Source organism: Cuculus canorus, chromosome 1, assembly GCF_017976375.1.
Source record: "Cuculus canorus isolate bCucCan1 chromosome 1, bCucCan1.pri, whole genome shotgun sequence".
NCBI classification, from domain to species: Eukaryota; Metazoa; Chordata; class Aves; order Cuculiformes; family Cuculidae; genus Cuculus; species Cuculus canorus.
In genome coordinates, this window is record NC_071401.1 from 145,498,590 (window position 1) to 145,570,678 (window position 72,089).

Below are 72,089 nucleotides of genomic sequence, written 5' to 3' on the forward strand. Positions count from 1 at the left end.
ACTTGTCAGTAGAAATTCTTGAAGTTCTCATGATATTATTGAAGTCCAGTAAGTAAGTGTTAATAGTGACATGAGGAGAGAGACTACATGCCAAAAAGAAAGAGAAAAAAATGTTTATGTTTGTCTTTACTTTCTCTTGAAAGACCACCTCACAATTTAAATGCCATTCACTAATTCCTGAGGTGGTGTTACCGTTTAACTTTGACATGGGTGAAACAAATCAGCTACACCTACCTGTCCATTTTCACAAATGTCTGTCCTCTTACTAAGCAGATGGTTCCAGCTTAGTATCAGCATACTACGAGTACAGAATATTCTTTCCAGAAACCTTATTTTTTAATAAGGAATTATCCTTCAGAACAAGATGCAACAATCTTCCAGTGCTTTGTGAAATTTATTTTTTTGGTTTAACTCTGTCCTGTAAGAAAGACCTCATGAACAACAAATGATAACATAATTTTAAAGCCTTTAATTTGTCTTGGGCTATTGTTTTACTAGGATTTGCCATTTTGCAGCCTCATGTATATTGTCTGTCAGCTGGAATGATGTCATAGGACTGACATCTAATAGGATAGGAATCTAACAAGTAAGCATCACTCAAGTATCTTTCACATTCACCACTTGAGATTGCTCACAGTTCTCAACGAACGTGCTTTCAACAGCAAAATGCCTATCCCAGAGCTATATCCTGGAATTTTAAAGATTATCTATCTGGCAGTCTGAAATATCTCAGGCTTCCTCAAAGATGATTTCATTCACTTTTTTAGACTTAAGGTCAGCCTAGATAGTCTAGTTACTTTCCCATTTGTAGTAGCTTACTCCCAGAGATACTCCGCATTTCACCACAGTTCCAGTCTAGATTAGATCATGGGATTTCTTCTTATTCAATTTACTGCATAGCCAGACTCTTGCAGTCCTTTCATGTCCCGCTTCTTCCCCTCACAGACCACCATCTCAGCCTCACAGCGGTCAAGGTCTCTCTCACTTTTCCTACTTTATTTTCCCAAAATCTCACATGGCAAGGAGCAAGCATGCTTCCTGTTCCTCCTATCGGCTTTCTGTGTACTGTTTACTGTACTATGCTTTTATTTCCTTTCTCTCAGGTGCCTGGGCTCACTTCTCTTCCCCACTGTCCAGTCTCTCTGTGTACAGGCTACACTCCTTTTATTTATTCTCTTCAGGATTTCCAGCCCTGGTCCTAAATTAACTTCTTCACATTCCATTCACTAGGAACATTTCAACCAAAAATGCTTCACATTCCCAGTTGACCCTATTTATACTGAAGTCTTTAGCTTAGCTGTAGCTGTTTAATTAAGTCTAGTGCACCTGATGAACTATTTGTATATTAACCCCTTTGTGGCTGGCAAATTCTAATGAATGCCACCAATCTGAATATTAATGAATATAACTGGCTAAAAATATGATCCTGTATCTACGGTTAAATTGTCTCTTTACAGTTTAAATACTTGTGTGTTTTCTTTTTCTTCAGATTGAGGACAGGCTGAGACAACTGGGCTTGTTTAGCCTAGAGAAAAGAAGGCTAATAACAGCCTTCCATTTCTGAAAGTAGGCCTACAGGAATGACGGAGATGGACTTTTGGTCAGGTAGCATAGTGATAGGACAAGGGGTAATGATTTTAAACTGAAAGAGAGAAGGTTTAGTTTAGATGTTAGGAAGAAATTCTTTATAGTGGGGATGGTGAGATATTGAAACAGGTTGCTCAGAGAAGTCATGGATGCCCCATCCCTGGAAATGTTCAAGGCCAGTTTGGATGTGGCTTTGAGCATTCTGATCGTGTGGAAGATGTCCCTGCCCATGGCACTGGGGTTGGTACTAGATGATATTTAAGGTCCCTTCAAACCAAACCACTCTATGATTCTGTGATGGTTTCTTTCAGATTTCTTTCCCCAGATCAATAGCCCTCAGCTCATTAGTCGCCTAAGATTTAGAAATGGATGATTGTTATAGAATGTAAGAGTTGCCATGTCCAGGCCACCCAGCTGTCTGATGAAGTGGCAGATGCCTAAGGACTTTACTCAGTGATGGAAATCTAGCCTAGCAAGTTTAATGGCATAGACCTTGGGAATCTCATATAGCACCATCAGTAAACCTCAGAGAACATTACAGCAGCTTGATTCAAAATATATGTTGGTGGTGAATTTCAAACTCATGAAGTAAATTCCTGCCCTATATTTGTGCTTATGGAGAGGGTTATGTAGAATTTTTGTCTTCTATAAGCTGTACTGAAGAGGTGTCATGAAGGAGCTTGGTGTCATCAGCCAGAGCCCATGTTTTGGCCCACACGCTGAATACACACAGAAGTTATGTACGTACAGGATGTTGGTTCTCTGAAGTGAGCACACCTTAGAGAAGCAACCAGAGAGACAGGCATTTCTGACAGAACACAGTGACTATACTTATAACTCCTAAAAGCCTAAAGGAATTATCTACTTCTGCTTAGCTCTGCTGAATCAGCACACACTCAGGGGAGTAAGCTGCACTCAAACATTTGAGATCCAATGTAAACAGCTACATGAAATGAGTTTGTAGTATAGTCTTTCCTGCTGAGGGCAATCAAGCCTGTCTTGGTAAGAACTCACTTGCCTTTCCCATCCAGACTGGGTTTGCAGGCTGGCCGTTAGAAATACTAGTCTTTAAACAGAGGTTAACTCGTCACAAGCTTTTTGTGTAAAAACGAAAAATTAAGTGAAGAGGGTATTTTTGCACAAGCTGTGTGCCAATAGAATGAATACAGTCTCTTTGAGATGAGTCCGGTACAGTTTTGATTATGTGTTATTTAAGAATCGCAGGGAATTATTAAACATGAAATAAGACTCACCTGATTCACAGAGCATCAGATTGTTTAATCTGGTGAGATATTTCCATTACCCTTTCTTTTCATGCATTTTTCATCAAATCTTCATTTAAATGTTAAGACAAACCTGTGCTTGGAGAATAATAGACTTGCACTGGAAATCGTAAGAAGAAAATTTAGATGAAAATGACTGATTGGATGACTACAGTAAAAATGGATGGGAAAACAGCTGTGAAGCCATTGAACTATAAAGAGGAAGAAAACAAATACCAGGTTTGCAGGTGGAACACAGTGTTTAAGTTCAAGATAAGTAAGTAATGCAAATAGTTTCTTTTTCCACCTCTGTGTAGTATGTCGGTACATTGGATACAGCAGATATTAAAACATCCTAGTTTCCAGATGTGTTGAGCTGCCTTATTTCAAGATCAAGTCCTGAAGTCAGAACTGAATGAAACCAAGTGAGAAAAACAACAGATAGTGACAGAAAATATTTTATCTTGTCCCCTGTAGTTCCAGTTAGAGATAAATGGAATTAAAACCCCAAGACTACTTCACATCTGTTTCCCAGTAAATCTTATTGCCCTATTCAACTTGAAGAAAGGAATACTGAGTGAAATAGGTAGAAGAAAAAGATCGCTGAGAAAATGAAATTTTCTAGGCATAAGAAAATAAAAAAGCTGATAAGAGAGCAATAGAATAAATTAAAACAACATTTCATAAACATGGAAATAAATGTTTTTTATTTTGTGAAGAAGTATGCAATAATATGTGACATTGCACATAATGAATTCCAAGCAAAATGCAAAACACTTTAGAATGGATGAGGACTAATTTTCTAAGTGACTTGCTTGTCTCCAATGTTCTTTTTTATTCAGTTTATTGTTACAGCAGAGATTTTGTTGCTGCATTGAAATATAGATCAGATACAGCAAAATGGCATTGTTTTGTATCAGAAGAGATTCACTTCCTTTTATTTTTGCCTGCTTTTTGTTCTTCTGTTATGAAAATGAGCTTTGCTACTTCATGTATTCTCCAATTCAGTTGCTGCATTACTAAATTAGTGTTGCTAGCTTGTTTGATTTTTCTTCCTTTCTAGCCTTCACTATTTTGGTTATTTCATGTAAAAAGAAAATAAAAAATGGCCAAATATTATTCTTCCCATTTTTCTGAACCTTCAATTTCCTTTTCACAGTATCATTTCTGTGGCACAGACTCTTGCTCTTGCTCAGGAAAAAGAACGAGATAACTTTACTGCACTGAACTGTCTAATAGTAATTAGCAATCTCTTACCAGCTTGCTTTCGAAGATTTTGGGACTGCAATAATGCAGTGGCTTCCTGTTCCAACAGGTTAATCCTCCCAATATTGCCCAGCCCCTGGTAATTCTCTCTCACAGCAGTCTTTCCTGCTGTGTTCATCTAGGTACAGGGCAGATAGCTCTTTCTTGAAGCTGGATGGGGTGAAAAACGGAGCCAGTTTTTGCCCCAGTTATTGGTCCTTGTCAGGTTTTAATATCTGTGGAAAAGGAGCCTAGTGGAGTTGGAAGAACTTCTCCGCTTGTGAGAGGAAGTAAGTGGAGAATAGGAGAAGGCAGGACACCCTCAATACAGTGCATCCAGGAGTTGCCATGCTTCATAAACTAACTTTCTGTCTCTTCCTGCTATTGAAATGTATCAAGTCACTTGACTTTTTTTATACAAATGCAGACCACCTATTCCCTCTATGTTAAATAAAGCCAACCAGAAATAGCTGGCAGGGTTTAAGACGTTGAGGAAAGTATAAGAAAGGGGCCTAAGTTTGACTTGTTCTCTTAAAGTAGGGAAGATATCAAGGTATTTAATCCTTCCCCTGGCCCCTCTCAACTAAAAAATGTCTTATTGCCAGAGGTAAGGAGCATCATTGTGGGTTTTCCACAGAAAGAGCTTCCAACTACGGGGCTTATGCAAATGATATCACAGCACCCACCAATAATGACTGCCATGTGTCAAGACATTATTACATCTGACCGGTATACTTTCATCATATTTAGGTATTTTTTCAGAAACCTGTTACACTTTGGAGATTATTTTAAACCGCTGGAGTTGAATTTGTAATTCCTGTGCATCACAGTTTTTGAGATGGAAATGAGATATTAATACTGATCTATCCATTGACAGGGAAAAAGGGATTTTTCTGAAGTGAATCCTAGCCTAATTCTCAAGTAAGAACAAAGCATGGGTTGAGAAATAGGGGAAAAACCCAACAATCTTAAAACAAATGATACTACTAAATGGATGCATAAAATTGAAATGAAGTTCTGGTAACATTATGAGGTGCTTTTCCAGTCTAATAACAATAGCGATTTTTAAGCTCATCTTCACAGTACATTATTTTTTATTATAACTGAGCTGAAGTCTATGATGAGACACTTGATAAATACTTGAGAAATACAGACTTGATTGCAACACGTGTGTAACATTACAGCGCTAGTGAAATCAATGGATTTAAAGCTGTGCACACTACCTATTGACTATGTGGTATTAATTTAACTGATTTTCATCTAAATGAAAGACTGATGGAGAGAAGTAGGCTGGGAGCCACTCTCAAACAGAATTTCAGAAGTGTCTTCTCCTGGATCACCTCTCATCCTGCTTCACAGCACACATTATCTTACCATGTGGAGAGATTTTTCTTCATTGGCTTTCCAAGAAAAAGTGGTGTAATAATTAATAAGATAATGTCAGCAAAGCCTTTTAAAGGCTGAAATCATTGTATTAAGTATTCTTTTGACTCCAAGGTCGAGTATCTTCCATTTCAACCTTCTGTTCAAAAAGTTCATATTAGAGCAACAACCACAAAAAGAAATATTTCGCTCCCTAACTCTGTGCTGAGGATAATATCCTGATAAAATTATCTAGAAGAAGATTTTAACAACATTAATTGGACTTCCATGCTTGGAGTATGGTTTTACAGACTTATTCACAGGGGCTGATAATAGGTGTCTCTGTCCTTTTTTCAAAGGGTCTCATGTCTGAGGGAATTATTAGACTAGCTTCTTTTTTGACTACTAGAAACGTGTCTAGCAATTCTTTTCTATTTGGAGATACTAACTTTGATAGTATAACTGCAACATAATAGTTCTGTCCTTCAGAACAGCCACAGAAAAAAACATGTTACTGAGCTGGTAAATGCATTACAGTGTGTCGATAATTTCAGTTATAAAGATCCCAAGGTTAAAAACAAGTTTATAGCTGGAATCCATTTTCCCCCTTTCTGCTTTATCTTTTGTTATCACTAAAACATTCCGATAAGAAGAGAGGTCTTGATCTGAACTGAGTGTAGCTGAGGTTTTGCTTCATTTTGACACCTCTGGCAAGAACAATCCCACAGCCTGGGACCTTCAGACAATGTCAGAAGGAATAAACTATTCTTTGCTGTTGTTGTAGCATCTCAAGTTAAAAAAGGGGAAGTGATTCTTTTAATAAGCTTTTTACTCTTTTGGTGACAAAGGTGAGGAACTGTCAGTGGAGAGCGAGATCGAGATGTTGCAAAGCTCAGTATCTACTGCAGGCTTAATTTCCTCTGCTTACTTGACACGGCTAGTGGTAAAAAACTGCAGAATCACATGTAAAGGATTGAAAACATCCTGGCACAAGACAATATTTCACACACTCACACAGACCTGTTGCATTTGCTCTTCTTGTTTGAGCCAGGTTCTATGTAATTTTGAGGGTTAAAGCTGCTGCCCAATAAATTGCTTCTGGAATTGTTTCATAAAGTAAATAATTTTACTGTAACTGCACCCTGCTGTTAGTATCTCATCAGCTGCAACTATAGACAACTTTTCATAGTTGACTAACAATTCATCCAACATGTCTTAGTGATGCTGGTTGTCTTAAAGCCTTCTATCTGGTATATCATAGTGTAGTATTACAGGGCTGTGGAGAGAAAATCAGGGTTCTTAGATAAAGGATACATGCAAGTATTGAAGATCATTCTAGCAAAAATCATTGCGAAACCAACTACTTCCAATGCTGAAAAGGTCACTGGCAAATGAAATGTTCTTTAAAGGATTATGTAATTCCTCATATGGGTTTTAATACCAATTTAGTGAGTGCTGCCTCCAGGTTCACAGAGGTTTAGATCAGATTTTCAAGTTAGTAATAGATAGAGATCTACGTCATTTCTGCAGCCAGAAACTGCTTGAAGTAGAAAGTGGAGAAGCAACATGAAATGAATACAGTGGGCATTTATCTTCACAGAACCAGTGCTTTCAGCATAGCACATCAGAAAGCATTACACTCAGATTGTCCCCATCAAACAACGTAATCAATATGGAATTGACCTTTTGCATTCCTTGAATAGTTTCAGTGTTCTAAGGCATTGAAATAAATAAACAGATCCCTGGAAGATGGTAAGTGGCTGCCCTCTGTCTATTCTGTAGATAAAAAAGAATTTTCCAGTTAATACTTAATCATCTATCACTTCTTAAAGGGTAGAAAAGCAAAGGTAGTGCATCTTAATTAATTAAGAGTCCAGTCTACCAGCCAAATGTCTTGCTTGATCTAGAAGTGTAGAATTCAGCCTTTAGTTTAAGTTTCATGTAATACACACAAGGCTATGCCACTTCTGAAATTAGAAGAATTGGTTGCTTTTTAAAATAATTTCCATGTTAAAAAAAAAATGGTTTGCTGTTGAGTTTTTAATTAAAAGAATTTAAAAGGTCATTTACAGAACTTCTTGCAGAGACTGCAAATGAAATTTTAGAATTTAAGTTACAGACTTATTGTCTCCTACTGTAAGTAAGAATTTCTTTACTGGTAATAAAATTTGCTGTTTTCTAAGTATGATTTGAACCTCAAACTCTTCATCAATGAAGGTCAATTATCTGTTAGATCTTTTTCTTAAAATACTTTATTGTTGCTCAGATTGATTCTTCTCTATACTAAACATCCGTTTTGCATATGTAATACAGAGTTTTAATACCCTGCTGTGTTTTCTTCATTCTCTCCCAGCTGGTTATTCCCTAGTTAATGTCATGTATTTGTGTTCTGCAGTCTCAAATTTGAGAAGAGTTTTAAAATATACCCAATATTTTCCCGTCTTCTCTGCTACTTTCTATTAGTTCTGTCTTCCAAGATGTTTGTGTTCATTTGATTTGCATCTCTTAAAAGAATATTTTTTTTTCTTTTTTTTAATATATATATATTTCATAGCTCATCCTTTCCTTGGAAATGTGAGTCTAGACGTTTAACATTTCAGCAACATCTTCAGTCAATAAATTCCCTTTGACACTTGACGGAGACCTTACACTCTTTTTCCTTGACCTATGGTTATTTATGTGCTTGAAAAGAATCTAATTACATCTAACTACATACTTAAGACGTATTAATATCTTCTTTTCATTCTTTAAGGTTTCTCCAGAACTTCCTCCATCCTATCCTCTTTTCACAGTTATCTCCTAGTCACATCTCCACTTTTCTTCCTCCCCTGGATTTGTGGGACAGGGACTGTACATTTTGTCATAGAGGCTCTGTAGTTTAAGTCACTACAAGCTATGAATATTTTTTCAGCACTGAGCATTTTTTCCTGTCTGTGTTGCTGCACAACATACATTGGAGCTTGCATTTTCACTCTTAGCTTTGAAGACTATATTTAAGCATTGATCTGATTTACAAAATATCTGAATGTCCGCAACTTTTGAGGACTTCAAAGTCGCTCCAAGCTTAGCTGAGGACTTAGCACTGGAACTGGGGATGTCCATACAACAAATGTTGCTTCCGTAGGAATGTGTCCTAATGGCAGTGCTCTTTCTGAGTGCTCTGGAAAATCAAGAATGCTTCTGATTTCAGTCTTCAAAAACCTAACGTTTCATTTTCAGTCTTTAAACTTTAGGCTTGCAGGGTAAAACTTGCAGAATGCCAAGTGATTTAGGATCATATTCTGTGTTCATATTCTATGCTTTCTGTCTTGTGATTGCTGGATCAGTACGCATTGATATTTCTTTCTCCTTCTGTTGATTATAGTCCTCCTTGTTTATTTGATTAGAAGGGGAAAAGCTACTGAAGACAGCAGTACACAATGGTTGTGTGTTGCTTTTAAAGATCCTTTCAGATACAAATCTGAGCCGTGATTCACTTGTTATCAGTCACTACTAGTTATTTCAGAGTTATTTACATACTCTTTGTATATAAGGCAAAACTTCAGTTAAAGTTCACAAGCCTAGGGAACAAGTCTTTTATTATAAACTCATTTTTATTATAGACTAATTATTTATTAATTAGTATTAACTTTTCTGGATCTTGGAGCTTCGAACTGAAAGGAATACAAATTTCTCCTTTGTCTAGTTTTCCTATTTTTTGCACAGCTGGTTGCACTGAAAATATTCTGTTGCCTACAAGAAAATGTGTTTACTGTTGTGTAGTCGTTATGATTTTAGAATACAAGTCACTCGTAAATAGTCATTAATTTCTTTGTGCAGTAACCCTGAGGGCTGAGAATTATTATTCCTTATGTTTTCATGATAAGAAATAAGACACCAAATTACTTCCTACAGAATGACAGGAAGACCAAACCAAAGTTCTTTTGTGAAAAAATTTGTGAGTGTTTATACAATGACTTTGGGATCAATCTCTATAATTTTTCACATTTTAGGAAGACAGCAACACTAAAATTCATCTTTTTAAAAAAGTATTTTTTTGTATAATCAGGTTACCTCTAAAACATAGTTGATAGTGACTACACGCTTTCATAAAATTCTTCCACCTATTACAATGAAAAATTAAAATAAAGCCTACCTCTGCTCTCTTTGTTGTACTTTGCTGTCATTGTAGTCCTGAGGTTACAGAAGTCCAAAAGCAAATCTTTTGCTGTTCTTTTATTAAGTTAAACTTGCCAAGAATAGCTTAATATTCTGGAAGTCTCCGGGTATAATTTCACAGTAGACAATGATATGTATCTTTCTATTTTCAAAGATTATAGAAGGAGTCTAGAAAACCACTTTAAAGATTGAACACTTAACTATGCATGGGTAAAATCAAGGAAGACAGATCCTTCCTATGTGACAGCATGTGAAGTGTGGCTGCAGAAATGTTATTGGCATAGAAAATGAGATTTTTCAAGTTCTGTACTAGCTCAGAGAAATAGATGCAATTAGGAATTTAACACAAGAACTGAAGAAATTATTTAAAAAATGTGTCAGCTTTTCCTGCACATTGTCTTTGAAAATGGGCAGAGACATTTCCTTCGATATCAGGAAATGAATAGAGTGTGAGGAGCTCTCCCTGAAGAATACCCACAGAGGTTGGAACCTTACGGATGACAATAAAAGACCAAAGCAACAAAAGAACCTTGTGGCTGGGCACCTGATCAAGGGGAGCCTACCAATGAAACCTTATTGCTCCAGCTACAAGAGGCTTAAAGCTCACAAGCTTTTATTCTGCTGGAGGACTACAACTATCCTGACATATGCTGGAAAAGTAGCACAGCAAGATTTAGGCAATCCGGGAGACTCCTAGAGTTCATTAAAGATAATTTCTTAACCCAGGTAGTAGACACCTCTAACAGCGAGGATGCAATACAGGACCTGATGGTCACTGGTGCAAGTGAATTCATCAGTGGCATCAAGATCAGAGGCAGCCTGGGCTGCAAGGATCATGTGTTGATGAAGTCCAAGGTCCTGAGGAATATGGGACATGTGAGGAGTATATAAAGGATCCCAAATTTTTGGAAAGCAAAATTCCATCTCTTCAAGGAGTTAGTAGGATGGTCCTCAGGGACAAGGGAGCAGAAAAGAGCTGAGAAGTATTTAAGGATGCTTTCCATAAAGTGCAAGAGTGCTCAGTCCCCAGATGCAGGAAACCAGTCAGGAAAGGGAAGAGATCAGTGTGGCTGAGTCAAGACCTGCTGGTCAAACTGAAGAGCAAGAGGGAACTTCACAGGCAGTGCAGGCAGGGACAGGGAACCTGGGAAGTGTATAGGGGCACTGCCCCATTGTGTAGGGATGGGGTCAGGAAGGCCAAGGCACAGCTGGAGCTGAACTTGGCAAGGGCAGAAAGAACAACAAGAAGGGCTTCTACAGGTCTGTCAACCAGAAAAAGAAGGTTAAAGAAATCATCCCTACCAATCTATCAGCCTCACCTTTGTGCCTGGGAAGATCATAGAATAGATCCTCCTAGAAGCTATGCTAAAGCACATGGAGGAAAGGGAGGTGATTTGAGACAGTCAGCATGGCTTCACCAAGGGCAAGTCCTGCCTGACCAGCCTAGTGGCTTTCTATGATGGGGTAACCACAGCAGTGGACACAGGAAAAGCAATTGATGCGATCTATCTGGACTTCTGTAAATCCTTTGACACAGTCACCCACAACATCCTTCCCTCTAAATGGGAGAGATACGGATTTGGAGAGATATGGATTTGATGGGTGGACTGTTCAGTGGATAAGAAATTGGATGGTTGCATTCAGAGAGTAGTGGTCAATGGCTCGATGACAGATGGAGATCCATGACAAGTGGTGTCCCTCAGGGGACCGTACTGGGACCAGCGGTGTTTAATATCTTCATCAATGATATAGACAGTGAGATCAAGTGCACCCTCAGCAAGTTTGCAGATGACACCAAGGTGAGTGGTGCAGTTGTCACACCAGAAGGATGTGATTTCATCTACAGGGACCTGGACAAGCTGGAGAGTTGGGCACGTGTGAAACTGATGTGGTCCCTCCAGTATCTGGAGGGAGCCTTACAAGAAAACTGGGGAGGGACTTTTCATAAGGGCATGTAGTGATATGATGAGGGGGAAAGGATTTAAATTGGAAGGGGGAAGATTTAGGTCAGACATTAGGAAGAAATTCCTCATGATGAAGGTGATGGAAACCTGAAACACGTTGCCCAGGGGAGTTGTGGATGCCCCCTCCCTAGAAGTGTTCAAGGCCAGGTTGGATGGGGACTTCAGCAGCCGAGTCTGGTGGAAGCTATCCCTGCACAGTGGCAGAGAGATTGGAACTGGATGATCTTTAAGGTCCCTTCCAACCCAAACCATTCCATTTTTTTATGAAAATTCTCAAAAATTAGTGTTTTCGGCATTATGACTGTTGTCTAAAGAAGCTTGCAAGAAAATATCTATTTGTGAAGTACTGTCAAAACAGTCAGACTGAGATCATTTAACTCTACTTCCTCGTCTATTTTCTTCATTTCCAGTATTTATGAGCTCTGCACAAATCCCATAAGAAATTCATATTCAATATGAATATTGAATTCTTCAATAAGAAATCCATTTTAAGAAATTGATGTGAAAGTTTTATGCAGGACAGGAAGAGGGGAAGTGACAACAATGGCAGATGACCTTGAATGCTGGCAGATACCAATAGAAAACGTCTTAGAAAAATTTGAAATAACTCTGGACATCTATTGGTTTTGAAAACACACAGGCAGAGAAGGATAGAGGCCAAAATAGGGGAGTCTGAGTAGAGGTAGGGATCACTTCTGAAAATATCAATTACCACCTCATCCCACGTGCAACAGGTGAGAGTCTGTCATTACATACAGGGAGACATTTTCACCTCAAGGAATTTGAGCACCACTGTTTTCCTCCTCTGACTTCTCCTGTTTGAGACACTTTTACACCCACCTCAGATGCCATTTATTCATTCTGAGTCACATTTCATTCCAAATATAGACTCCTGAGCAATGAATGTGAGATCCAGAAATACTAAGATGACAAACACTCGCTAGTGCAGCCTAGATTAGTATTGGATACTTGATCTTAAAATATTCCTTTCCTGTGTTTTATATGTGTACTGAAAACAGAATTACAGTTTTCTAAAGTATATTTTATTCCATTCCCCACACACGTTTCTCTTAATATTGTCTTCCTGATAAGTTTGTCATTGTTTTTCTAAACTTAACTTTTGACCTTTGGAGCAGTTCTGGACTCACAGCGTTCATACCATACTGAGTCTCTCTTTTATCCTGTAGGGAAAAATGTACTATGTACTATTCGCCTACTCTCTTGTCAGAAAGAGTCTTGTTCATATGGACTTTTGTTTAGAAGGTGTCTATCTTCATTCAGTGACCCCTTAACATTTGCTACTGGCAATCACCAGGTATATTTCTTTTTTAGGTACTTTTTATTAAAAATCTTCTTCAGCCAGAAGGTTTTCTAAGGTCGTGTAGGTACCTATTGGTCTCTTGCCATCATTCATCTTTCCTCCCAATATTTACAGTTTAGCCTTGTATATGTTCGGTCTTCTTCCCAATTTCCGGTCTCGTCTCCTTCCTCTCTTAATATAGTTGTCAGGATTTTGCTTTCTTTTGTACTTAAATCTTTTCTGCCCCATTGTAGTCTGTGCTAGAATCAAACCCTGGTTCATCCCCATTGCCTTTCCCCCAGGTTCTGCTTTATGCACTCAGAGCATTTGTAGAAAAAAGTGCTGCAAAACATTTACTACATCTTTTCTGTCTTTGTTCTCCTGTTCACCACTTTCCTGCAATTCAGTGAATTTTCTCACCCCAGCCATCAATCACCTTAACACTGTCTTCAAAAGTCCTCCCATTGCAGCCAGCATTTTACTTGTTCCACAAATAGTCCTCTCAGCTTCCCAAGAAGAACCCGAGCAAAGTGCCTTCGCATTGCTTTTGTTTTCCTCTTCCTAAACTATTAAATTTACCTATTAAGAACAGATGTTTCTTGACTGCTTTTTTCCTAACTCTTTTATTTGTTCCAATGATCTCACTATGTAGCTTGTTTTCTTCATGCTGCTTTTATCTTCCGTTGTTAATGCTTTCACTGCAGAGAAGTGTTTTATGTCAAGTTTTTCCTCATGAATGCATCTTTGTCTTTTATGTCTGAGATATTCCTTTTCTGCACTATTGCAGACACAAGTGATCTGTCTTTTATGTTTGTGATCTAGGTTTAATTTTTAATTTGGAGTGCTTTTTAATATTTACATGTAAAACCTGTGTTTAAATGTGGATGCGGACCTTGCAGAGCCCTGTAAAGGTACAGTTGTATTGTCCATTTAAATTCTTAAGGCTTTGCCATCCTACAATTCAGTTGCTGTGGCATTATATTGTCTGTTCCTGTCAAAGGCAGTTTTGCTCTGCCTGTGTGCCTGTAGAAGACTGCTGCTAAGGTCATTCTCCTAGTCCACCACTTTGACTTTTACACTTGGCAATTGCTCTCCATTTTTGTGTTGAATCAAAGTAATTTTTTAACTTTCCAAGCTCTTCAGGTCTTATTGCAGTATCAGGTTGTCACTTCCCTCCTCCAGGTGGTCTTTGAGGCCAACTTTCATAACCCCCATGTTAAATTCTGAACTACACACTCAGTCATTGAGGTGACACCTACATCTATCTTTTATTTCCTAGAATATTCCACAGAACTCTGTCATTTGCTTGTCAACGACTGCTTAAATCATCCTTCCTCTCTGATGTAGTGCTCACAGAAGTGGGTCTTGCTGGGTTTTCATGTACAGAGATCAGAAGCCAAGAACACCCACAAATGTTGTCTCATTGTTTTGCTTTACTCCTCCCATCTGTCTCTGTCCACCTGTTTTGTGATATAGTTTAATTAGAGTCTCTCTAGGCAGATAACAGGTTTATGTGTCCATAGCACCTCTACCTACAGCACTCGACACACTGGGATTATGAACTGTGACTAAAATTCAAAGCCGAAGACTGTAGGATACTACAAACAAATAAAAGAGAACTAGACGTAGTTATTAGAATTTTACCAATATTTTACTGTTTGTTTGTTCTTTCCCTGACAACAAAAGTGGTCATGATTTCTTTAAAAAAAAAATCTTCTTCTCTTTTTTCCTAGTAGTTTAGAAGTGTTAATGTTGAGGTTTTTGTCACAACAAACTAATCAACATTATTTGTGCACATGAATTCTGGCAGAATTTTTCCATCAACTATTCATGAACATTTTCTCTAAAACAGTCTGTAATGTGGTAACACAACAAGTGCTAAAAGGACACATTAGCATTCCTGCCAATAATGACAAGAGGGAGTTAATGCATATGTGATAAGCTGTCAGTCAAAAGCAAACTAAAAAATAAATTTGTCTTTGGGCAGGAAATAAAAGGGACATTCTTGATATATGTTTTTGTTTGGCAGTTGTCCTCCCCCATGACTTTGTGTGGCTAGTGTGCCTAAAAATAAAAACCATGTCTCATGGTAGACATATTGTGGTATATACATTAGGAAGGTAAATTATTTTTTTAAAACAAATTTGTTTATCTGAAAACTCTTTTTCTGTTGCACAGTCTAATATTGGGAAGCAGAGAGGAACATAGGTAGATTAGTGTCCTTTTTTCTGCCATTTTCTCAAAGCGTCCAGTGGAGATCCATATGTCTGCTATGCCACATCTATACATACTTACTTTGCCTGTCCAAATGCCAAGGGCAGAGATATGTTAGGGACACTGACTAGAACGTAAAACAGCAAAGTACCAGTTTTAAGGACCAAAATTCACTACTGGCTATATAAAACATATTGGTGTTATAAGCAACTGTTTTTTTTAAAATAATTTTATTCCATTTTATTTTGTTTTATTTTGACGTGGAATATCAAGGTGTGAATATCCAATTTCTCCAACAGTTGAACCTCTTTATATGGCTACTGTGTGTAAAATGCGTAACTGAACATGAAGAGACATAATCGTGTCTTTAAATGATTTGCTGAATTGAGAATGTAGCTTTATTAACGAAGAGTTATGATAACCTTTCATGTTCATATCCAAGCTAGCAAGGTATTTTGATACAATTTTCTCCTGATATATAGCATCAGAACCCCTAATGTCTCTAACCTCCGAAACAATTTCTAGTCCAGATAATGAAATCAGTGTCTGTGTGTCATTTCTGTCTTTGAAAATGTCCCCTGAATCCCAGCAACACAGTGGAGGGCTATTTTGATACTGACTGCTTGGAAGAACAGTCAGTCAGTGATCTGACATTTTCTAATCTGGATGCATGAGATAAGTCAGTTAACAAAGTCCAGTGAGCTCACTGTAAAGGCAAATATAAAATAATTTTGTCTTTTGATATAAAGAGGTGTGGTATAGTGCTGGATTTGGTACTGCATTACTTGGATAACTTTGGAAAGTGTTACCTGCTTCACCTTAATTTGTATATGTATATATGAAGTTTCTAACTAATGAATATCTTTAAGTCCACCGGGCAAAAGTTTCCTTCTATTAGACAGTGATAATTCAATGAAAATGTTTAATTTGTACTTTCTAATGGTCAGAAAATGTAGCACAGCCACTGCCATAAAAATAACCTGATGGAATTAGCCAGAGCATGTCTGGTTTGCATGAAAAAAAATTTAATTTATAAAAAATATCTGTCTTTCTTCTGAATTAATTCTTTACAAGCCTCTTTGGACCTAAGAGTTCCTAAGCAGTAAGTATGATTTGGTCTTGATAGAAAGCATGAATTACTGCAATGTGCCTGCTTCTTTCTTCTCCCATTCAAACTGTGCCTGTATCTGTCACTAATTGTTAGTACCCCAAATGTATCAGAGGAAGTGATAATAAATGCCAGATTGGGAAGTTACAGATAGTTGTAGTTATGTGTAAAGTTTCACCTTAATCTTCTCAGTGCCAGGAGTATTCTTTGATGACTTTTACTGCATTAGTATAGAAGCAAGAGAAATCCTGAACTCATACAATTCAGGGGCATATTTCTTGCTTGACTTCAGTGAGAACAGATTTCTCACTGAACGCCCCCCTCAGATTTCACTGTAAAAGTCTACTCTACCTGTTTCCCCTTGAGAAATAGGCCAATCATCTCTTAAGTCATCGGCAGTAGCAGAAATGAACCCTAAGTTTAACTAAGGAATATTATGGAAAACTTACTGCTTTACTTCTTTCTGCAATAGTCCTGATATTGATAGCAAACTAGATACATACCACTTATTTGGTGACAGGCGAGACACTTGTATGTGTCATGGTTATATTATTCCATGAAAAAGTGACAAACAATACAGCCCTCTAATGGTAAAAGTGAATGCTAACATTTCAAAGAATAAATAATAATTGTGTGATAGAAATATTTTTATTACTCATATAAAAGGCAAAGCCCACAATCCTTTCTCTGGTACTACAGATAAACAACCGAATTAAGGTAAGGAAGATTTTAAATCCAGAGTGGATGATGGTGCATACCATAGCACAGCGAGAACACGTAGCTTTGATCTTATAGGCCAGCAGAACTGAAAAAGGCAGCAGAAACATGAAGGATACAATGCTTTCTCTGTGATTGCTCTCCATAACTGCCTATCTCACAAACTTGCGCTGTACTTTGGGGGCTCCTTTGCCTGGTTTCAGTAAAATTCTCAGTCCATTGGGGCCATTCTTCTTCCCTAAGCTGTGCTGGGATATGACTGCGACCTGAATTCTACTTTTGAGGAGACTAAAGCTGCTTAAGTCATAGACTGTACTTAGGGTAATGCCCTACAGACTCCAAGGCAGTGATCCTGTGGTGGTATAAAATCAGCAACAGAAACTAAGAGAATTGAACACATTCATGTTCAATTAATTAAAACTGGAGATAGATGGTTGCAGGAACTACACTGAGAAACATTCCTTTAGCTGTTCTTCCTTCAGATCTTTGTTCTTCATCCAGATCTGTCACTTTTGCTCATATTTCCCTTGTGGAGCAGTCCAAGGGCGAGTAGAAGCTCTGTGATGAACAGGCTGGAGATATGTACTAACAATATTGTTTATGTGGAAATATTTCTGTTGTTATTTGAGGATAAAACCTCAGTTCTAGGGATACACTTCTCTCTGCAGAGCTTTCTGCTGTTATTTTATTTTATTTCATGCCCTTTGCATGACTCCACCCCTAAAGTGAAGGACTGCAATCAGTAATGAAGTCCTGGCTGTCTAATAGTCAAACCTAAGAGCCTCATCCCTATCCCAGTAACTACATTCTGCTGTCATGCCTCCATAGCAGCCTCAGCAAGCCCTGATGCAGAAACAGAGACTATTTCCCCTCTTATAGCACATGGATGAATGAAAGTCTTAATGTAATTTCCGTGTTTAAATCCAGATCTACCTCTACTTGAAAGCTTACAGCTGTGTCACAGCCAACCAACAGAGACTGCCAGTCTATCATTTCAAGCTAATATGCAGACTACATAAATATCCATTATTATCCCTTTTCTCTCTTCCTAGCTGCTATGGCATCCACATATTACATCACACAAATACATCTTAAGTTCTTTGTAGCAAAGGCCTTCCTTTCCTTTGCTTTTGTAGAACAGAGCACTGACCCTTCACTGAGATGACTGCATGCTACTCCTGTACAATTAGGGCAAAACTGTGCTCTTACATCAACCAATAAATGGAGCTGTTTCAAATTTGGGCAATATTAAATACAATCATATTTCCCGCTGAAGGTGTAATTTATTCTCTATACATTATAGAAGATTCAGGGCTGACCGATACTTATTGAGGCTACTCTTTGAATTTAGACATTTGTGTGAACCCTGACTGTCTGGCAGGCTGTTACAATTACAGCCACATGTAGAGTCTCATAAACATTGCTGAAGGTTTTTTAGTTAAACCATGACTTAATAAGATATACAAGTTTGCATAGGAAACGATAGTGTGGATAGTTTGCAGGTTTTCTAGAACAGGAAGAGAGAGCAAATAATTTTGTTAGTTTAATTAGAAGGAACTTCAGAAATAAGTCCCTTAGAATAACATCAATGGCATTTTGGTGCACTCATTTCTCAGCTACACTGAGCTTGAAATATAAGACAGCCAGGCTTCTGCAAATCAGCTACTACTAATGCTTTTTCACATTGCAATCCAAAGGAAATTCAAGTCAAACACGCCATATTTACAGATGTGAGTGATACTAACAGTCTTTCTCACAGTATACCCCATTCTATGCTATAGACCGCTTCTTTGTCATTTCCCTTGTATTTCTAATAGCAAGGATTGTGTTCTCATTCAGAATCATTTAATATGACTATGGATGTATAATCTGTGAGCAATTGTTACGAGGAGAGCAAATTAGATTTTCAAGTTTTTTTTTCCTTCCATGTTTTCCAAAGCAGTTTAGCAGTTGCAAAGGAGAAGACAAGAAGATTACATACATAGTATATGGATCATGTCTGGAGCCTTATTGATCCTTTGTATTTATAGCTGTTGATCTATAGGCTAGAAGGGCTTGGACAAGACCACTTATTTTTTCATCTTTTCAAGAAACGGTTCTCCCTCTATTTCAACTGTGAATGGCTGTTTTCCATGGGTACTCTGTAGTAAAGTTTTCTCTGCTGATGGCATGCCAGTAACTGTAATACAATGCAGTTCCTTCCAGACTGGAGACTTACATAGAGCTTCACATTAAAGTTTATCTTCCTAGCTGCTGATATAGAACATCATATTTTGTTCCAGAGATAACAAATGTCCTATGCTGTACACAGATTCCCACAAATTCCTTCTATTATATGAAAACATTTAGATGAGAGGCAAAGATTATCAATTCCTTACAGGTTTACTCTTATAAGTATAACTACGGTTAGTTATTGATTTACCAAGAACTTAAGCTCTAAATTTTGACTCTTCAATTAAGTGACTTATATGGAGTGAATCCAGGCTTCAACTCCTGAATTTTTGTTAATGATGTTTTCCATTGCCATCCTTCGTTATTTGAGGGCCTTCCATAATGGAACAAAATTGTCCTGACACCATGAACTGTACAGTTTACAATATATAGCTTAAAATCAGTTGTAATATTACAAGTTAAATTTCATTTTAGGACTCAGGACACTTGCAATGCCAAACAGACTCTTACATCTTTGTTTATAAACAAAGCAAATTTTTGTGGTCAAGCTGCAACAGCTGGAAAAAGACTCCTAAAAATCAACTCCCCAAAACAAGCAAAGTCCATGTTATTAAAACACAGAAGAGGTATTTCCAGCTGCTGAGTGCCTTCACGAATGTCCTGCTATGTTATTTGGGAAAAAAAATCCTGTCACAGTGTTTTCAAGTGGAACAACACTTAGTTTCCTTATATCATCACACATTACATTAAAAGGGTGAATTTTCTTTCACCTTATTTGTCTGGTTGTACACTGTCATTATGGGATCCACTGTAGTTCAGGAGAAGTAGGTGGGAGGAGATGCCATTTATTTCTCATCATGAAGGCACATAATTGTGTCTAATTTTTTCATACAAGTGTCTTTTGCAAGAGAAATGACAGACTATTGATTTGACTAGAAATTATTACATACAGATCTGATTTGTGAGAGGTCTTCCTTTTTTGCTTCTTGGCCTCACTAAGTCACAGGAATCAATTTGGTCAAATATAATTTGTAGTTTGGATTTTTCACTGCAGAAAAGTATAATTTGAGCTGTAAAAATGCCAGATGTAGCATTTCTCTCTTCCCTTCTTTGCAAAGGTGGATCAAATAGACAAAAAGCATCCTGACACTTCATGGTCTCACAATGTAAATGAAGATTCAATGTATTTTCAATAACCTGCATCAACATTAGATAGAAAACTACTGTCATTTTCCTTCACAGAGAAATATTTTATTTCTTTATAGTAACAATGTGGGGCTTTTTCATGTGTTTTGCCATTTCTCCTAGACAGTGGTTATTACAAATTGTGCTGCTATTCTGTAAATTCTGAAGGTGTTTTCTTTAGTTTGTTCACCTTTGGTCCTGTGTTCATTTGTTACATTTTCAAGAATACTACTAATTAGCTGGAAGCTGTATAAACATTGACTGTAATGAAAGCCATATCCTGGTTTTATGGCATCTGAGAGACTATTTTCAGGAAACAATCTGCACAAGTGGGCTGGAATACAAACACAGCACACCTCCTTGCCCATCAAACCACAGTGACCCACAGAGGATGAAGACCTTTTTAAAGTGAAACAGAGGGAACAATGCATTGGGAAACCTTCGCAATAAAGCTTAGGGCTCTCTGCATGTTTACCCCATGCCCACAGAGATCAAAGGAATTTGTTCAGTGATTAAAGACAGGGAGGAAGAAGAAGTTCTGCCTAATGGAGGTTTTTGGGAGGACTCAGACCAGCTAGTGATGCCACAACTGAAGGCCAGTCTGCCCACAGCAGAAAGGAAAGACAGTGGCCATTGTGTGATGGAATAACCTCTGCGTATGGGTGGAGAAGATGCAGCTACTCTGGCAGGTTCAGCAAGTATTGGGGCAGCACAACTAACTGTGGCTAGGTCAGCAGCAATTTTCCTCAGAACCAAAAACTGCTAAAGCTCCTATTTGAGCATCAAACGTTTTTCAACCTGGTTACAAGAGAGACTGTGCTTTTAAAAGAGCAATCTTAATTAGTTGGGTGCAGACTGTTAGATATGACACTCAAAGGCTACTATCAAAAGCCTGCTTTTAGAAAGTTCCGAGCGATGATCTAGGTAACACCTTTAGACACATCTGAAGATAACTTGCATGGTTGAGGTTTCCTTTGCTAGGAAGTAGGAGGGTTTACAGGAAGTAGAAATAATCTTTGCATACCTAACTGAATGACTGTTTATCATGCAGACTGCCAGAGGGAATGTGACAAAGCAAAATATTTAAGGTGCACCTGAGGAAACAGGAAGATTAAACCTCTTCTTAATAAGGCAGGAGATTTAAATAATGGTGCATCCATGTCCTACCATTGACAGTATAAGTAAAATCCTTTCTGAGATTAGTAGGATAAAACTGATTAGTCCTAATTGAGTTTTCAGCAGACACAGTCTACTTAATTGATCTTTTGTGTAACAAGGTATTTCACAGAACGAAATTATCCCCTGTGTGTGCAAACTTGTTTAACAGGATCAATTATGCTCACTGCAATGTCTAATGCTTTGAAGCTTGGAGGGTACCATGAAATTAATTTTACATATAGGCACCTATATAAATTTAGGGCAGTCTTCTTACAAGCATGCGAGAAAGGGTGGATATTAGTGTATCTGAACTGAAGCTTTCTCATACCCAGCAAAATAACGTATGTGGCAACAGGAAAATAACCCAGAGCTAAGGAAGCCAGCTGAAACCCTAAAATTGTACCTGCAATAGGGTTCATTGGAATTATTACAAACAAGTAGAGGCCAAATACCAAAGTGGCCCTCTACTATTTATCACTTTAGCCTTCTCTGTCATCAGAATGTCACAGATCCACTGCTGTGAAAACTGGTTTATATGAATGAACATTTTTCTCACCTTGAGTTATAGGTTTGTTGAACGAAGAATGAGTCTGATTCAACTTAAGGGAGGTGGAAAGGGAAAGAGAAGGTATGTAATTGAGTTTGAGACATCTATCCTCACTCTGAGGGAGAACAACATGCAAGAGGAAAAGTAAGAAGAGTCTATGGAGCGATAGACAGGTTAATCTAATCTCAGTTTTGGGGAAGATGTTAGAGTAAATACTTGTGGGAAACATTTTCGGACCCATGAAGGACAAGGAGGTGAGTGGGAACAGGATGGGTTTAGCAATGGAAAGCACAACTGACCAATTCGATTTGTGTTCCATGAGGAGATTACTTTACCTGTAGACAAGGAAACAGAGTAACATGTTGTTTACTTGACTCCAGGAAGAGTCTAAGCATTGTATTCCATGTTGCTAGATTGAAGTGATATGTTTTGTATAGATGGAGTATAAGGTGAATGGAATATTGCTGGCCTGAAGGGCTAATGGTCAGAGGTTCAAAGTTCAATTAGCAGATGGGTACTACTTGGTGTTTGACACTGTTTAAATTCTTCAATAATTACTGGCAGCATTGCCAACAGGCTGGCAAACAAGAACAAATCAGGGGAGGGCTGATATGGTAGGGAGTAGGGCTGACATTCTGAGGCACCTTTATAGGCTGGAGACACCTGCAACAGGATTGTAATTACCCCATACAACAAAATAGACTGGGTACTGGCTAGATAAATAGAAGCTATGGGGAAAAGGGCTTGTGAGTCCTGGTGGACAAGCAGGTGGACTGTAATAATCTGTGTGCTCTTGTGGTGGAGGAAGTTACAAATGGATTTTATTAACAAGACCATAGCCAACAGGTAGATGGAAAGATTATTCTCTAATTTTTTTTGTAGCATACATTTTATTCAGCATGTTATGCTGGTTAAAAGCTGTGGGAGTATTAATAAAAATGTTACCTAGATAAATGACAAAAGTCATTTTCCAATCTGATTACTCAGTAGGAAAAGTGCCTCTAATTTGAACACTCTTCTTCATTTATTTTAGTAGTTATTTACGTTTCACAGTAAGAAGCCTGGTTAGATGAGATTGTACAAATACAGGAAAAAGGGATTTTGTCATAGATCCTTAGAAAGTCATAACGCTCGTGCACTCACACAGAAATTCAAGGAACTGCAAACTTGGATGCATCTTCTACTTTGATTAGTTTTGATTGGCAAGGAAACAGAAACCTCCTGTTGTAGAAGAACCACTGCATGGACAAGAAAAGAGATATGAAAGCTGTAAAAATAAACCCTAGTTACATATTTCATGTCTTTTGATGCTATAAGAAATGGTTCTTTCCAAAGTATGCATCTTCCCTAGGAATGCAGTTTATCCATCATCTATGACATGATTATCTCCCGGATCACTGGATTGCATCTGACATTTGGCCAAGTTAGTGGCAAAGCTCATCAGTACTTTTATCATGGTTAGAGTCCCTACTGCAGTGCATACCAACTTTTCCAATACTATCTTCTCAGCGTAGTGGCTCACTGATCAACGTTTTTCAGAAATATACTCTAAGACAACATCAGATTCTTTCTGTGTGATCCTGCTATTATCTTTTATACTCCTTTCTTTCATTAAAAGATGTTAATTATATTCACTTTCATTAATTTATCTCTGAACACTGTATAATCTGGGTCATAGCCATGGCTTGCTAATGCACGAAGCAACTGAACTAGTCAGGAAACAGGATTAGTTTCAGGCAAGAGGACCTTCTAGAAATACCAGTGAGCTGCTTGGTGTAACAGTCACATACCCTGATCTTGATAAATGCTTCCTTTATTTAGTGAACACCAACAGAGGTTCCCTAGTGTATGTTAATACACTTAATGCTATTCAGCAACAAAAGAAAGGGGAGAATAGAAACAAAGCATTTCCATATGCAATAGCTGACACGTATCCATAACAAATTTTAGTGGAGATTACCTGTAAAAGGCAATAGCAACAGCAATTCTGTCCCGTGCTAAGGACAGCATTTTTTTCTCATCTCCATCCACTTTTTAGATTCAGTATCTTATAGCACTGCATAGCTAAAGGCTAAACATGAGTACATAGCTTTTATGAACACTATAAATGGCAGAAGAAAAAAGAATCCATATGGCCTTTTCCTTTCCTGTACCATGGGCCAGCTCAAGGCTTGTGACGCTAATCTAAACTGAAAACATGAGCTAGATTAAAATTTTATTTTTATTGTCTTGTTTCTTTTCAGGGTAGGGGACAGCACATGTATAGAGCAGTTTAAAGATATTTGTAAAATAAATTTTAGACTCAAGATGAAGATACAGCCCTTCTGTTTCTCATGAATTCTGGAAGGAAAAAATAAGGGTAATTTTCAGTATATACCACCTCTCTCTACTTGTCAAGCTATATGAGAAAACCTCTGGATTCTCTAAGCCCATTTGTAGGAGAAAAAATTTGGCAGATCAGGTAGATACATTTCATACTCTTAGAGAAACGAATGCTGTAAAGGCATAAAGCTACTGCCGTTGATACTTTCAGAGACTTCACACTTCTAATATAGTTATTGGTAGGCTCCTGTTAGTAAGAAACATTATCCTGACATTTCACAAGAAACAGTTCTCAACCTATGCAAATTTTGCAGCTGTCTTTCCCTGACTTTTTACTCCTCAACTGGACTCCTGGTTCTATACAGGGTGTTGGCTGAGATAGACTTGGATTTTTATGCTGTAATAAAAGAAGTGAAGCTAAGCTTCTCTCTCCTTACCCAACAGGACGGTCTATATGACCAATAAAGGCTTGGTCTAGCCTTATGTAATTCTGGACATTTAAAGAAAGATTCTGTTCAGTAAAAGCTGTGCAGAGCTTTAGGGCCTTGGTGGACTGAATCAATGTTTTGCAGTTACTATAGAAGAGGAATTGAAAGCCGATGAAGTCCATGTGTAAATTTAACCAGAAAGAATTCAGGATAAAATATAGTGTTTGAAAATTATTTTTTTATTTGAATAACTTCTTTTGCATAACATTTATTTTAAAATAGCATATGATATCATCAGGTTTAGTGAAACAGAATCTCTGGAGAAAAAGAACTGTGATTCTATTCACAACATTTTCAGTCTTACATGTGTAGAAGTGGCTGGTTTACATGGTATTCAGAATTCATACAAATTTATTTCATTAAAAAGAAAAACCCCTCAAATATTCAATATTTCTATTAATTTTGCAGTTCTAACCCAAATAAATCAGTCTTTGGAGATGTGCAAATAATAGCATTGGCTTACTATATTGAAAAGAAGAGGATTATGGACTAAGGAGTGATCTCAGCTAACTTACTGGTGTCTTAAAGGCTCTGCTGCTGTCATCTCCCATTCCCAAATGGTCTAATTCAAATGAAACTGAGCCATACTTAGAATACCAGTAGTGGCATCATAGTAGTAGAAAATTTTAGGATTATGCATGGGCTGGACAGAAATTATATTTATTGAGCTAGTAGCTTCCAAACAACTCTATATACTGTTATTCCTCCTCCCAAGGTGTTACTGAGATGATTTTTCAGAAATGAAAATAATTGAAATTGACATTAGAAAAAGCAAAGCACAGAGTAACAATGAGCAGCTACTAGATTCTGAATAAGAATTTCTAATTCTCCACAAGCTCTTCTCAAACTCTTCTTAATATGACCAAATACACTCACAAATTGGGAAAGCTTTAGCCAATAGAATATGGCTTATGGGCTTAGCGTGTGAAACAGTCGGCACAGCATCACAAAGCTCCCTCAAGGCACTCTCAAGAGAGTCTGAAGTGACCAAAGACGGTGGCTTCTTAGATGTTCTTGTCTTTAATAGGTAAACTCAATATTAGTTCAGTATCTATCTAAGAGCATTTGTGAGGCCTCTGACAGTGTATTGCTTAAAAAGCCCAAGACTTTTGAAGCAAAGTGGATTTCTAATGAAACCACATATAATAAAAGCAGCAGCAGTTTGAATGAGAAAAAACAGATTCTCACAATCACAAATAATAAACAGTGAATTCTACAGCCCAGTGCATTTGTGAACACAGGGTACATGTCATTTTGGAAGATTTTAAATGTCCTTGCAGAGACTTTAACAGCTGTGTAGCTCTATTGTCAAGAGAACTAATGTGCTGCTATTGTTGTAAAATTTAAATTTTTAGTCCAGATAGGTATTATCTGGTAATGAAGCCTGTCACACAGATATTGTCATTTATATTATAAATGGTGATATTAATTTCTGTCTGCGTGACACTTCTATATCATGCCAAGTATTGCAGTCTCACAGAATTAAGCATGCTCTCTGTTCCAAATCACTGGTAGACATAATTAATGACATGGGGTGCCTTTTTGCTCTATTCAGCATCTTCAAATCCTTTTAGCTGCTTGGAAGACCATGACATGTTTTCTTCTGTATAGCATTCCTCCCTCTTAGTTTTTCTAATTTTGCTTCTCTTTTAATTCACATAGATAATTTCAATATAATTAAACATAGATGAATAGAACCAACTGGTGTGAAGAAAAAAAAAGTTTGGTTTCCACAGAACAAATAATTGTGGTTCAGGGTTTTTTCCGTGGAAATGTTCCATCATCAGATACAATCTTGAACTACCACATACTGTCTGGTGGGTTTGTGCTTTGTTTTAAAGCATTCATTGTGGCAAACACAGGTTTTGACACAAGGTCTCAGTCCTGCTGAGAGTTGTCTTGACAATTGAGTTAACCAAGATCCCCTATAGGGCAGGAAGTTAACCCCTGAGCCAATGAAAGGGAAATGAGGATGTGCATACAGTTATCACTTCTACTCCCACTGTTTCAATGGAAAACTTGTGCTCCAAAGCTACAGACAAAATTGAATCAGATGAGGAAGCAGGACTCTAGCTGTTTGGTAATTTGAATCATATATAAACCAATGTAACACCTTCTTGCATCTACAGGTGCCTTGAAACAACAGCTCAGAATGGGATCAACCACTTTATTCATCTCTTTTAAATGTACATAAACATAGACAATACAAAGACACTGTCAAGTGTAACCTTCTTCCTGTATTCCTCTGCCAAGGGATGCAGCGCTCTGTGGCCCAAAGCCTAGCTCAAATGCAGGCTGGCTACAAAACCTGGCGATAAATAGCAGAGGAAATTGTTTTATTGTGAGAAGGAGATATAAGGAGGTGAATAGAGTCATGCAAGATAAAGAAGGTAAAACCACAAATTCATGGAAGCTTGAGGATCTAAGACAAAAAACACCAACAGGGAGACTTGATGCATGAAACCCTAAAAGATAAGCAGGGAGTCCTAATACAGCAAAATAGCAATATTGAGGGTTGACCTCTTCCACAGAGTAGTGGAGGCTGACCCTTTGCTCCCTATCTGAGCACTGCATGGGCTGCAAACACTCACAGGGCTTCTAATTAGGGGCTGTGAGTATATGAATGCTTAGACTATGAGTTTGGTAACCGTAATTTGTTGTGCGTATCAGCTAATGAATCCCTTCTTTGGTCTCTTAAGTGATGTGTGAAGCTCTTGAGCACACAGTAAAAGCTCTCTGTACAAACCAATGAAGGGAAAGTTAAAACAATGATATTGGAAATAACTTTGTAACTTGCCATTTGTTTTCTCTTCAATGGAGTAGGCTTTAGCCATTCATGTAAACAAAATTTGGAAAATCACTATCAGCTTCTGTTTTCTGTACTAACCCCTGTCTGGTTAGATGGCAATAGAAACGAACAAGAGAAATAAACCATCAATGCTGTCAACTGAAAGACTTCATTATAGTCTTTTATTTTGTATTATGTCCTACAGTATGACAAAAAAGAAAATTTTTGTCAACTCTTGCACCGTATTTGCATCCTTCTACATTTCTGACTTGTTCTTTATTGTCCTTATCTGGGTCTAAAACTCTCAAACTCGATCTAGAGTTCACCAATAGGAACAAAGAGTCAAAAAAGAAGTGTCTGCTCTATGGAGAAGTGGGTACATGAGAATATGAGAATAGATTTTTTAGCAGTCAGGGTAACCTAATCTCACAGACAGCATGTCGATAACAAAAGAGCTTTACATGCTATTTGTGAAATGAAGTGATACCTACAAATGTGGTCTTCCAACCAGTGAGGGGAATATGCAAGTTAACCATCCTTCCTGGTTACCTTTGAAAAGCCTACAAAATTTAAAAGAAAATAAAGTTATTTTCAGCATAATTTCTATCTTTATGTACTTAAAAGCACTATAAGAGCAATCAAGCCAAATATCATTCATCCATCAGAAGCCCTTCAGAAAGATAGCAACTAAACTCTGAGGACTTTATTTACATCCAGAATATTTTCATTATAAAAGCATGCATTTATTTGTTTATTTGTTTCTCGGAAGGGAGAAGTATTGCAGAGTGAGGCAGAGGTGGGAGAAAGAAAACTGTAGTCTTCTTTGGATGAAACTTTGAACGTTCTTAGGCTGAGTTGTGGAAGACAGTAGAAAATGCTGCTTCAGATATAAAATGTAAAGCATATTGTGTGTCTCTTGTTACTGTAAAAGAAAATATGGTGGAGAGGTTGTTCTTTGTGATAAAATTGTATACTACTTGTTTTGAATATTGTATACTACCTGAATTTTGTAATATGAATGGAAATGTTAAAATGTAATAATGCCTCCATTGAAAAGTCAGATGAGAGAAAACCTGTCTTCTGCTATACTGTTCTCAGATCATTATGTGGTCTGACATATCTAGCTAGACTAGCAGGAAGCATCTGCACAATACTGAGAGCTACACTAACAAAGATTGCTCTCCTGTAGAGCTGAGCCATCAGGACAAGTTTCTTAACATTTCCGGCATGAAACAGAGACCTTTGCTAAGATTCCTCTAGAGCCTAGACAAAGAAACAGCTGACATCGTACAGGCTTCCTTTAAACAGTTTGAAATACTCTGTGCTCTCCCGTGTTCGGGCTTCCACACTGTAAACAATATACTTCCAACTTTGATTTTAATACCTCTGACACTCAAGGCATCGTTGAAACATCCCCACCTCTGATAACAGATTTCACACCTCACCTCAGCACCTCGTGTTTCCTCTTTCATGTCCCCTCCATGTCTCGGACCTTTTCAAATTCTGTCTTCAAACTCTCATAAAACCCTTGTATCTGTTTGAGCTGGCCAGAAGAGCAAAGGCATCTTTGTGAACTCTGTGATAAAAAGATACCTAGCAGTTTAACTCTAGTGTGATTTCACTAAACTCACAGCAAAAGCCATGCTAAAGGGTGGATACAGGCTGATCTGATTACTTAGAACACACAATGGATAAAATACAGTTCCAGAAATGGTCAGAGATTGCATGGGAGAATCATCTAATTCAGAAGTCCATACCAGTATGGAGAGAGCACAGCATCCCCCATTTTTCACTACCTCACCTGCCTGTGTATAGGGGGTGACTAGATTCAAGGGACTCTATTTATACTCAGTTGATGCCCAGAAGTACGTTCAGTGCATTACGTCTGTTAGCAGTTAGGGTAACCTAACTTCACAGACAGCATCCCAGAAACAGAAGAGCTTTGCACAATCTTTGTGTAGTTCCCAACTGCTGCAATGTGCTTTTCAATGTTAAAGAACAATTTAGTTCTACAAAGACTGCCCTTTTTGCATGACTCCAGCACCGTAGGGCTTACGTACTTCAGCACAAACATTTCTGAAGTAGGATTGTTTCAGAAATGAATAGAGAACTCCATCTGAGTTCCATTCCCTTGTTTGCATCTTTCTATTGTGCCACAAAAATAACTCTAGTGAATTACTTGAGAAAGCTTTCCTTTGCATGCCTAGAAATGCAGTTTAAACTGTCAGTTTCATGAAGCTACACATACTAACACAACAGCATTCTCATATCACTTGCAAATAAAACATAATGATGTAACTTTGAGATTTAAAGTAGATCCAGAATAAGATAAAAATTTTGATTCCCTTAGAAATTATTCTAGGGTATTTGGAGCAAGAACTGAGTGCATTTTTTCACTAATATAATATTCTACATCACTCCTTATTGTCAGATATATATTTTGTATAAAGTTCTCTCTCCAGACGGCGTGTTATCCTGAGACTGTTTTAAGATGTTTTGTTGTTAGATTTTTTTAAGAGATGTACAGAGAAAAAACACTTTTTGAAAAAAATACACTATAAATTCAAAATCAGTTTTCCTTGACTCCATGTCTACTCAGGAGAAAAGTTTTAGTTAGTTTACAGGCTATTAGGTTCAAACCAGAAATCACTGGATGAAATCCAATGAGTCAGATGAAGTAATAAGTCAGAACAGACAAAGCTTGTGTCTTAATATCTATTCAACTGTTTAGAAGGAAAAAAGGGTAATCTATATAGATTTGCAGCATGCAGTTGTTTGGTCTGGGTTTTTTGAAGGGAAAAAGAGAAAGCTCAAGTCCTGAAATACACACTTCCCTGAGAGATCTGTTTGGTTTATCAAACTAACAGTGAAATTCCACACATTTTTGAAAGGCCAAGGATAAGAGTTGAGAGCTTTGGCCCTGATTCAGCAAGGTACTTGAGAATGAGCTGAGTCTTAAAATTGCTCTAATGAATGACAGCATTCCTGGTGCTACTGCCTGATTTTAGAAAGCAAATTTAACACTAATGAAAAGGTGCCCAAATGGAACATGTGAAGGCTGTCATCTCTTTCTGTGCAGAAAAAAAAAGACACAGGAAGTAGCAAGGTAAGCTTTCTTAAACCTTTTTTTGCCTGTCCCATCCTCATCACCCCTACCCCCATATGTTTAAACTTAATTTTATGCCCAACGCAGTCCTTGAGATGCTTAGCAACAGGTTTAGCTAGCACCAACAATGGCAAGGTGATATTGACACCAATTCAGATAAAAGACAGTTTGTAGCTCCAGTCAGTTCAATTACCTAGCCAGTCCCCTTAAAAGTTTGGCATCTTTTTTTCCACTTCTTGTCACAAATACACCGCTTGAACTTGTCGCCCATGCTTCCCACATTAGCAACACCTCAGCACGATGTCTGCTACATTTTCTCTCACTGAGAACATGTCAGGGTATTTGCCTGACTGACAGGTTTAATTATGAGTAGCTGGTGCACGATAGGATTAAGGGCACAAAGGTGACAAAGAGAAATGAGATTTGGGGTAGATTATTGGAGGCCTTCACTATCCTTGTAAGTCTACAAAGGTATTAGGCCGTGAAACAAGCATTTTCTTGGAAGAAATTTTTTTTGAAGAGGTGTTCTGGTTTCTTAATGAGGGAACTGTTTTCATAAATAATGAGTAGTTTAACTGAGTAATAAACTTTTATTCCTCCACTATTCCCTGTGCTTGGCATTGATAAACTTCTTACCCGCACCAAGACTCACTGTGTCTCTAATACAACATGGAAAAGAAAATTTTTCTTAGTGCTATAATATCGCAAAGAACTTTGGTGGGCATTGGTTTTGCGTGGTTTTTTTAGGACATATTTCCACAGTGTCTTGAAGTGGTGAACAAAAAGTCTGCAGCTTTCAGAAAGATCTTACCAGATTTTCATTAAGGTTTCGTTTGCATCGTCATGGACCAACAGAAACGGTCTGAGATTTATCCCATACTTCTCACATGGGACACAGGGAAGCAGCCATGAATTACAGCCCCTATCCCAAAATTTCTATATTTTCCTCAGAAACCAGTTCTGACAAGTAAGAATTAGGGACAGGTGGGGATAGGAATGAGAGCCAGATCCAGCTCTTTTCTCTGAGCTTTTTGTCTCTGACTGTGGCTGGAAGAATATGACATTTAAGCAAGGAGAGAGTAGTTCTCCCTGTATATTTGTCTTATTTGGGGAGATCAGAAGTTACAGGATTTAGATGAATTTGTCTAACTTTGGAATGTGATATTCTTTCTTTTCCTCATGATTTTCTAGAGAAATAAGTTCAAAAATTTCCAATGCAGCATTTGAATAAGAACTTCCTCTAGTAAGTTTGGAGAGAGATCAGAGCACTCCTAGTTCTTCTGCTTTGAGTGTTGTATCTTCCTTCAGCTGTTTCTTCAGAAGCTGAATATTCTTAATCTATTTAGCTTCTTTTCATGTTTCATCGTACGTATTGTCCTCTGCACCTTTTTATGTCTGATTAACTACCTTAAGTATTCAATATACGAAATGCTAACATTTTACATTATAGCACAATGATATTTTTCAAGCATTCTTTTTGATCACAGTTTTATTCACCTGAGTTTGCCCTTACATGGGTATTCATGTATTTGTTTTTTTCTGTGCATGTATATTATCTAGCATTTGTTAGCACTGAATTTCATTTCTTATTTCATGTCTCTCTAACTCAGTGTCATATATTGTCCTGCAAAACTTCAGGCAGATTTAATTTTCATTATGATGACCAATTTAGTGTCAGCAGCAAATTTTATCATGTCACTAACTTCTCTTTATTTCAGATCATTCATGAATACATGGAATAGCACAAGCTCTAGAAAATATTTTTGAGTGAAAATATCAATGGTGAACCATTTATTTACCTTTGCACAGCTTTTCAGAAATTCAATAATGGAATTGAATTCCAGTAATGTTGTGTTTGCCAGAGCCCTTTTTTATCTTGCTTTTTGACTGCTCCAAAGGATCTTACAGATCTGTGATGCATGACAAATATATCACTTTTCCCTATAATTTTTTTTCTTATACATAGGAAACTATTGCTGTTTTATTATAATATCTACCAGTTTTTGTACTGCAGAAATTAGATTTACTAAGTTACATTTTTCTGATATCTCTCTTAAAATTGACTTAACATTCTCTTTCTTCTGATATAAAGTCTTACTTTAAAAGTTATATATGTTTTAATAAATAATTTTAGCAGTTGTTATTAATCGTAAAAGCTTGTTCCAAATAACTCTTCTATCATCTTTCATTTTGTAAGAGGTTCTCAGTCTTGCATGTCAAACAGACTTTTTTTAAACCTCTCCACAGTGAAAACTTGGGCATAACAACATCTTTTTTTCATTCCTCCCCCTTCCCCCCCCCCCCTTTTTTACAGCTGGAAATTTTCTATCTTTATTGACTCTCTGGTTGGCTCCCTGGTTCGATGCATTTTGAAAAATTTGTATTACAAGTTTTTCTGCTTTTATCAAGGACACTGCTGACCTGTCTCATTGCCATTCTATGTGTCACGTGCTGCTTTCTGTTGTTTGGTGCATTCCTTATTCAGACAATAGAGGGAACACAAATACTTATTTTTCTCTGAGCCATCAACCATTGTCTGGCAGTATGGTGAAAGGAGTAGTCTGGCATCTTGGAAGAAATCTCTTCATAGGAAAAGGCTGAGAAGTTTGGAAGACAGAGTTTATTTGAAGGTAAAGTATCTTCTCTGGACGCAGCTGTTACCCTTGAAATAGTACAACTCCACACCATTCCCAGCACTGCAACACATTGGGAAATATAGTTTGTTTTGAACTGTAGGTTTAGCCTTTCAGTAGAGATATTAAATACTGCATGAAATATGAGCTGCTGTGTGACATTTGCCTAAAATGCCATCTTCTAAAACTCCTGGATTAGAACTGAATGTTTAAAGAGAGCATGGAAAACTCTCCGTTAAAATGACAGTCACATTTGTTACTATTTTTCTAGCTTTTTTGATGAAAGGTATGTTTTGTGGATGACATTTTTGAAGAAAGTATGATTTCTTCAAGTGGTGGTAATCACCAAACTTACTTCAGCTGGGAACTGTATGCATCATAAGAAACAGACTTAATAGGGGCAAAAAAAGGTTCCGCCCCACTTCTCAGACTTATTACATTGGACCCTACGTGACCTCTGTCCAATACGATCATGGTCCTTTCAGTTTACTTTTCATTGCTGAATCTTCCTCTTTCAGTTTAATTTCTCTTACCTTTCTTATCCATGCTCATCCATAAGTACCAAGACCAGACACCAAGGTCCAGTGAGAAACAAATTCTGTCTTCCATCTCCAAGGCTGGATGAAGTTACACTCTTTTTTAGCTTTCAGCACTGTTTAATCCATATCCAATAAAATGCCAGTGTAGCACTTCATAATCCTATAAAATTATAAACACTTTAATCAACTTATAAAATATGTTTATATTTAGTTGTATGTGGAAAATGGTTACCCTAACCAAAGAAATTCTGGGTGATCACAACAGTATGGCCTACAACACACCAGGGTAAATCCAAGACCTTTACAAATCTTCCATGAGAAACATGCAAGCAAGCAAGCAAGGAATAAATATACAAGATTTCTGTGGAGTTTGAAACTAGATCTGTCATCTTTCCAGTGAATTTCTTGGTGTTATAGGAATTCTGTCCTTCAGTAGATCTCTTTCCCCTTCATTTCAATCACACATTCCATCTTGATCATCCCCAAAAGGAAAAGTTTCTTAAAAGAATCCCCAACAACCCTGCAGCTGTCTTGGCAAATGCCAGTAGTTATCCAGACCAAGAGAATAGAAGGCCTTTGCTCAAGAATATGGACTCTGGGTTTATCTTGGGAAGCTGTATAGTAGCTTATGTTGATGATTCGACTGCTTCACAAAGTAGGCTTTTGCACCTTACACCCATTACTGATACAGTATTCATAGTAACAGCAATAAGGACTGAAAATCCATTAAGAACAACAGGTTTTGATGTCTGTGGTTATGCACAGTGCCATTTCTGCTTTGTCTTCTGCTACCACAGCTATGCAATTGAAATAAATTGTCACTGTAAGGCTCTTGAAACTACTATACTAATCACATTTCAGAAAGAAATTTTTGTAGTTAACTCTCCTTGCATTTGTAAGCAGTCTTAACTGATAGAAACCAAAGCACTTGACATTTTAGATCACTTATTGACAATTATTTTACTGCACTGGCTTTTTCCCCATTTCAAATCTGGAAAACAAACATGCATTTTTTCCTCCAAGTTATACAAATATCTTCAAATGTGCCCTCTCAAAAATTCACAGGTCGTATTCTTCTTTCAACAGGACTTGCAGACCACATGCATGCAAACAGCCTTCCTTGCCTACTCATTCTCTTGGCTTGATGCAAATCACAGTGTATGAGGTCACAGCCATCTTTCCAAGGCTGATGGATCACCTCCTGAGACTAACACTCAATACAAAGCTGCCTGCTTAGGTGATACAGCCATCTGCAATGAAGACTGGAAATGCCACCTGCAGAGACTGATGGCTGTTTGGTAATCACTGCAAAAGACAGGTCACACTGTTAATATGATCAAATATTCTACTAGCTGATGAACAACTGCTACCCAGGATACCTCATGGGATATGACCAGGGAAGGGTATCATTTATAAAACTGCTGCTTTGTCTTAGAAACCAATTACAGCAGTAAAGGAAGCCTGTGCTGGCTTAACCCAGGTAGCACCACACAGCCACTCACTTATTACCTTCCCACCACTGTGATGAGGGAGAGAATAGGAAGAGCAAAAGTGAGAAAATTCGTGCATTGGGATTTAGAAATTTTAATAAGTGAAGTGGCACAGGCAAGCAAAGTAAAATAAATAATTTAATCACTACTTCTCATTGGCAAGCAGATGTTGGGCAATTTCCAGAAAAGCAGGGTCTTGCCAAGCATAATCATTACTTCGGCAGACAAATGCAGTAACCTAAATGTCCCTTCTCTATTTCTCCCATCGTTATTGCTGAACACAATGTCATATGGCATTAGTCAGTTTGGGTCATTGGTCCAGGCTGTGTCCCATCCAGTTTCCTGCCCAACCCCAGCCTTCACACATCCTGGCAGGACAGTGTGAGAAACAGAGAAGGCATTGATGCTGACTAAGCACTGCTTAGCACTGGCTGAACATCCCTGTGTTATCAACACTGTTTTGGTTCCAATTCCAAAACACATCACCACATAAGCTGCTATAAAGAAAATTAACTTTATCCCAGCAAAACCCAGTACAATCTCCACCCCTTATTCCATATCATTGGGCCTGAGCAAGATGTCAAGTGATCAAGAAGTTCGGTTAGGATGACAGGTAGTTCAGAAAGATCACCAGCCTTTCTTCTGATAACATTACTACTCTCTTACACTTTCAAAAATATCCGACAAATCCATTTTCAAATAATAAATCTCCTATTTAAAAGACCATTTGAAAACATTTTGCAAACTGAACTGCAGGTGACTGGACCTGCTTATGTATTCCGACTTTTTGAAGGAAACCTGTTGGAATCAGGTTCCCATTGGAGTATTTTCAGTTTGCAGTCAAAGAAACTTGATCTTATAGTTGCCACTGTATGGAATGCCATACAATTTTTTTCTATATGAATCCAATTATTTCATTTCAGCAACGGTACTGTACCCAGTGGTACTTTACCTGATGAAGTTGCAAAGTCTGTGACTAGTTTAAAGCATTCTGGTTTCGTCTCTTTTCTATGTTTATTTATTTTGTCTAATATTGGCTCTTTTGTTAATGTATTAATACACACTGAGATCTTGCATCTTCATAGTAGATCCACTGCTATTAACTGACCAGGTGGCTTCTGCCAAATGCTTATCCCAGTTTTCAAATGTACCACCCCCGCACGTTGCTTTCAGGGTAGTTTTTAATAGTCCATTATATTGCAAAAATTTTCCCTGAGGCTGGTGCATGATAGGGGATATGATATATCTATTCAATACCATGTTCTTTGCACAGGCATTTATAAGATTGGTTTGACATGAGTGCCATTGTCTGACTCAGTTCTTTCTGGAGTATCATGCCTCCATAAAACTTGCTTTTCAAGGCCTAGGACAGTGTTACAGGCAGTAGCATGGGATACTGAGCATGTTTTCAGCCATCTGGTGGTTGTTTCCAAGATTATAAGTACACCATACTTACCCTGGCAGGTTCTAGGAAGTGTGATCTAGTCAATTTGCCAGGCCTCCCCATATTTATATTTCAGCCATCATCCCCCATGCCACAAAGGCTTTACCCTTTTAGCTTGCTTTAATGTGGTGCATGTTTAACAACTGTAGATAACCCACAAAATAGTGCCTATTGTTAAAGCCACCTCTTGGTCACACGCCCATTTGTGTGTTGCATCCCTTCTCTGATGACTTGAAGTGTCATAAGCCCATTAAGCTTAAAATAACTCACCTTTATGTTGCTGATATAAATCTGTTAGGAACACTTTAGCAGCCTTATCCACTTGCTGATTGTTTCAATGTTCCTCAGTGGCTTAACTCTTAGGTATGTGGGCATGCACCTACATGACATATCTTTACTTCTACTGTCTCCGTTTATGACCTCTGCCACAAAGGTTTACCTTTACACTGCCAGTTGTTCTATTTCCATTGCTTTAACCACCCCCACAAAGCATTTCCTACCATCCAGTCATCCATGAACTGTTAGATGCCAGGACTCCACTAGTTCTGAATACGTAAAACTGCTACTTTGGTATTAGCAGTACAATGACATTAAATACCATTATTCACTGTTGACCCTGAAGGAGAGAAAAATAAGAAAAAAAATGGGAAAAAAAAAAAAAGAGAACTTCATTAAAAAAGGTCCTTTCAGCAGCCTTATGCATAAGAAGTACTAAAGGTGATCCAGATGACATCGGGGTTGTAAAATTCTTAATAAAATGCAAGAAAAATTAGATTTGCATCTTTGTGGAGAGGAACAGTTAGATCTCTGACGGGAATAAGCACAAGAGGTGTTACAAGATTAGATGACTGTTAAATAACATGAGTACTTAAATTATTGTTCTAATAGAATAGAATCAAACAAACACTGAAATGGGTTTATTTTTGCAGAACCTGAACTTTAGCATAAAATACTAACTGACATTGCAATAAAATAATACGTACATGTAAGAAAGGGTAAATAAAAAAGCTCCGTGTATACAAAGGAAGCCTACGACATTCAGTAACAGGGACTGGATTTTTGGTTTCATTCATCTTCCAGTATTTTGGAGCATCAGACAAAACCACATGCATGAGATAACTTCCTGAAAAAGAGTTAAGGCATATTTATTTATTTATTATGCTACAGGTTTCCAGTATATAACTTTTTCTCTCACTGAAGACCAACAGAAATTCTCTGCCCTTAGCCCTCTCAGTGAGAGCTGTCAGAGCAAACAGTACAAGTTTCAACGGTGATTCAAATATCATGCTCACTCCATATACTAATTTCATTTGAAAACCAGTCTTAGACCCTTTGTAGTAACATGTTAAGAGATGGTCTGAATTTTAAAGACAATCTGAATTTGAAGTCAGTACAAATTTTGTACTTTAGAAAAGCAAACATTTGCATTACAGTCCTGTGTTTATTCTTCAGTGTTGTGAATATATTGGAACATGCTTCATCTTATCTAGAAGACTTTATTTGTCACTAAGTTCCTAAACTGCAAAGGAAAAACAATTATAAATATTCAATTTCCCTATTACTCATTTAAACATGGGCATAATCTCTATCCAATGAAAGGGTTTTTTTAAATAAATCTTCCGAGGAAGGACAAAAAATTCTTATAGCAAGACACAGTGGCAAAACTCTAAAACTTAGAGAAGCAAGTACTGACAGAAGAGAAGCTGGTTAAACTGAAGCTTATTGCTGGCCTTCTATAACACCCCTTAAGTAAAATTTTCCAGAAAACAAGCAGGAAAAAATGTCCTTGTTTAGAAAGAAAAATGCAAAATGAAAAAGGACTCTTGGCTTTTTCTCAAAGTGTTGCTAACACTTGCTGCTCTCATTTGTGCCACACACTAATTTGCACACAACCTTTCACAATCCATTTTTACCCCAGTGTCGGTCCTGGCAGCCAGCCCCCCAAGAACCCACTCATCTATATTGTTCCCCTTCTGCTCAGCCTTATGCTTCCCAGCACTTCTGGCAGCGGCCTCCACCGCACCAGCTGAACCACCAAATGCAAATTTACATGGAGCTGAAAGAGTTTGAGCTCCCTGGACCCATTAGCGACAGCTGCTCTGGCATGTGCTCTCTTGAGTCGTGTGGTAGAACTGCTCAGTGCCTCCCGTTTGAGTGAGGTTCCATCTATCTCTGGCTATACAAATGTTTAATTATTCCTTCAATTTACCCCAGAAGGAGAGTATTCAGTTTATCCATTGCCTTTACCTAGGCCAGTAATTAGAAGCAATGATGAATATGTTGCAGTAGAATGCAATTGCACTTATGCATAATAGAAAACTTTTAAAATGTCGTCTTTTTTCCACAGCAAGTTAATTCAGACACACTATCAAAATGTCTGCCTTATATCCAGTACTCCTGATATCAACCTTGCGGAACAAATTAAGAAATATCTCAGCTATATAGTCCAGAGGAAAAATAGATCACTTGTTTCTAGTTTGGGTGCTAGGGCATTTGTTTACTGCTCACTACATAGCTTGAAGAACTAAACGAGGGAGTTCGCAGGTTTTGTCTTTATCTTTTCTTTATCTGTTTTAAGTGCTTCCATAGACTGTGACTGCTCAATGTTTGATAGACTGAAATGTGGGGATTTTGGCATACTGAAACACCCTACAGAGTTAATTGCTGAAGTATTACCTAAGCATTAAAACCTCTAGTACTCCTACGACACTAATTATACTGTGAAATCCCTCTAGTCATTGGTTCTGTCCTGGTATCTTATAAAAAACAGGACTTAAAAAAACCTTGTGAGATAGATTTCATTACATCTTTTAAGTAGTTACACAAACTCGCCTGCAAGGAGATCAAGTTCCTTGCTCAGCGCTGTGCTGTGGACAAATGGCAGATCCATCAAAGTATCAGAAATGACCTATAGCAGTTTCCTTTCCTTTAAGCGACACACTGTATTTTCGCAGAGAACAAATTATGAGATGCACAGGTCTTTTCTTTTTCCCTATAGAATACAAATTATAGGTACTTGAAGTTAGGCATATGTTCTTTTCTTATGAAGCCTTATAAAGTTTCACAATTAGGCAGCTTCCTGATTGGAAACTTCTGGTTCTTTTTGCAAAGTTTTAGAGTTCCATAGACCATTGGCCTATTCTATTTTTTAGCTCTTATTTTAAAAAATACCAAAAACAACAACAACAAAAAAAACCCCACAACACTCAGGAGATATTTTGAGCTTGTCCTCATTGTTTTATCTCCCTGCTTTAAAGATCTGGCTTGGAAGTTGAAAATTGAAATCACAGAATCATAGAATAGTTTGGGTTGGTAGGGAACTTAAGGATCATCTAGTTCCAAAATCTTCAAATCTTGAAATCTTCAAATGTGTTGGTTTTCATAGGTAACAACTATGAACAAATTGGTTTGGGAGAGGAAGAGAGAATGGTGATTCATCATAAGGACTTTGGAAAGAGAAACTGCCGTCTCAGAAAAAATGTAGATGATTGTTTCTTAATTTCAGTCACTGTTAATAAAATTGAAGTACTCTTTTACAGGATGGCAGGGGAAGGAGAACTGTCAGAAACCTCTCTTTATTTGAGACATCAACATAATGCATTGAAACAAATGCTTCATTCAGATTCCATTCTTTTCCTCCATTAGGATCAGCACTATTTTTAGATCCAGACTGCCTCAGCAAGCACTTCTTGTCAGGGAAACAGCTGTTACAAAATGAGATCCTAGAATTCTAGAATCACAGAATCATAGAATAGTTTGGGTTGGAAGGGACCTTAAAGATCATTCAGCTTCAACTCCCCTGTCATGGGCAGGGACACCTCCCACTAGATCAGGCTGCCCAAGGCCCCATTCAACCTGGCCTTGAACACCTCCAGGGATGGGGCAGCCACAGCTTCCCTGTTCCAGTGTCTCACCACTTTCATCGTGAAGAAATTCTTTCTTATGTTTAGCCTAAATCTGCCCCCTTCCAGTTTATACAAAGATGCAAATTCTAGAGTAGTCTTCGTAAAGTATTGCACAGTTCAGTGCTATAACAGTGAAGAACACATTTCACTTCACAACAAAATGCAAATTGTAGAAAACAGACTTAGCACTGAAGCTACTTAGCTTCCTCAACACTGTTTGTTTCATATCCTTTGATGATATTTGTCAACCAACTTCTGTTATGCAGTGTACCAAACGCTAAGAACCTGCTATGCACAGCAGATTCAAGCTGTCTTGCAGCTTCAGTGACTGTGAACTGTAATTCAATGGCTCTTGCCTGCCATCTAATACCTCCTGCATGTTTCCTAACTGTCTGCTAGCTCTATTATCCCAGCAATGCAAAAGTGACTTCCAGTCACTATAAGAAGCATGTTCAGCACATCTGTAAACAATATGAGAAAGATTCCCAAATACATTCCCACTGTGTGACGCCCTTCTTGACTACAAGTGCTGCCTATTGGTGCTTGCTAGCTCTCCACTGAGAAAGAGGTGTGTTGGAACAATTAATACACAGTCAGCTGCCTCTCTTGAGTATCTTGTTACTTCTTCACTCATAGTCAAATAGTAAAACCCAGTGAGCAAGTTAGGTCTTTACCATGTGATACATGATGACCCTGCTTAGCAACCAAATCAGCATGAGGTCAGAGATGTGACAAAACTTCCTGTTTCTTAAGCCAGTAAAATTCTCGTGCTATGGTTAAAAGCAAGTCTTAACCTTCACAACCATGCTTAGCTTTGGCCTATATCATAAGTTTTCGTGTACTACACTGATAGTAAGAATGCTGGCAACACAAACATCTACATACCTGCAACGCTAGGTATTTCCAAAGGACAGTGAACAAGGTGAACCCATTACCACAGCCATTGCCTAAATTGTGTTTCTTTAAAGTGGTAACTGGACATCTTGTTGGCCTACAACACAGGTTTTCTTGGTGATATATCATCTCATCACAAAGCCCTTTGTTTAGAATTTGAAAAGACATTTGATTCCTTAGCTAGGCATCCTGCCTCTGTAACCCAACTTTTTATGTCCTCTGTCCCAGAAATGAAACTGGATGAAGAAGGGGATTGGCTCTCTGCCTCACTATTCTGGGCTTTTTTTGAAGCATTTATGTGAGTTCTCAATGGCGCTGGCAAACATAGACACTAACTCTGCATTGTACCAAGATTTAGCTAGACTTCCCTCTAATTCCTGTGGGAGTAGCTACCTGGCAGTGCAGCATGCCATGCAGTGTACAAGCTGCTTACATGCATTAGTTCATTTGAAGATAGACAACAGTCATGTGCAGTAGAGGAGACGCATGCAAAGAGGTTAGTTTTGCTGAATGTGATAGACCTTTTTAAACAGCAAATAACAACTTCATGGTCTTAATTTTAAAGGTGGTCAAAGCTCAAATAAATTCAGAGTATTTTGGTGCCACAGAGAATCATACTTATTTCCCATATATACCCACTCAGTACTTCAAAAGACTGAGCAAAATTTGTATTGATATTAAATAGTTTAAACAGTTTAAACCCCTGTTTAAAAATCCCTGTATTTCAACTGAGAGTTTTAGAAGGAAAAACAGGCTCCAGAGAATTTAATAATCATTTTACAAAAAAACCCTTAATGACTTAGGATTCCAAGTCCCACTGACTTGCAATGAAAATTATGTTCTCACGGGCCTCGGAGTTTTTAAAAATTAAGACAAATGTTCCTAAATTACTGAGCAACTTCTGAAAAGTTTCCCCTAAATCACTGGACTAAAATACTGCACAAATATTTTAAATGCTTGCTTCTCCTTGATAAAAAAAGACAGATCTCACCTTTCCGTTTTTGCTGCTATAAACGTCATGTGTCAGTATAAATTAAAAACTACAGGCTGTTATTCTCAAAACCAACCAGTGGTTTAAGTGAAATATAAAGGAGAAAAATGTTGTGGACAAATCATTTCACAGAACCCCTAGAGTTACCCTATACAGCATTTTAAATCTAGTATTAAAGCAAATAGCCTAGCCTCAATAAAAGGAAGATTATGGATCTTGTAGTACATGAATTATTAAGGAAAATTATTCCAGCCAAGATAAATGAGAGAGTACTAAAAATCATCCCCTTATTCTACTTCTGTCTGCTAAGTCAGCTTAGATCAAATAAGGTGACTTTGATCAAAGATTTGTTACTTTCAAGATACAATTTTTGCTGAAATATTAACGAAAGACTACCTAGCCTTTCAAGCTGGATAACATAGAGGGCATCACAAACAATAAGAATTTCACACATTATTCATGTGTAGCTGCTTCTGGAGTAAGCACGGCAGCTCTTCTGCTAATCAGTATCTCGTGTAAGCAAGGCTCAACTTCTCAGACATGCTGGTAACCCAGACCAAAATCTCAACTGACAGTAACAGAAAACATCAGGCTTGACAGTGGTGCTAAACTGAGAAAGTAAAATCCAACAAATACAGACCTTCTTGATCTAGAAATTAGGTTACTTATTTAAAGTCATAGAATCATAGAATCATAGAATAGTTTGGGCTGGAAGGGACCTTAAAAATCATCTAGTTCCAATCCCTCTGCCATGAGCATGGACATGCCACTAGATCAGGCTGTCTAAGGCCCCATCCAACCTGGCCTTGAACACCTCCAGGGATGGGGCAGCCACAACTTCCCTTGGCAACCTGTTCCAGTGTCTCACCACTCTCATGGTGAAGAAATTCTTCCTAATGTCCAGTCTAAATCTGCCCCTCTACAGTTTACACTCGTTCCCCCTTGTTCTATCACCACAAGCCTTTCTAAACAGTCCCTCTCCAGCTTTCCTGTAGCCCCTTCAGGTACTGGAAGGTTGCTATAAGGTCTTCTCAGAGCTTTCTCTTCTTCACATTGACAACCCCAACTCTCTCAGCCTGTCCTCATATGGGAGGTGCTTCAGCCCTCTGATCATCTTTGTAGCCCTCCTCTGGACCCGTTTCAACAGCTCAATATCCTTATGTTGAGGATTACAGAACTGGGCACAATACTCCAGACAAGTTCTCAAAAGAGATGAATAGAGGGGCAGAATCACCTCCCTCTCCCTGCAGGCCACACTTCTTTTGATGCAGCCCAGGATACAGTTGGCATTCTGGGCTGCGAGCACACATTGCCAGCTCATGTTGAGTTTCTCATCGACCTGCACCCCCAAGTCCTTCTCTGCAGGGCTGCTCTCAAGCACATCATCCCCCATCGTGTACTGAAAGCAGGGATTGCCTCGACCCAGGTGTAGGACCTTGCACTTGGGTTTGTTGAACCTCATGAGGTTCTCACAGGCCCACTTCTCCAATCTGTCCAGGTCCCTTTAGATGATGTCCTGTCCTTCCAGTGTGGCAACTGCACCTTTCAGCTTGGTGTCATCAAATCCTAACAGTTTTGTGCACATGGAATGGCGCCTTTTCCACTTAATACACAAATTTCACAGACATCCTGGATGACACATTGCTACCTGATCGAGGCAGGAAATCCTGTACATGGCCAATAAGTGCTTGTGCCTCAGTTTACCCATCCAGAAAATTAATAACATCTACATTCCAGATCTGGTTTTATTAAAGTTTTGGTAATACTTAGAGTTCCTGAGATGCAGAAGTTCAAGTAAATAGTAGATACTATTACATTTTCCCATTTTTGACATTTAGTTGAGTTTTCTGATTCCTAGTTCCCAATACAGGCAAGTATGCAGAGCAAAACAGAATGGAAAATATGAGCCACACAAAGCCATGCAAAGATGACAGGCCTGAAATAAAAAATCTCTAACACAGCCGAGAAAAGGACTTAGGCATGAAGATACTTCCTTTCAATCAGAATTTCCCAAGCTATTTTTCCCTGCACTGCCATCCGAAGTGTACACTCCTGCCTTGCCTCCTGCCTCATTAGCGCAGTCGCAGCCCTGTGTCCCTGTAGCCACATCACCCTATGGCTTTTGGTGTTGGCACCTCCCCTACAATCTCATAGCACGGACAATGAAAGCAACTCCGTAAGTGGCTACCTCAGCTGTGCTACTAAAGTCTAGGTGAGCTCTGGATTTTCTCCTCTCTTATAAGATACCTGCATGATCCCTTGCTGGAAACTGTGCTACAAGAAAATGTTTTTGCCAGACTACAAAGGATTGCTTGGCTCTTGTTTGCAATTTTCCATTTGTCTTTATATATTCTTGCCTTTCATCTGAACGCCATGCCTTCATATATCTAGATAAACACAGACAGTATGTGCCCTGCCCGGTCCATATACCCAGCAAGGTGATATTCCCAAGTGCAAGTCATAAAGTTCCTGCCAGCTTAAGGACAAAGCTCTCTGTCTGACTGAAATGTCAGATACTATATTAGAAAGGTAGCAGATTGTGATGATAATGAAGTGCTGCAGCCTGTCACTATGTTACCAACCGCTTTGAACTGACATGTCAGAAGAAACAGCAAGGAAAACACTCGGAATTGCTGTTTGGATCCCTTTCCCATGCCTACGACCAACTGAAATATTTAAAATATTTACAAAGATAGCCAGCATATTTCTTTATAAACAAAGCCTAACATGATAAATAGATAAATGGATTATCCCAGTGAGCCTGCTGCCTAAAAGCATCCTCCTAGTTTGCCTCAGATTGCATCCTGCACCTTCTGACAGAAAAAGATTGATTTGGGAATGGACAGTTATCTGCTTGTTCTCTGTGCCTTAAAAAGGCCAAACTCCCCCTGACAGATTCCGTGTGTTTAAAAGTAGATTGAAACAGGAGGGGAGATGTTTTCCTGCAGATTGAGGATGAAGTGAGAGCTGTGGATGCTCTTTAAAGGGAGGAGAGGCATTCTCAATCGCTTAGCCCGCTGATCCTACCTATTATTGCCTTATTTACCCAGTGTTAGCATCACCATCCTGGGTAATAAACCTTGCTGGCTAATAAAGCTGACTGCAGCTGGCCTGTAAGAAGTGAGAGGAGGTGAGAAGCTGGTCCAGGAGGGCACAGCCAAAACCATTGCTTTCATCTCCCATAGGGCAGCGCACACAGCAGGCTTAACCCCCCACCCCCACCCCTTAGCAAACCTACCTACTGTGCAAAGCTGAAAACACTCTCAACCAGACCAATTCTGCTCTTATGGAAATTTTGCGCAAACAAAGAGAACAAAACAAAGTCCTTATCATGATGCTAGGGATGTACTCTGACTGGCCTGACGATTTTGATATGAGATGGGTCTCCAGCACAGGGCATGTTTGCTGAGCAGAGATTGCATTTGGAAGGGCACTGGATCTGGATGCGATTCTGTGCTCATAGATGTCAATGTCATTTTTTTAAGACTATCTACTCAGTCAAGCAAACAAACTGGTTGGAGTCTCTTGTTTCCTGCTGCACACCATGCAGAAATGGAATTCTTAATTACTTTACCTGTTGTGGCTGAATTTTCAGTTACATAAAGCCACAGATTCTCTCAACATTATGAAAAGAGTTCAGATCTCTGAAAAGCCTACAATATTTAAATTCAAAAAAAGCTTTTTTTTTTTTTTGCTAAAAATCTACCATATCACTATCCTAATTCAGCAGTAAAATATAATAAAGTCTTTTTGAGTGAAAGTAAATTTATGCTAAAAATAAAAAAAAATGTAGATTTTCAAAAGCCAGGAGCACAGTTATAGAAGTTATTCTACTGTTTGTGAAAATCATACTTGAATAGCAGAGGCTGTTAGACATTCAATTTCAATAAGGATGATGTGAAGCTAAGAATCAAAATGAGATTGTCTGGATTTGTGTAGCACACAGCTACAAACCTCCAGGTACCATATGAATGGAGGAAACATTGTAGTATGAAGTGTGCGCTGTCCTGTCCTCTTGGTGGTAAAAGCATATGGTGGCAACTGCTGAGAAGGAGGAGAAAACAGGCATTTAACTAAATGTATGACTAACAGTGCATGAAAGCTTCATGGCCTATCACACTTGATCAGCTATATTTACCCTCATGCCACTTGCTATCACTTCTCATTAGTGCTGCCATGCAACTCAGAGGAAATTGGCAGAACTTATGAAGCCAATACAAGGCCACACTAAAATCTTACAGGTGTTGTTTTGTATTTACTCTTCTCTTAACTTCATTTTCTGTTCCTCCTTTTTCCACCCACACTTGTGAATGAGCAGAATCTAGACCTAGCTGAGAAAAAAATCTGAGAAAATATCTTATTCTTTAGAACTTGCTTAGTAACAGCTGTCAGTAGGCATATAGGACTAGGTTAATACTACATATAAAGGAAAGAGAGGCACTGACAGGACTAACTCCAGTGGTCTAGACTAGCTTCCAGCTGCACTGTAAAAGGCTGGTTTTTTGCAGACCAGGACAGGACTTCAGGTAAAACAGTGTGCTTTCTCAGAAGAGACAGTGAATAGATAGTCCAAAGAAGCTGTGGGATGTCCACTGCTTGAGGGTTTCCAGATGTCTACCAAGAATATTTGAGTTATGAGGTGTCAACACTATCCTGATAATTAACTAAGTTCCCTTTCAGCCCTATTGTCTATGACTGTATAATTCTGAAGCATATTTTAACACATTTTCTGCCTCCTATGATAGAGGAAATCCTGCTATATAGTTTCTTTAATATTATATGGTGGTATGTTTTTATTGGCAGTAAGGCCCCTAGAGTGCAAGATGTCAGACGCCTTGACTCAATTATTAATAATTAAATTGTTTTTTTCTTCTCCATTAATTCTACTCAGCCCTTTACTCCCATCTTCCAGACACGTTCCTCATTAACATAATTGGAGCAGAGAGTTTTGGTTTCCACAGCTTTGTTGTTTTTCCCCCTCCTCACGGGAATTCAGTGCATAAGCTTGACAACATCAGTCCCATTGATTGAAATGTGCCTTTTAACATTGTCTTAAGAGAAAGACTAGAGGAAAAACATGAAAGAAAAACAACTCTAAATGAAAGGTGTAGGATACCTACTACTCCACAGCTCCTGTTCTGAGTGGATCAACAAAGGCTGATAGAACAAAATTAAGGTCTGCCCACTGTAGCGAGACTTGTAATGAATGAAATTGTTGGGGGCTTCAGCCAGTTTGCTGTAATAAAGAGAACTCTTCTGTGGTCAAGGCTCTTGACTCTGGTTGTTTTTATCCACTTGCTAGCAGTGCATGCTGTATAGATGAACCATTACTGGCAGGAGACAAAACACATGTGCAGCCAATTGGACATGCAGGAGCCTCAGTAAAGACTGAGATTATTCATAGGAACAAATGAAGCATCGTCTAGATGAATTTTGACCATAGCAGAATCTGGGAAAACCTGTCTGCCACATCCAATGGCTTGATAAACATATATATTACTGTGTACATCAGAAGTTATCCTCTCTGTTTTTTCTGAGCCTGAGATATCCTTTGCATTCTGAGTTACCAGCAAAAGAAAAGAAGCTTCATGGATGCATCCCCACTTTCACATTTTTCTTCATGCTGAGAGAGTTACAAAATTAATTTTCTAGTTCATAATCAGTAATTACAACACTACAGTGAGGGAAAAAGTATTTAACTAATTTTATAAATATCATTTCATAAATACTATACATATCTCTTATATATCAACTTGCATTATGTGATTTAATTTCACAAAGCCGGTGCTGTAGGATATAGAAACGTGTATCTTTCCCACTGTGCCCAGGTTCTGCACAGAGACTTTGTTCTTCTCCAGTTCCCAGAAGTGCAGCTCTTCCTTTACACAAAAGAGAACACTTCTGTTTCTTGGTAGTTTAGCTGCTCAAGTGCTTTCTCGACTAGATTGTTGCTCTCCTATTAAGAGGAGAATTTCACTTATATGGCTAACAAGTTGGCCAGAGAGTAACGATACAGTGAGTTACAAAGAGATAAAACACAGACATGATCAATCAGATCCAAAGATGGCATGGCTGAGAGCTGAAACACTAGTCCATTTAAGTTGTTCGCAATACACTCATATCTCCCTTTGAAGCTAGATTTTTTCTCCTGGGTTTTCTGAGTTAAAATCATGACACTTGAATAGATGCAAATTCTATCATGTTGGCCACTAGGTGGTAATAAGGCCATTGATAGGGACTGCAGACAAACAGACAGCAAGTATGCAAAAGTTCCAGTTTCAGAATGGAGATGAAGAGGTTGTTTGTGTCTTGAGAGTACAGACAGGCAAACTACAGTGAACTGAGTTAGGATGTAGTAGATCTCTAAGGAAAACAGGATGCCAAGGAGGGCAAACTGAGTGGTTTGAAGTGGGCTCAGCGTTTTACTGCCAGGCCTCCATCCATATCCTACCACACACTCATTTAGTTGTCTGCTACAAAAGGAAGAGTGTCACCTCTGACACCTCCACTCCCAGGAACCTACAGACTTTACTTGGCTGAAAGTTCTTGATCTGTCTCTGATAGCCCAATGGTGGCTTTAGAGATGAGAGTTTCTAATGATCTGACTTTGCAATATCTCCACAAGATGTTAGGATTAAATTCATCTTCCGGGCATCTAATTTCAGTGTACCTTTTTCTAACATGTCATCTAGAAAATTCCCTTGAAGATTAACAGTGATCTCTCCAGAAAGAAAGAAGTTCCTGAAAAGTTATGTTGTGACTGACTCCTCCAGTAATATGGAATCAGTATACTGCCATTTTTAATGAAACCATTAACAACTATCCAAAGGAAGTGGATAAAAAAGTGATTTCAGTGGAGTACTGCTAGCAAATTTCTAATCAGTTCTGCCTCTTGAAATAAAAGAGGATTGGAACAGCACCATAACAAATTAAGTACTTATAACAGGAAAAAGAAAATAAATCTGATTTGTTACTCTCTAAAACAAGAAGCAAGTTTACAATGCTGGCACAAAACACTTGTTCCCATTGTATCATCTTCCCTACTTTCCCACCCACCATTTCATACCTAGAAATATTCCTATATGACTGGAACAGATGTAATTGTCTTGAAGAGAAAAAAAAAAAAGCAACTCAGTGGCTTGCACTCAATACTTACTAAATTATTATTTCTTTATAACAGCCAATATAATAGCCAATAATCTTCAGGTTCTGTGATAATGGAAATGAACCTTTTAAAGAATAAAAAAATAAATAACATTGTTCCCTTGGGGCAATTCTAGGCAGGCTAACTTCAGCTTACTTAAGTGGGTTCACTGAAAGGATAAGCTACAGCATTTACAAAGGTAGCCATTGTACCCACAGGATGGTGCTCTCATTTAGTAACATTAAAGTATTTTGTAAAAACATGATGAGCAGTAAACAAATATTATTACAAAAAACTATATAAGTTGCGTGTTTGTTTATCAAAAACAAAGCCTATTTCAGATTCTACAAGAATCCTGGCAGAAACCCAGTTAGAGGCATTTAGGAGCATATAAACAAATTAGCAATTTGGAAGAGAAGCTCAGATCAATAGATGTCAGATCAGTAAGGTCCCTTGAAAAAAAAATGAGATGGAAGGCACAACAAAGATGTTTGTTTTTTCTAACGGATTACAAAGGTGAAAGTGATTAGAGACAAGATTATCCCGAATTTTCTTTGCTAAGTTGTGCTCAATGACTTCCTGACAAGGTGATTAATAGTATGGAATAGTATGGGACTATACTTCCAAATGTTTCTATAATATCTTCTAGCACACGTGTGTGTGAATTTGTGCATCTACATGTATAAACACACACACACACACACACACATGCGCTTTAAACAAGATAATGTCGCAGGAAGTGTTGGCTTTGGTCTCCGGATTCCCGGATTGTACTTATTGTGGTACTATCAGAGAGATGAGTGACCTTGAATCAAAGTCCTTACTTCTCTATGCCTCAGTTTCCCCATTTGCAAAATGATGCCATTCATACTGACTTTATCATGAAGTGCATTGAAATCTGCTGATAAAAAAAAAAAATCATGATAAGGGATTGAAAATAGTTTACAGCTATTTATCACTACAATGAGTTAGTTACAATAATAGCCATAAACTTGATTTCAAAAGAAAAGCCTGTGGCAGTGTTTTTACCTGCAAGTTATCACGCTGCTTTTCACTCCACTTATCTTTTCTTTTCATCAGCATTGTGTTACAATTTAGAAGGCTTATCAGGTCACAGCACTCGCACAGAGAGCAGAGAAAGGTTTCATTGCCCCAAAGAACTGAAAGAAGAGGCAAAATTTACAATGAGAAGAGGAACTGTGATTAGCCTTCTCTCCCTCTTCCTGTGGAGTTAACACTGTTTTTGTGAAGTCTGTTGTTCTTTCCCTTCACCACTGTCCAGGTTAAGATTTTTGAACCTTTAAGGTTATTAATTTAATATTCCCATCCATAGAGGCAGTGAAGTAGGTCTCGCAGTCCATGGCCATACTCCAGTCCACTGTAACAATAGGAGCTCAATGTCCTCCCAGGGAAAGGCAGTTCTCCAGAACCTCCACTGTTCAACTGTTCAACTGTTCAACTAGAAGAAGGAAAGTGCTAGATGTTAAGGGGGCAAGTTTCTGTAGGGGCAATAGTGTACCCACAGGCAAAGTGAAAACATGCTACAGACTCCATATCCCTATCAGCATACGTAATTAAGCAGAAAATCAGAGAGATGTTGAGAAGTATGTAGCACACACGAGGAAACAAATTTCCAGTCTCATGAAAGAAGCACGTGTTCTCAAGCGGCTCAATTTATGACATCAGCTGAGCTGCGGTAACTGAACAAGGCAGGCTAAGAGTGCACACTGATGATGAGCACATATACTTAAACTATAGCTTGTGTTAGTGTGGCTGCTCTGAATGTCCTAGATGCAAAATAACAATTCCATTTAATCTGCCTTGTGATGGCTTATACTGATGGGGATTGTCTCAAGACGATGCAGGCAAGGGGCTTGCAATCAGTAACGACTTGTTACTCCAGCACAGAAATTTGGGTACTTGAAACCATTCAGACTTACCTTTTATTTCTTTTCAGTACACAGTAAGAGAGCATCAAGCTGAGACTAACATAACTTCAGCAAACACACAAGACAGATTAAAGATGGACATTGGTCAACAATCACAGATTTTGCATTGAACTGGCATGCATCAGTACACTAAAATAACATTAAAACTTTCTCCTAGGCATTAGAGTACTATGGGAAACTGCTGCAGCTAAGCTTTAAGAACAAGCAGCACACACATTCTAGCTACATACAGAGGGTCAAACACTTACAGGGCATTGAAACACTTGATAAACACCGCACACTGTGAAAATGCACACTGTATGAAACTGAGCAGCAACTTTCACAGAGCAGGGGCAGGTAGGTGCTGCTTGAGAACCTCCAGTGTCTGCTGTTGCAGCCTTGTAACAGCAAGAGTGTGAATGGATGCATAAGAGTACTTTCCATCACTTCAGATTTACCTTAAAAATTACTCACCCAGTAGAAGAACACATCAACGTATAGTTGCTCTCAGAATCAAAAGCAAAAAGCCTCATTGTAATTGGACTTGCTTGTAGCCACTGCACCCAGACAGAACAAAAGGACCTGTATCTTCGCTAGGAAGATCATACTCGGACACCTTCAAGCCGCTTTTGTGAATATATCACTGAATAAACTAGAATGACAAAGAAAGATTACAAAAGTCCACAGTTAAAATGACTGGGATGAATGCAGAGGGGCCATTCATCATTTTTAAGCAAAGCTGCTATTCCTCACAAACAGAAGATGGCATTTTGACATCTATATCTAAATGCCTATATTTATAAAACAGAGGTTACAAAGACTGTAAGAGTGCCTACTCTCTGGGCAAACATAGGCCCTACCTTCCTCAAGCACTGCTGCATATGCGTCCTTCCACAGATGCAGGATGCCTGGTGGGATCACTTCACTCTCATCAACCAAGCACTCACACATTCCCACAGCCTCCCTCCCCGAGTCACATCGCTACTGCTGGAGACGGAACTGCAGAAATTGAAGCCTTTATTATAAGCAACAGCAAGCTGCTGACAAGGAAATTTATGCGAAGTGGTCAAGGATCTGCTCCCTGGTGAATCCCACTTTTCAAATACAGTGATCACAGGGGCACAGAAAGGTCATCTTCACATGGAGATGCTCCTAGGAAGGGCATGTCACCAACAACAGGATTTGCAGACAAGGGCTAAGACAGCTTAAGTTGTTAATAGGCTTTCCAGCCACTCTCTCTGAAGAGACTGCATGCAGCAGGTGGAACTGCACACTTGAGATTACAGTCAGCAGCCCAAAAATCCTCCAGATTCTAAGGGTATTTATATGCTATCCCCACCATATGGGGAAGACTCCAGAGGGATCTCGCCACCAGCTGACCAGCAGGTGGTCAGCCAGAGCCTACCTTTTCATCCTTGTCTATGCTGTAGACTGTGTTCTTATCATAGCTGAACTCAACAGAGAAGACTTCCCCATTGTGTGCCTTCCAGCTCATGGTGCATTCATGCTGCCGCAAATCTGAGGGGTGAACCAGTAGTACTGAACATTCCTCGAAAACACGCAGAGCAGAAGTGAACAGAAAGAGGCCTTTTAAGGACTGATGTGAAGCCCTTGCCTTCAACTGGAAGGCCACACAGTAATTCCTTTCCTCAAGACAGCCTCTGGCAGTGGTCCTGCTATATGGCACAACCAAGACCATATGGCTCAAGGGCAAGTTAGCTCTGCTCCTCAGGAGGAGGGAAGCAACAAATCTAGCTGCACTATCAGTATCTCGAGTCAATGTCCTACAAAGAAAGTTTATTGTAAAGAAGAGCTATTGTAAAGAAGAGAAAATAACTTCTACTGTGGTGTTCAGGAATGTCCCACAGCTGCCTTCCTTCTGGCAGAATAAGGTTACTAGGGGCAGCCACCTGGGTAGGGGAAATAGGAAAGAAAACCCTCCAAAACAGCTCAATTGCAGAATGTCTGAGCAAGGCATCATTCAATTCACTTGGGACATTTCTGGTCACAAACTGTGCAGGATAGAAACAAGGCTATGGAATATTTTGAAGAATCCCTTAAAAAAACCAACAAAACAAAACAAAAAAACCCCTATGCAAATCCAGCAGCAAATATACACTATTCATTTTCATCCTGCAGGTGACAGAGGGGGGAAAAGGAAGGGGAAAAAAGAAGGCCATTGAAAAGAAAGTCAGCATACTTCAGAAAGAGAGATCCTATATGGTGAAACAGAAGACATTTTCAGCAAGCAGACTGACAAAGGAAAGAAACCCAGCAAGTACCTGCTGCTTCATCATTTCAGTGTCCCACACTAGCAGCTTCCCAGGAACTTGGTTCATTTTTTTGCCCCCAGAGCTGACTGCTGAAAAGCCCAGGTGGGAGATAGAGCTCTGGGCTGCTGCAGAAGAGACAAAGGAGGCACCACTTGGGCTGCAGGCAAGCAAAAGGATCCTGAAACACAGTAAACAGTTTGAATTGCCTCCCTTAGCAGCTGCTTCAAGCCCAAAACTCCACCATGAGCTCTCCCATTAAGACCCTGCAAGACAAGGTCCACACAGTAAATGTTTTTCTACTTATGCATTCGATTAAGTATCTCTCTGTTAGGGTACATCTTGTCTTTCTGTGCATATCATGCTGATAAGGACTACCTTAGAGCCACAGAATTCAGAGTGAAAGCACTGCTTTCCAGTGAGAAAAAGATCTGATAGCTAACATGGTGGAGTAAAGGCCACTTTCTAGATTATGGCTTAATATTACAGGATGCAAAACATAGGTGGAGTCTCAATATCTAGGGGATCAAGGGAAGAGTAACACAGAATTAACAATCTAAGCATAAGAGAAAACTAAGTAGAAGCCACCTCTTTTCATCTCAGGAAGAAGGAAATCATTCAGAAGGGCTCACACTTACTTTACCAGTGATGCTACAATTTAAATCAAAAGTATAAACCATGGAAGGATGCATCAAACAAAACCAAGCAAGCCAGATCCTTCTCCCTTCAGAGCCTGATTTGCTGCTGAATCCCCATGTACTTCAGAAGGAAGAATCTATCAGCAAGAAGGAAATCGACTCCACCAAACAAAAGAAACATCAGAATAACTGCATGGAGAACATCCTTTCTAAGAACAAAAGAAAAGAAACAAACAAGCTGTCCTGCCAGCTCTTCACAGGTTTTCTCTTCACCATTTTTGGGGTTAGCAGTAACATATCGTCAGTGCCAGAATGTGAACAATATTCCCCCACTTGCAGGACTGCCTTCTCACACAGCCCTGTTGCTTTGCCAGGGGAGGGCATGAAATGCTAGCAAGAGTTCTAGGACTCAGAAGAATGCATATAATTTATGGTTCCTCTCCAGTATCAGAACTAGAGAAAAAATACTAACGGAGAATTTTAAACTGCCAAGATATTTAAACAAGCCACAAGCCCCTTAAACACAGATCAACCCTCAACTCATAAGGCACCAGTATAAAACCATCCATGGAGCCCTGTTTACACCTGCACAAGCAAAACGCCAACATCATGCCCCCTGCTCTTCAGCCCTGCAATCCTTTCTCTGCTTCTGGCTCAGGTTGTGAGTAAAGATCCACAGCTCCCTCCTGCGGACTTCCCACGGGCTCTTGCTCCAGGTTGCCACTGTCTGGAGACAGGTGCTTCTCTTATGGGAGCTACTTCTACCCTGAGGCTGTAACCTGGGCTGCAGCTTAGGATTGTCTCAAGGCAACCAGTGGTGAATTCGTTGCTCATTACACAGAGCACACTCGCCACTCTAGTTTTTCTTAGTCCCTACAGGCTTCAGTTCCCCAAGTCCCACTAAAGCAGAAACTAACTTTTGCCCTGATCTTATCCACACTGTAGCTGTCTAGAAGTTAATGTGCAACATGTAGCAACACAGCCCCAAATCAGCTGCTGTGACTCTCCAGACTCCACACTACTAATCAGCCAATCACATTTGGTGGCCCATTCTAGAGACAGCGACAGAGACTTGAAAATGGATGATGGTTTACTTTGTATTATGGGGTTAAAAGATCAGACTTTGATGGCCCCATCCACACCCAAGCTGGCCACTCTCAGCCCAGAATGATCAACCTTATTTGCAGAAGGGAAGCGACTGGACATTTTTCTCCCTGAAGTTCTTGGGTGCTAGTAGATACCTCAGTAATCCTTCCCCTCCTGGCCACACCAATTCATTATGCAGGAATCTGAACTTCCTGCCACCAGTTCCTGTTCAGTCCACAATAAGAGGCACAATGAAATGCACCAAACTCCTCATGCAAAGCATAATGCCCTAAAGCAATACCATCCTGCTTTCCCAAGGAGTTTCTTCCTGAATGGCATCTCCCCATCACAAAAAATCTCTGCTCATTCTTACTGCACAAGCTACACGATATTTTCAGTCTCCCCAACTCAAGTGCCTTACAACAGAGGGCACATGCATAATGTGCTGGACAGAACAGAGGCCAGGAGAAAGAGGCCAGGCACAGCTGGTCCTCTACAGAAGCTTCTATGAGAAACACCCATTCTGCCAGCCCATTTCCTGCAGTACGTGATGGATGAATAGTGCTCCCCAAACTCCTCCTCGCTCAGGATGATGAAAGACTGCTCCTGCCAGACGCCCACAGCCTCTGCACTGCTGGCGAGCATTCTGGTTGTAGTCTCTGCTTGCTCAGCATTCATGTCTGAGCATAGTTCTGTCTCATCTGTGCTAATATCCATTTTCTACTCAGCACTTTGGCCGCAAGGAAGAAATCCGGTGTGAAATACAAGGAAGCAGTAGTTCCAGATCAAGCCCTTCAGCCACCCCAGCCTGCTGTGAGAAAAAGAAAAAACAAGAAGCTGCACTGAAATAGAAGCATTGTCAGCTCAACAATCCTGCCAGAGAACTTTCTGAGCACAAAGACAGCATGTTACACAACTTCACCATTTAATATGGCCTCCTTCATCCCTTACAACACTCTCCATGTGTCCAGCCATACACTTTCCTGTAGTAATTAAAGGAACCACACCACCTGCTTGGCAAACCTAAGCTAAGAACCATTAGAGCACAGATTCACAAGCATATCAACATATTTCAAGGAATTCTTACATTCAGTAATAGAAGTTAAGTTTGTATAATATGCAGTTCAGTAAACCTGCACAAAACCTCATGTGAGGTGGTGAGCCCTTAGATTGCTTATCCTCATTTGCCAGAGATTTAGTCTGCTCAACCACCGCAGCCAACTGACTGAGGACAACCCTGGAGTCAATAGGAGTTCAAGGGTTTAAAACACAATTTGACAGTGCAGACAGAACAAACAGTTTTAGGAGGTGAAGGCATCTGAATAAGATCTCCACTGCAGCACACAGAACTGCTTGAAAGCAGCTTAGTCTTCCCTTGTCACCACAAGCTGAACAAGAAGCAGATACAGCATGTAAGCCAGTAAAATATCCACAAGCGCTACTTTGCTAAATCATCCTCTGAAGACAAAATGCCCCCAAATGGTATTGGTATTGTTGGTTTTGAATCTCTTGTCCCTAAGACATCCTTTCCTAACTTATAGCAGCTTTCACATCTTAAGCAATGGCTCAAACACTGTGTAATCAAATCATCTGAAATCACAAAGCTGGAAAAGGTTGGGAAAGAAACCCAACAGCGCCTCTCTGTGTTAGCTAATGTGGAGAGAAAACAACCAGTGAATGACACTCGTGGAAGAACAGTGCCACCTTTCAGTTCCCTTTTTTCCTGCATGCATTGAGAACAACGGAAAACTAAAATAGTACAGCTCCAGAAGCAACCTTTCTAAAGCAAGGAAAACACTGCCTTGACCTGGAACATCACAGAAAAAGAAAACCCGAAGGAATCTTATCAGGAAACATGGCTTTGCAGTTTTCTGATCAACGTTTATTTCAAATATTTTAGATGAGCCATGAAGTCAAAAGTTCTCTCATAGCCTTCAATACTCAGTAATGGAGTAGCCTCTCCTCTTTAAAGCTGTGTTCCTCCTTGCAGAACTGCCCTGTATACGGGCCGATGGGCAACGTTCCCTCAGCAGTGTCTCTCTCCCAAGGCAGTGTCTCATACAGCCAAAATAAACATGGCTCAGATGCTGCCACCATTCCTCCCATGCTCTGTATCCTTTGCCCACGTGGCTGCCAAAAGCCAGATAATACACACACAAACAGAAGCAGTCTTCTGACCTTCAGAGGTTAAAATCCAGGACACAGTTTTATTATTTCATTAAACTAGAAAGCAGGGTAAGCCCTCAGGCAAAACTGCAACATACAGTGCAGAAAACTCAAAAAAAAGGCAAATGTTGCCAAGAATGACATTTCCACTCATATTCAGGAAAACTTTCTATCAATTTTTATCTGTCCCACACAGAGCCTGCCCAAAGCAGGATAAGAACCCACAGGACAGAACTCAGTTGGACAGGATAGGAGAGCCAAGCCCAACACCACTAAGCACTGGGGATTATAACAAGGTGTTTGAACATAACCACTAAGATGGATGAAACATGTCCTACCCAAGACCAGGCTGTTGAAAAGACAACAACAAAAGACAACTCCTCTTCCATTGCAGATGTCAATACTGATTTCCTTCCAAGGACACAGAAATAAACGGAGTGTGGAAGGAGTTGTTTAACTACAGAGGTTAACTTTTGAGACAGCTTAACAGGAACACTTGCACCTGTTTTACCGCCTAGCACAACAAATACCCAATACAGAAATGCCAGCCTCTCCTCTTTCCAGCCTTGCAGTGTTGCCCAGTACCTAGAAGGTCCCTTCCAACAGCAGTTCCTTCCTTTCCTTCACATGCTCTTGCAAGCACTTCTGCCACTGCTGCAGGAAGCTTGACTAGCCTGCTACTAACCCTCTGAAGCAGTTCTTCCCATCCTTATAGCTCACTGTTCCTTCTTTTCCTTTGGAACTCTGGAAGGTAGAGGAATGATTTGGCAAAGTTACATTTGTGCTAGGCTGCAGAACAAAGAATAAAAGAGGAGAAGAAACCAAGAATCTGCAAGGGTTCCACAAGCCCCCACAAAATGTCAAGTGTCCTTGCGCTGCATTCAGGCCCAGCGTGAACTTGCAAAGAAAAGAACATTTTTTTTTTTCCACTGGAAGGAAAAGCTTGGAGCAGTGCTGTGTTGTGAGTGAACTCTTTGGATACTGAGCATGTTTCAATGAACACAGCTGAGAATTACCTGGTGATTTGTTGATTCTTTGTTCCCCAGCAATGTACTGCCCGTCTGCATTAGAGAAACCCCACTTGGAGTGTTGGAGAAGCCCCACTTGGACAGGCTGGCCTAGTAGAGCCCTTTTTACTTTGGGAGAGAAAAGAGGACAGAAAGCCTCCCCAGAACTCCAGTATTCTTCTGGCTGCAGGTCATATCCCTAATCCAAAAAAACCCCAACAAACTGCAAACAAAAAGCACCAAACAGAATATGAGACCGTAGCCAGACAACCTGATCAAACACTACTCAACAAGCAAAGTGCCATCTGTTTGAACCACTGGAAGACAGACGTTCCTTTCCAAGTCAATGGGCCACTATGCATTAAAAAACTATTTTAAAACATCCTGTTAGTGCCTGGAGCAGATCGGTATAATTACTGTAACTAGAGCCCACTTCCCAGAGAGACAGCAGCCCAAGCTGTTGCTGAATCCCCTGTAGGGCCACCTCAAACTCCTTCCACTCCATCTGCTGAGCTTAGAAAGACCCTAAGGAAAAGGCTGGGGAATCCATACTTCCAAAGAACCTATTCAGCCATGATTCCCAATTCAAGGCATAAAGCAGACCAACTTCAAGAGGCATTCAGTATTGAGTGTTCCACTGAACACGCCTGGATAATCAGTAAGTCATGTCCTGCAATTTTAAATCACAGGCCCACAGTATCTCAAAAACTGGACCCAAAGAAAATAAGAACATTTACGTCCATTTCTATGACTACACACACCTCCCTTGCCAGCCCAAAATGCCAAGAGCAGCAGCTGCTTCCCAGAACATAAATTTTTGACCTCACTCCACTACACTTTCCTCTGCTAGCACAGCAGCACCAGAGGGAAGGAGAATACAATCACCTTCACTATGTCTATCCTCTCTTCTATGAGGGAACCGTTCTGTCAAAGCTGAGCTCTGGATTAAGCAGCGACATGGAAAAAGCAACCCGAGCTGGCTCACAGATTAAGAGACAAGTTGCACAGACAAGGAATGCCACTTCTAAGGCAAATTTCTCTAATACAAATGGACAAAACCAGATATGGGAATAAAATATTCCATCTCTCACATCCCTCTCCCCCATGTGTGCAGACGAACATCAGTGCTTTCCACACAGAGTACTAAATGAAAGAAACGAAAACTCAAACTCCCAGATGAAGAGTGCAGAGCGGTTACCGAGACTGTACATCAGACACTTAAGTCTATTTAATCAGATGACTCTTAGATTAAAACAAAAGACTTTGTGTGAGGTCTCTGCTACTACTTCCATTAGTCACTATCAACAGCATAGTTTGATCACAGAATCATAGAATTACTACATTGGAAAAGACCTTTGAGATCATCAAGCCCAACCGTACCTGTCTGCTATTAAATCATACCCCTAAGCACTTCATCTATCCATCTTTTAAATACCTCCAGGGATGGGGACTCAACCACCTCCCTGAGCAGCTTGTTCCAGTGCTTGATAAGCCTTTCAGTGAAGAATTTTTTCCTAATGTCCAAACTGAACCTCCTCTAACACAGCTTGAGGCCACTCCCTCTCGTCCTGTCACCTGGCACTTGAGCAAAGTGACCAACACCCACCTCTCCATAACGTCCTTTCAGGTAGTTGTGTACAATCATAAGGTCTCCCCTCAGCCTCTTCTTTTCGAGTCTGAACAACACCAGTTCCCTCATCCATTCCTCATAAGACTTGTTTTCCAGACCCTTCACCAGCTTCGTTGCTCTTCTCTGTACATGGACCTCAATGTCTTTCTTGTAGTGAGAGGCCCAAAACTGAACTCAGTATTACAGGTGCAGCCTCATTGGTGCTGAGTAAAGGGGAAGAATCACTTCACTGCTCCTGCTGGCCACATTGTTTCTGACACAAGCCAAGATGCTATTGGCCTTGTTGACCACCTGGGCACACTGCTGGCTCATGTTGAGCCAGCCGTCAACCAACACCCTCAGGTCCTTCTCTGCCAGGCAGTTTTCCAGTCACTCTTCCCAAAGCCTGCATGGCTACATGGGGTTGTTGTGTCCCAAGTGCAGCTTTCTGCACTTGGCCCTGTTAAACCTCATCCCCTTGGCCTCAGTCCATCAATCCAGCCTGTTTGGATCCCTTTATAGAGTCTCTCTACCCTTAAGCAGATCAACACTTCCTCCCAGCTTAGTGTCATCCACAAACTTTAACTAAAGTTACATTCAATCACTTCATCCAGGTCATGGATAAAGATATTGAACAGGACTGGACACAGCACTGAGCCCTGGGGACACCACTTGTGACCGGCCTCCAGCTGGATTTAACTCTATTTACCACCACACTTTCGTCCTAGTCATCCAGCCAGTTTTTAACCCAGCAGAGGGTGCACCTGTCCAGGGCAGTGGAAGCAAGTTTATCAAGCAGATTACTGTAAGAAACTGTGTCAAAGGCTTTACTGAAGTCCAAGAACACTGCATCCACAGCCTCTCCCTCATCCATTAAGCGGGTCACCTTGTCAAGGAAGGCAATCAGGTTAGTTTGGCAGGACCTGTCTTTCATAAACCCATGCTGACTGGGCCTGATCACCCAGTTGTCTTGCATGTGCTGTGTGACAGCATTCAAAATGACCTGCTCCATGATCTTCCTCAGCACAGTGGTCAGACTGACAGGTCTTTAGTTTCCTGGATCCTCCATCCGGTCCTTCTTGTAAATGGACATAACACTTGCCAGCCTCCAGTCAAGTGGAACTTCCCTAGTCAGCCAGGACTGCAGATAGATGATGGAAAGGGGTTTGGAGAGCACTCCTGCCAGCTCCCTTAATACCTTCAGGTGGATTCCATCCGGCCCCATAGACTTGTGAATGTCTATTGGCCAACCAGGTCTCTAACCATTTCCTCATGGATCACTGGGGCTTTGTTTTGCTCCTCCTCCCTGTCCTCTGGCTCATAAGGCTGAGTACCCACAGAACATCTTACCTTACTATTAAAGACTGAGGCAGAGAAAGCATTAAGAACCTCAGAGTTACCCTCATCCTCTGTCACTATTGCTCCCCCCACATCCAGTAGAGGATGGAGATTCTCCTTGGCCCTCCTTTTGTTGTTGATATATTTGTAGAAATATTTTTTATCATCTTTCACAGAATTGGCCAATCTAAGTTCTAGTTGGGCTTTAGCCCTTCTGATTTTCTCTCTACATGTTCTCACTTCATCCCTGTAGTCCTCCTGAGATGCATGCCCCTTCTTCCAAAGCTCATATACTTTTCTCTTTTTTTTCTGAGATCCACCCAGATCTCTCTGCTCAGCCAAGCTGGTTTTCTTACCTGCTGGCTCATTTGCTGGCACATGGGGATGGCCTGCTCTTGTGCTACCAGGATTTCCTTCTTAAAGAGCATCCAGTCCTCCTTGGCTCCTTTGGCCTTAAGGACTGTCTCCCATAGAACTTTGTCAGCCTTCTGAACAGTTCAAAGTCTGCCCTCCAGAAGTCCAAGGTGGCCATTCTACTGACCCTTCTGCTTGCTTCTCCTACAACTGAGAATTCTATCATCTCGTGATCACTATGCCCCAGGCGTTCTCCAACCCAACCGTCACATCTTCCACAAGGCCTTCCCTCTTCACAAACAGCAGGTCCAGGAGGGCACCTTCCATAGTTGGCTATCTCACCATTTGTGTCAGGAAGTTGTCTTCCACACACTCCAAGAACCTCCTAGACTGTTTCCTCTCTGCTGTATCACACTTCCAGCAGACATCTGGTAGTTTCCATTTTTTTTCTACTTCAGATGATCATGTGGAGCTAAAGCCCTGGTGTTCTGATCAACATTCCAGATTCTCCAGTCCTGCTCCTGCTGCTATCCAGAGGTCTTAGCATATGGGCAATCTAGAAGAGACGCTAACGCTCCAGAAAATGGGATATCCTGATGATGAGCTAGCCCAATTGAACAGTTTTCTGAGATGATCTTGCTTCTGGACTATGATCTTCGGATTGCGAGCTCATGGTGACTTTCCTCCAGCCTAACCAGCTGAAAGGAACAAGGAGGTATCCTCTTGCTCCTGTTAACAGCTCCATGACCCACAAAGAAGGCACGTAGGGTATAAATGCAGAACACCACCTATGAATTTTTAGATGCCGCTGTTGTATGACTATGTGTAAGAAAATACAGGACATAAGTACATATAGTACACTGTTCTTGTGATATCCACACATCAAGGCCCTTGTGTCTGACCTCCAGTTTTGTAAATAACTACTTCACAAAATGACCAGCACACTTTAGCTGGGACTTCAAAAAGAAATACACGTGTTGTTCCCATAGAAGCAACAATTAACCTTTTCTTTGGCAGGAGCAAACGTGAACATGACCTACACAGCAAAGGAGGAAGGAAAGTGTGAAGCCAAGCAAGAACCTGCCTTCTTGGGTTTGATCACTGTCTATCACTTCCAATAATATTGTCAGTGAAAATTCTGAGTGAACAGGTGTTTTAAGATGCTCTGGGAACTTTGTCTGAAATATTAGCAGGTATGCAGAATAAAATGAAGGGGAGGTGGTAGGGATTAAAATCAGTTTACTTCTAGAACACTGGAACCAACTTTGTACTTGTTTAGTCATCAGTTAAATGAGAGTCCAGTGTGTTTCCTTAAAGCTTGGCACCAGTAAGCCCTGTTGAAAACTCAGCATTAGCAACCTTGGACTGAAATTTGCTCATTAGCACAGGATGAAGGAAAAAATTATTTGTTATAAATTGCTAGCCCATTATATATTTGAATATTATGTATAGATTTTGTGATTTTAGAACTAAAATGTAGGATTAGCTTGAATAACAGGTTTTAGCTAGCCTGTGCCTGGATACTTATGCTTAAGTAAGGACTTTTAGCAGAGCTGCAGTTAGAAAGAATGTGAAGAGAGTGTGGCTGTATTTAGTTAAGCCAGATAACACGACTAGGACCAGATATAACCTTGAAGAGGAGCACAAGGAGTCTAAAAGTATGCACAGGAAGGGGAGTTGAAAAGCTCAGCTGTGAGGGAGACCTACGGCCTTCATCAGGAGACCCCCGAAGAAGACCCTCAAAGGGCAGAGCACCAAGGGGAGAAAACTTATGTAAATAAATTCCAAGAACTGATTATAACAGACACACCTTTTCCAAGAAAAATAATGAATATATAACATGTTTCCTGGAATCTATATGAATATGTATATTTAACCAGAATAAAAATCATGTAACCAGCCTCAATAATTGCACACACATTAGGTGGATCAATAGCCTCTATGCCCGGTGCCACATAATAAAGAATACGTGCTTAATAATCAAACTGGCATCGAGTACTGAGTTTGGCTTTTCACGGCACCAGGGGAGCTGAGCAGAGGAGGAGGTATGGGACTGGCAGCTTGGGGAGAGGACGGACTAGCGCTTCACTTCTGCCGAGTGTCTGTGAGGAGACGCTAGGCTGTAAGCAATGGGCTCTGTGTCAGAACGAAGGGTTTGCACTTTTCTTTAAGAGCTGGCACTGTAAGTTACAGCAAGAGCCTGGCGAAAGATTGCCCGAGGCCCCACCCGCTGCCACCTCCAGCTCTGCTTCTACAGACCCACATCCCTGGGCTTGGCAGCAAAGGGGAAAAAGCAGACCAGTGGCGAAGGCAGCTTCTGCTATTGGGCATCCAGAGGGACCTGGACAGACTGAAGAAGTGGGCCTGTGAGAACCTCATGAGGTTCAACAATGCCAAGTGCAAAGTCCTACACCTGAGTCAGGGCAATCCCCATTTTCAGTACACGATGGGGGATGATTGAGATCAGCTCTGCAGAGAAGGACTCGGGGCGCTCACTGATGAGAAGCTCAACATGAGCCGGCAATGGGCACTTACAGCCCAGAAGGCAAATCATGTCCTGGGCTGCATCAAAGGAAGCATGGCCAGCAGGGCGAGGGAAGGGATTCTGCCCCTCTATTCCTCTCGTGTGAGACCTCATCTGGAGTATTGTGTCCAGTTCTGGAATCCTCAACATAAGAAGGATATGGAGCTGTTGGAACAGGTCCGGAGGAGGGCTACAAAGATGATCAGAGTGCTGCAGCACCTCCCACACGAGGACAGGCTAAGACAGTTGGGGTTGTTCAGCCTAGAGAAGAGAAGGCTCTGAGGAGACCTTACAGGGACCTTCCAGTACCTAAAGGGGCTACAAGAAAGCTGGAGAGGGACTGTTTACAAAGGCTGGGAGTGATAGGACGAGGGGGAATAGGTATAAAGTGGAGAGCGGCAGATTTAGACTAGACATAAGAAGGAACTTCTTCACCATGAAAGTGGTGAGGCACTGGCACAGGTCGCCCAGGGAAGCTGTAGCTGCCCCATCCCTGGAGGCGTTCAAGGCTAGGTTGGATGGGGCCTTAGGCAGCCTGATCCAGTGGGATGTCCCTGCCCATGGCAGAGCGGCTGGAACTGGATGATCTTTAAGGTTCTCTCCAACCCAAACCATTCTATGATTCTAAGATCCTACGACTCTGTGATTCTACGCCTGCGGCAGCCCCGCCCCTCCCGCCCCTCCGTGACGTCGCTGCCCGTGTCCCCGCAATGCCCAACGCTGTCGCAGCCGTTGGTTGGGAGGGTCCCGGGGTCTCTGGGTTCCTGTCGCCCTCTCCCCCTCCCTGCTCGGGTGCGAATTCAGTCCAAGCGGCGGCTCCTCCGGAGGGCGTGAGGAGAGGGTGTTGCGCGGCTGGTGGAAGAGGCTCTGCAGCACCGAGGGGGACGCGGAGAAGCGGCGGGGGGCGGGCAGAGCTGGCAACGAAGCCACCGCCCCGCTGGCTGCGGGAGGCGGCAAAGCCCAGCGCAGTCGCAGGTGCCCTGCGAAGTGTCTTTCTTGACCTCTGGATCATGGAATCATAGAATGGTTTGGGTGGGAAGGGACCTTAAAGATCACCCAGTTCCACCCCGTTGCCATGGTCGGGGACATCTCCCACCGTCCCGCTCCTCCTTCCGCTCCTCCTTCCTCTCTGTACGTAGAGTTTCTAACCGACTGGAGGAGTGTGCCGACAGTGCAAGGATACCGGGATGTCCTGTGGGAAGGACAGAAGGTCCAGCAGTCCTTGAGAGTTCTTCCTCTAGGATTCATGCTGACTTTACTTTGAGTGCACGTGCACTGACTGGAGCAGGTAGGATCCTGCACTGTGGAGAAAGCTATAGGGACGAACCACTGTAGCAAAACAATGATCCACTGTTTCGGCCAAAGGCTTGAGGGATAGGGAAAGGCAGTATGAGATAAGCACTCACAGAAGCACTGCACTTTTTACCTTCTTTGTAGGGGTTTGGCCAGCGGCACTGGCAGAACAAGAACATGATGTCTTCTCGTTTGATCCTGAGGTAAAATCACAGAATCATTTGGGTTGGAAAAGACCCTTAAGACCATCGAGTCCAACTGTAAACCTAACAGTGCCAAGTCCATCCTGTAAACCATGTCCCTAACCAGTACCTCTACACCTGTTCTAAATACCTCCAGGGACGGTGACTCAGACATTTCCCTGGGCAGCCTGTTCCAGTGTTTGATAACCCTTTCAGTGAAGTCATTTTACTTAATCTCCAACGTCAATCCCCCCGGCACAACTTGAGACCCCTTCCTCTTGTCCTATCACTTGCTACTTGGGAAAAGAGGCTGACACTCACCTCTCCACAAACTCCTTTCAGGTAGCTGTAGAGAGAGGAAGGCTCGCTCCTTTTCTCCAGACTAAACAACCCTAGTTCTCTAAGGTGCTCCTCTTGAGCACCTCTTGAGCACCTCTTGTTCTCTAGACCCTTCACTGGCTTTGTGGCTTTTCTTTGGACATGCTACAGCACCTCAAGGTCTTTCTCACATGGATGCAGGAAGGCAACACTGAATACAGAATACGAGGAGCAGTCTTACCAGTGCCAAGTACAGAGAGAAAATCTCTTCCCTAGTCCTGCTGACCACACTATTTCTCATACATGCCAGAATGCTTTTGGCTTTCTTGACTACCTGGACACACTGCCAGCTCATGTCCAGCACCTGTTAACCAACATCCCCAGGTATTTTGACACAGCAACTTTCCAGCCATTCTTCCCCTTCTTCAAAGGAGACAGTGGGCCCCCTCAGGGCTCACTTCCTTTCGGACACTTTTCCCTCGGCTGTTGCTTCCGCCACAGGCTCATAGCTAGGACATTGCCATACAAGCGCTACAGGGAAGGTGTTCAGTTAGGACTGCAACAAAGTCAGGTGATAATCATGGCCTGCATGGATCCCCTAGCAGCTGGTCTTTGAGCTTGGTTTCCAGTTTAGGATTGAAGCAGTAAAGTGCTGCGTCTGAATCCAGTTCCTGTGCTCTGTGTGTGATGAATCTTTTCTCTTTTGAAAGGATGGGAATGAATGCCAGGCAGTGAAGAAGGTGGCCGAGATGGAATGCCAAGCCAAATCAATTCTGGAGGACAAGTGGGGTGGAAACATCGTCCTGGAGGAAGTACATAACAGGCATGGCTTTTTAGTGTTTTCAAGAAAGGTCATGTTGAAGAGAAGCTTTACACAACTCTATTGGAAGAGCATGTACCTAATGTTTTGTGAGTGAACCAGACCTCACATTCAACCACGGAAAGCACTTCTGCGCATGAGCTTATGGTGTTAAAGCGCTATAAAGGGCCTTGCAAATGCAGGCTGGCTGCAGTTCTCCTGTGAGGGAAGGAAGTCTTTTCTTCCTCTGTTCGGGTAGACTTTGAGCCCTGCAAGCGATGAGTGACACTGGAGTGCTGGCTGTTCTCCATCCTTAATGGCCTTTCAAACTTATTGCACATGAAGCAAGCCATGTCTGCGCTGCTTGTGTAAGCGTATGTGAAAGAGGCTGACTCTTTCTTGGCTTCACACTTCCCTTATTCATTTGCTATGCAGGTTGAAGACTGTTCTGGAAGAATATGAGACAAAGTCAATGGTATATCCAGAGAGAAGGAGCGAGTCACAGCTTAGTTTGCAGTGGAAGACGGACACTAGCTGTTTGGAGGTGGCATCACTGTTCTCTGTTCATGTGGGGAAACTCTAAGTTGAGGTTTTCTGGAAGACCCTGGGAGAGATCACTTTATCTCTTCTGCTGACTAAAGGCTGCTCTGAAAGTCCTGCTGAAAGTCCGTTTCTCACCTTTCTGGCTTTGAGAGTTGTCCGTGAGACAATAATGCACTGGCTTAAGTATCTTCTGCTGGGAGATCCATGTGATCTTCTATGATGAGATCACTGTCTGCACGTGCTGCATATGGATCCTGTTCCTGTGTCCTTTGTGTGATGAATCTTCTATTTTAAAAGACGGGAATGAGCACCAGTGCTGCAGGCAAGGTGTTCAGTTAGGACTGCAACAAAGTGAGGTCATACTCATGGCCTGGATCCCCTAGCAGCTGGTCTTTGAGCTTGGTTTCTAGTTTAGGATTGAAGCAGCAAAGTGCTGCGTCTGAATCCAGTTCCTGTGCTCTGTATGTGATGAATCTTTTCTCTTTTGAAAGGATGGGAATGAATGTCAGGCAGTGAAGAAGGTGGCCGAGATGGAATGCCAAGCCAAATCAATTCTGGAGGACAAGTGGGGTGGAAACATCGTCCTGGAGGAAGTACATAACAGGCATGGCTTTTTAGTGCTTTCAAGAAAGATCACAATGAGGAGAAGCCCAGCTTTACACAACTCTACTGGAAAAGCATGAAACTAATGTTTTTTGAGCAAACGAAACCTCACATTCAACCTTGCAAGGTGCTTCTGCGCATGAGCCTATGGTGTTAAAGCACTATAAAGGGCCCTGCAAATGCAGGCTGCCTGCCATTCTTCTGTGAGGAAAGGAAGTCTTTTTTCCTTTTTTTTCAAGTAGAGTTTGGGTCCTGCAAGTGATGAGTAGCACTGGAATGTTGGCTGTTCTCAGTTATTCCTGGCCTGTCAAAAACATTACGAAATAAGCAAGCTGTGACTGTGCTGTTTGCATAAAAGTATGTGATAGAGGCCGACTCTTGCTTTGCTTCACACTTTCCTTCCTCATTTGCTGTGCAGGTTGAAAATGGTTCTGGAGGAATGTGAAATAAAGCCGATGGGATTTTCAGGGAGTATTGAGTCCCAGCTCAGTATGTAATGAAGCCCTGAAACTAAGAAGAAAGGTTTGTTTTTTTACTGATGGACCCTGTATGATGTTTTTCCTATACTTCTTTTCCATGTTGCTAATGATCTGCTGCAATTGATTGACTTCTCTTGATGCCCTTGTTGCTTTTGTAGCAGTCTATGCTGTTGGAGAGATGTGATGAGAATGTGGTGAAGCAGTTGAAGTGCCAGCGCCAGAAAACAAACAAGGAATGATTTCAGGGAGATGAATGAAGCCTGGAACCTTTTTCTCTCCACCTTTTTGCAGCCACTGCTCTTGATCTGGTTCCAAGTGTTGTGTTGTGAACTGCTATTTAATAAACTGTTTTATCTCATATGTGCCTTAGTCTGGCTGCAGAAATGGAGTGCTTGGGACCTAGCAGCTCTGATGAGGGGAGTCCTATTTTGGAAAGCTCCCTCAGACTCTCTTCCTATGCAGGCAGTTAGCACATCTTACTCTGTCCTTGCTGTCCTGCCAATGTCTCTAAGAGGGAGAACATGTCTGTGTCCTTTTCTTCCTGGGAGACCTGAGCTATGATTGTGCTCAGATTGGGGACTAGCGCAGAGCTACCGCTAATAATCAGTTACTAGATGTTTGTGTCTTTTAGAGCAGTCCTTTTGGTGATCTGGGCAGAAGGTAGTGGTTGACCTTCTGGCAGCCATGGAAACTTTGCAGATCCCACAGGGATCTGGTGGATCTGGGGAAGGGTATGAAGAAGTGGGCTCAAGCTGGAACAGGGGGAATGCCACCTCAACCTATGGAAAAACCTTTTCTCTTCTGAGGGTGGTGAGAGGTCAGTGTCAGGGAGCAGCATGGACACATCACCCTCTTGAGGATGGAGAGCCATAGGTTGTCTCTGGCCAGCAGGACAGGGCTCAGCCTCAGTCTATACGAGCTAGGCAGCAAAGTGCAACTGTGACACTAGCTGGCAGGAGCAGCAAGGAATGCAGTCCTATGCTTCTGTACAGAGCAAAGGTGGATCCTCTAGGGCTCTACAGGCCTCTGCTAAGGACGTATTATGTCAACATGCCCGTTCGCTTTCCCTGTTTAATGTCGAATGCACGCTGGAGGGGAGGGTGGTGAGTAACATGGTGCAGTGTCTCTTATCTAAGTGACAAACTGTCTGCAGGATTAAGAAAGCAGATTACTCATAGCACAGAGGTGAGGAAAGGTGTAAGCAACACAACAGTCTGTACAGAATCACTGTTTGTTGCCACTCTAACATAAAGCGAAAATATAACCAATTTAAGCAACTGTTTCCTTGTTGGTAGAACAACTTAAAATAAGCTCACCCTGGCGCAAACCCAGACAATTCCTGAGACCCTGTGCTGCCAGATCAGTACAAAGTCTTCAGCTTCGAAGTCATAATAAGAAAAATCAATTTTATTGAGTGACAGAACAAGTCTTGGAGGCAAGGTGGGGTAAAAATACAAGCATGTAATGTACACTGATCAGTGTCTCTAATGGAACAATCTCTGCAATCTAGTCAAACACGTTTAGGATGTTTTATATCAACTAAATTGGGCCTTATTATTTCTACTCATAATAATCTGCCGAACAAGACCATAAGAGCGTCTTCTATGTTTGCACGCCCTATTTACAATTGCCTTATTAAACCCACTCATTTTTTTTCTTTTTTTTTTCTTGATATAAGCTACAATGAAGCTTATAGGACCACAGAATGAATGTTTTGCAAATGCTTAGGTGCACATCAAAATTGTTCTCTGAACCACAGAAGACCTTCATTTCTATCAAATCCTTTTCCTCATATGCTGGGAACACTCCAAATAAAAGGACTCATCCATTTTCACAAACAATTCTCATGCTGAATGGCAAAATGACATAGTATTGCAGTAACTTTTAATGAAAGATCTTTGCACAACACAAAGAGAAGCGAGTACTTTGTGCATTCTGCTTGGCCCAATTTTAATCATATCCAAGCAACAAAGCCAGTCCAAAGATTTGAGGAATCATGGGTTTGAAGTCTGTCACCTTCATACATGGAAGTTTGACCAGAGAAACTGCAGCATTTGAAATTGGGCAGGAGGTTGGTTGTATGAATACTGTGAGCTGGTTCATGACAAATAGAATACTTGTTACATTAACCATTAATGAGATTGCTAAAGCATCCCTGGTCATTGCTGTGACCCAGGATAAACATCTGATAACCTTAAAACTATTAACATTTGAGCAAACAGTGGGTGTAAGGTGATGTGACTGTGCTCAAGGTTGTGTGGCTCCCTGTAGGCTCTGCTGCCTGAAGAGGTGATGCACAACACCAAATCAACAGAAAATGTGGACATGGACTGACCAGCAGCCTGGGCTTCAAGGACCAGGTTCAGTTAAATCACAAGGTCAGATTTCTGTGTCACTGTAGATAACATGCTTAGCCTGCCTGTTCCTCTATTAGGTTTTGCTTTGCTTTTTTGTTTTTCTTTGTTAGGGCCTGGGAGAGGCTGGAACTACCCCAATTTCTTGTGGACATTTAAATGCTTCTGCTAAGGTATATAAAAATCACTGATGTCCCTGGCAGGGGAGAGACAGTCTTCAGTAAAAAGGAACTGATATTTGACCCAGAACCTTTGCTTATCTGACTTGTCCATGCTCCTTTGCCAGCAGGCACAGACGTCTGGCCTCAGAGTTGTCAAGAAATTCCCTTTCTCACACATCCTCATGTGTGAGATCGACAGAGCCTCAGCATAAAGCAGTTAACTCAAACTGGAAGAAGGGGAAAAATCTGCCAGTGACTCAGCAACAACTGGCAGTCAGGGAGAAGGAAATTCGAACTACAAAGTATAGCAAGTGGATGGCATGGGGCTGCCTAGAAGGCTGTTTCTGCACACTGGTATTACAAATAGCAAATGCTAATAGGACTGGAGAGCTTTGTTTCAAGTATTAATGTGACTGGGCTTCAGTGCTTGGAATAACCCTATGGCAAGCGTCTCAAAATGGTTTCCTGAGGCCATGCTCTGTCAACAGAACTTAAACTCCTCAGAGGAGCTTCCTGGTTGTTGATATTTTAGTATGCCTTTATTGCAGTAAATAGCCTTACATGTTTCCAGGTTTTGTAATAACTAAAATACTGCACTAAAAATACTTCTTTTCATGATACCATGGCTAAATTCCCAATTCAACAAAACACTATTACACTTTAAAGAATTTGGCCAGGTCTCAAATTCAAGTGGGCTGGAAGGGCATGAGTCCA

General features: G+C 40.3%; 1 long non-coding RNA gene and 1 pseudogene across 1 annotated transcript; both read right to left on the minus strand.

Moving 5' to 3' along the window:
• Positions 1–25,001: 25,001 nt before the first annotated feature.
• On the minus strand, positions 25,002–50,998 carry LOC128850993 (uncharacterized). The gene is made up of 6 exons (XR_008448271.1): positions 50,753–50,998; positions 37,773–37,912; positions 37,290–37,405; positions 33,850–34,015; positions 28,069–28,137; positions 25,002–27,097 (listed from the first exon to the last, which is right to left on the minus strand). It is a non-coding gene; the product is annotated as an uncharacterized LOC128850993 (long non-coding RNA).
• An 8-nt stretch (positions 50,999–51,006) lies between these two features.
• LOC104056366 (WD repeat-containing protein 91-like) lies at positions 51,007–59,982 on the minus strand (annotated as a pseudogene).
• Between the last annotated feature and the right edge of the window lie 12,107 nt (positions 59,983–72,089).